The following is a 70,462-nucleotide window of genomic DNA, read 5'->3' on the forward strand; positions in this document are numbered from 1 at the left end:
GCCCTAAAAAATGATAGTCAAGAGTCTCAAGACTAGCCTGCTTCTAGAAGAATCATTGCTGGTGCTAAGGCAATTCTTGGGAACTACATTTTTGTTATCTGAATGTTGTTAAATAATACAATATTAAAGTGATACCATGAGGAAGCAGAAAAGATAGGCAGAACGCTTACTCATGAAATTCAAGATCGGCATGATCACGCCCAGGATGGACTCTAACAGCCAGTTCCAATTTTTCAGCAGCTTCCCGAACTTGATCAGAGTCTTCCCCAGTTCCATATAAATCAACCTCAAGTCCAGCTAATTCCTTTTGATGGTCTTGAAGAAGTTTGAGTAGCTCCTTGTAGCCTTTATTCCACACCATTTTCCCAATGTAGTAGGCACCTTTGCTGAAGGCTTGGCTTCCATTTTGTTGCTGCTCTAGCCTTTTCTTGCCTATTTCCAGAAACTTGGGGTTGACACCATGAACATTGCAAATGATCGATTGAGGATACTCCTGGGTGGCAGCAGATAATCTGATTACCTACAGAAAACCATAGGCGGAATCTATTAGCAAATATATCAAGATAATGACAACAATAGAAACCACTTTCAATCTATCCAAATTTAGAAAAGCCATTGTAATAAATAATTGTAGCACATCAAATGGAATAGCAGTACCCCACAATAGTACTGCTGTTATATAGTAACAACTCGTACAGTAAGTACATCAAATCCTATAGCAAAATAAATAAAAGGGTAGGTGACCTAACAATTGAAGCAAAGCAAAAAGTAAATCACTGTCCGAAATAGTATATATCAGGAAAACATAACATTAAGTCATTAATCAAGTTTTACCTTGTGACAGTATATACCGACAACCCAATTATTAACATATTTTAGAAGAAATGCTTGCATTCTTCCATTCTTCTCCCTCCTCACATATTCCAAATAATTGGTGTGGATAATTCCTATAACCAGCCCGAATTTAATTTTCCATCTCTTCCCATGATGATACCACGTGAGATGCTCAGGCTCCTCAAGGATAGCAATATCTGCCTTTTCATTAGGAATTATCTCAGAAATATCTCCGACAGCAAGAATGCTCCTTTTGTCTAAGGAAAACTGCAACAGAAGTGATGTCAAAGTTAGTCCTACTGCATATAAAAGGAATGTGAGGAAAACAGAAGCCATACTTCATGGTACCAAAGCAAGGAAAAACGTGAATACTGCTTTGGGTACAGGGAAATATGGGACAATCTGGATGTCCATGACTCCAGTGCATTGGTCATCTAGTAGTAAAGTTGATTTGTGCATCTACCATGGTAGTTCTAACATATATTTACCTTTCCAGGATAAAAAAGTATACTGAAATCAGATTCAAATCCAGTCCTCTCATGAAGCCAGTGACGGATATAAGCCTCTTGCTCTGCCGGTGAGCTGAATGTGATGTTGTTAGGATACACCAGTTTTTGATCTTTCAAAGATAACCAAGGAATGACCAAACTAACAATCCTCTCCCCATCTTTTGCAAGATACGCTGCACGGAACAAAGGGTTGACAGCAGTTCCGGTCATCCATGGAAGGCTTGCAGTGGTAAAAATCGCAATATGCCTCTTTTTATCCATCCAATCATCAGTTACAAACGCCACAACCAATCGCCTTTATATCCTACCACAGTCCCTTAAACCCCGATCACACAGCTCAGGACCACAAAGAATTGTAATCTAAACTGCATTACGAGATAAAAATGTAACCATCACTCAACCTATGCATCAATGAACTATCCACGTTTGCAACCTATTAAGAAGCAGTCAAAGTAATCAAGCATGATAATTGTAGTAAATTAACACATCAATAGTATCAAAAAGAGGAAAATTAACTATGGAATAATAGTTCATGGTTCCTAATTGGATTACTAAACCAATTTCTACTATTATTCTTCTCTAAACAAATTTCCCAAAAAAAAAAAAAAAAAAGCATGATCGCAATATATTGAGATCCAATAAGCGACATCAATACTCGGAATCTGGTTGCTTCATTGAAGAAATGTAATCGAAGCGACTTAAATTGATCGATAACACAGAAACAGGTATGATCAAAGGCTATATATAACTAAGCGAAAATCATAGAGTTTGAGAAGAGTGTACCTTGTAAATTTGTGAGGTCCGTCGGAAGTGAAGCTCGGAATCGGAAGGAAATTCAGGCGAAGAGAGAGAGAGAGAGGAAGAAGAAGAAGTTGAAGATGGTTGGGTTTGGCTTGCGTGAATGGAATACAGACTTACAGAAGGAATAATCGATTACGTCGTCTTGAACACGGTAATTTGTTTGGGCGGTTTGGTGTGATACGACGTCGTCGGGCGTTGTTTTTACTTTTTACTGTACCTGAACTCTATTTACTGACCTCGTAGAACGTTTGGTGGCATTATTATATTTAAATCGCTGCGAGCATGTAAGGCCGTGTTTGTTTTGCCCAAATGTGATTTCTTCTTGAATGAGTTGATTTTTTTTTCCCCTGTCATCTTAAAATGAAATTCATTAAACAGAAGAAATTATTATAATAGTTTGAACAATATAGTTCGTAGCTGTTGTCAGCTACTCATAACACAAGTCCGACCAGCATGTTTAAACATATCTTTCTATAGCTAGACAATGTCTAATAAATTATGAGGCTGGAAAGATGGTTATGTGACTATGGAAACCCCAAATCCAATAAAAGGTCAGATTAATTGTAGAAGAGACGTCGGCTTACTAATTGGGTAAACGGCTTGGAAACCCTTAAATGAATTACATGTGCTCGATTTGACCAACTTCGCCTCCTGAGTAGTGAATACACTTATACTCGCAATATTTTCCATTAAAAACCTACATCAACATTCAACAAACTGAATTTAACAAATATTGTTATCATATCTTTTTTAAAGAAAATAAATTTGTTGCGGACGTCTTGGCTCATCAAGGACAACAGATAGATGTTGGCAACTGGAGCTCCACCTTCCCACCTACAGTTTCTAAGGCTATTCAGTTTAATGATCTTTCTTTTAAGTTGTTATAGGGGGTTTTCTTTGTGATGCTTTTTTCCTTGTCTATCAAAAAAAGAAAAGGAAAAAAAAAAGGTTAAAAAAATAATAATGTCTTGTTACCATGCCACCACTCCAAAACACATTTCGAGCACAAAAGGCAGGAAACAAACAGAGCGCAAGGACTGGTTGTTTTGATCCAATTTCACTGAACACACTCGGAACTCCGTCTCAAATTACCAAAACACCCCACACAGAATCCAGCACAACATTCGCTAATAAATCCCCAGATTTTCGTACCAGGCTCTGAAAACCGAAAGCTTTTCCCAGGTATTAACAAACTCCCTTTTCCATTTCAATTCCTATCTCATCTTCCATTTCTCACTCTATGATTTCCAATCTGGGTTCTTCTTTGATTCGCTTAATGCTTATCTGGGTCATGCTTGTATGTTCAAATCCTTGTTTGCAATTGTTATTGAGTAAGCTTGATGGTTAATAAGTTCACAGTTTCAATTAAAGCTGATTACTTTGTAGTTAAAGCTAGAAACTTTGTTGGAAGAAGTGCATGTTTGATCTGGGATTTTTTTTTTTTCGAAAATTTTAGTAGCTAGAGATTGCTTGGTTTTCTAATGTTGAAGAATTGAGAGAATGTTTGTGCAATAGTAGAGTTCTGAATTGCTTTAGGAAAGTTGTTTCTGGAATTTGAAGTCATTAGTGAGCTGCTGAAAATGTAAATGTAATTGATCTTTAAACTGTTCTACTTGTGTCCATCTCTACTTCTTTAATTAGAAGAAAGTTTTGAAATATGTGATCAGAACTTGTTTCGGGGCCATAGTTTAACTGCGATAAGGCGGAAATGGTTGGATAGACATATGTTGTGGAGACTTTTGTTCAATATTGGGTGGAAAAGCAAGTTTTTGCATCGAAAATTTTTACTCTACTGCTTGTGCATTCGTCTCCTAAAACATACAAAGCCCCAGATATGATGAAATGTTGGCACTTTGAAAAGCCTGTAGATTTCACTAGCAAAGTTTGCACGAAATGCTGCTTCTTTTGGATGAAATGAACATGCTATACTATGCAAGTCAACTAGGAAGCATTATTTGAAGGAAAAAATAGCAGTTAAGTTATTGAAATGACTATTTGAGGGTGCTTCAGGGTGGATAATTGTTCTGTCACTCTTTGTGCTTTGAGGGGTTATATATTTTTGAGAGTGTGTATGCTATATGTTAAGTGTGCACTATTGCATTGCACATCATTTGCATCTAAATTCATAATCATGTCTCAACTCAGATTCACGTGAAATTTTTTGGGCCAATGCAATGGGTGTAAAGAAACAATGCATCAAAATAAAAAAGTTAACATCTTGGACTTGAATCTAATGATTATTCTTTATATTTCCTATTACTAGTTTTGAGCTTGGAGAGATGTTGATGGGTCATACAGATGGTCTTTCTGAATCTCGGTCATCGAGGGATCAGCTACTTCCTTACGCTGAATCTGACTTAGGGGATGATGACACTGCAGACTGTTCTGAGCCAATACTGTACTCAGCCTCCTTTGAAGAGCTTGCCAAAAATATCGTTAAGTATGACACCGTTATATGGCTCTCAATATCATTGATGCTGGTTTTAGCTTGGGGAGTTGGCATCATCATGCTGTTATATCTACCCTTTAAGAGATATATTCTCCAGAAGGACATCTCCTCCCGCAAGCTATATGTTACACCTAGTGAAATAGTCTACAAGGTGCATACACTATCTGATACTTCCTTCTTCTTCTTTTTTTCTTTTTTTTCTTCTCTTTTTTTTTTCCTTTTTTTTTTCATCTTACATAAATGTAACTCTTCTTTTTATTCTTCTTTTCCCCTCTCTGCAAAGGTGTCAAGGCCTTCTTATGTACCCTTTTTGGGCATCACTACAATTGAGAGGCATGTGCCCCTTTCCCTGGTGATTGACATCATTATTGAACAAGGTACTCCAGCCTGTTAACCTTTTCTGATTGACTAATATATCTGTAAGTAGTACTCTCTTACAACTACATTATCAGTCCTAGTCTTCCTTCATATATTGAATTCATGCTTTTATTTTTCCCCAAGTCAATATGGCTGAAGCACACGAACTGTATTATCTGTTCAATTCTGCGGCTTCAAGCAGTTAAATGGGGGAGTAAATGGTCAAGAATCAGGTCACTATAAAGCTTTTGCATGCAAAGCCAAATTGCAAATACAACTTTGCTTATAATTTTTTATTGTTTTTATGAGATAAGGAAATAGTGCAAGGAAAAAAAGAAAAAACAAAAAACAAAAAACAAAAAGCATCCTACTGAAGTTATACAGCCATGCAGAAAGGCCATGTCAAGCACCATAAAGTCTTGAACTATAATGGATGGAAATCTGTAATCCATTTGCAATAGTCCATAACAACATGAATGTGTTGGTTATAGATCTGATCTAAAAATTCTATTTCCAATGCAAAATTTCATCATGCAGAACAACTGTTTATTTTGAAGACTAAATGTATTTAGGTTTTCCATAATTTTATCTTTCGAAAAAACAGTGATTCCATTTACGTTGTGTCGAGTATAGGTTGTTTGCAGTCAAAATATGGACTTCATACCTTTCGAATTGAAAGTATAGCACGTGGAAAAGCTGCAGCTGTTGATGAACTACAGGTTCAAGGGGTTTCTAACCCTAGTGATTTGAGGAAGGTGAATAAAACTGTCTCTTATTATTTTTTTTTTTTCGTTTGAATCAGAAAGCATGCTCATTAAAGAAGATTTCTAACGTTAGATGCATATTGGGTGTTCATTTTTGGATTGGCGAGTAGGTCATCATAACAGAAGCTTCAAAAGTTATACAAGATAGCGGTATAAGTTGGAAGCCTACTACTGTCACTACAGAAGGGGAAAGCATGGATCTATCTCGTATAAGTTGGAAACCTACTACTGTCACTGCAGAAGGGGAAAGCATGGCTCGTACACCATCCGTGACTGAAGCGCCAATTCTGAGATCACCAGCTAAAAGTGTGAAGGTACAAAAGATATTCATTATTTAACACACTTGTTTCAATTTTTTTTCTTCCCTACAATGTGTTCTTGTCACTGGTCATCTCTGGCAGCTTTGTGAGGTCCATTTTGGTGAATTGAACATCTGGTTGACTATATCATGCAGATGGCAGCTTCACCACGCTATGCTTCAATAGAACGCAGAAGCATACTACCTAGTGAATTGCTGCTTAATAGACTTGAAGAAGTCAATAAATCTGTAAAGGTATATTTCATCTTCTGCTTCTGCTGTTCAACTTCCCTAATTCTAGATATTCACTCTGCCTCACTTTCTTATCTTTTTCACAGAAAATCGAGTTTTTAATAGAGAAGTCACATACTCAACCTGAGTTAGAGCGGCTGAATTGAAGTTGGATATAAGTTTGCAGTGGATTACTTTGACGAACCACAATCAAATGGTGGAAAGAACCAAAAAAAAGAAAAAAAAGTAGATAATTCTGCATTTGTCTGTAAGTCTGTAACTAGTGATGAAGTAGGATACTAATATACCTTGGTTTCCCTTTAGTAGCTGTCTAGGATGTTGAAATGTTAAAAACTACATAATTCCCTTTTGTTTTCCTAGAGGTCGAAATGTCAAATTTCCAATGAAGTTTGCTATTGAGCGTGATATTGCTGAGGGACAAAACTGTGAGAATTTGAATTGGGAAATGGAAAAAGGAAAACCTCAAGATTTTGAATTGTCATATTGACATGGCCTTGTTACCATGACATCACAATTTGCTTGGGCAATTTGAAACTTCTTGACTTCCGGTGAATGTGTGAAAGATAATTCAAGGAAATAGCCTCAGCGATAAAGATATCTCGTATTTCAAACTGGGTAAATAAAATGTTAATATCAACAACCGAAGTAAAAAGAAAAATTGGGTAAATAAAGTCAATTAAGAACCAATAACAAAGCAAGTCATTGAAGCAAAATCAAACAACTAGATAAGTGGACATCATTATTAAAGAAGTCAATCAACTACCAACTGAAAATGTAATAACAACCTGCATGGAACTGCAAGAGAATTGAAACAAACATCATCTACAGAATCAAAACCAAAGAGCCACCACAAACTCCAAAAGCAAGCTGCATTTACCAAATCCAGCACACCAAATGACTTTGTTTTCTCATTTACATTTACCATAGGCATTGTGGCAGGATCGGAGAGTATTCACAAATTACAAAAATGGGTTTCTTTCCTCATTGACTCAATAATTCACATGTACTAGTACTCTCACTCCTGCTAGCATTACATTTAAATCTGATTTTGAGACATTTTCTTCCACTGTGGCTTGCACTTGCACTGTCCTCACTGACATTGCTCACACTACTACTTCTTGTGGTGCTTCTCACTTCCTCGCCATTTTTGCGCTTCTCGGCTCTCTTCACCACAACAAGTGCCAACTGAAGTTGATCGTTGCTATCCCGAAATGACCAGATTTGGATCAGATCACCTTCACCCAGATCGTTCTTCTTAACAATATGATTCCATTTAGATTTGAACACAAGGGACCTTTCATTTGAGCTCGACAGCTTCCATAAACTCAGTGAAATCTCTTCCTTTCTGAGCTCTGGGTCTATAAATGGAACTTTAATCAAAGCATCCTTCGGCTTAAGGATCTCTATCTCATCAGGTCTCAGCAACTCCTTGCACAAAATTTGTTTTGGAGGCAATGTCAGCCGGTTCAGGTCAGGGTTCACATCACTCGTAAACAACTGCTTTTGTATCACCAATGCCGCATTTGCCCCATTCACCATTTGCTTGTACTTTTCAGGCAAATCGGGGGGTGGTTGATAAACACCCATGTCCACCTTCATCATATATGTTCTCTTCTTCTTCTTCTTCTTCTTCGCCGCGGCCTCCAAGTCTTTATCATTATGACAATCAACACATGGCTTCCTTTTTCTTTTCAAACCCTTGCTATCAATTCTTCTATTTTCTTGATCGGAAGAACCAGAAGCAATATCAGGGATAGGGGTCGTCATTTTTGAACTTTCACCACGGGGTGGCGACCTTTGTTTCTTAGGGCATACCTGTTGACTCACCAAGGATAGCGCACACATACCCTTCTTTTCTTCTTCTCTAACATGGCAGGAAACCTCTACCAACATATGAAGCGCAGACCAGTCCTCGCATAATTTCTTGTCCTGGAGGATTTCCGTACTCAAAGATCCCATCTTTTCTTCTTGTTCTCGGAGATATGAGAGATTTGAAGAACTGACCAGCGTACCCATCAACCTAACAAAGTTGCAGAAGTTGAGAGTTTGGGTTTAACAGAGAAACAAATAAGGGGTTTTCAGAGAGCGAAAGGGCCAAGATGATGATCGAGAATTGAGGAAGTATACCCAAGGATTTGAGGAACTGACCTAAGAAATTGGGGAAAGGAAGGTTATTATAGAATTGATTACAACATAACGAGTATTCCTAATCCAACTCAGGTAAGGAAAGGAAACTTGGGCTTCAAGCTGGTCTCATCTCAGGCGACGGTAACCCACCGGGGGCTAGAGAAGAGGAAATATAAAGGGGAGTCTGGGCTTCGATCGATTAATCCACTAGTAAACGACGTCGCTTATTTTGTCTTACGCTATGGGCTCTTACCTTTGGCCCTTGAAAATTGTGTTAAATATAAGAACTCGGTGTTTAAGAAGTTGAATTATAATACTTAAAAAGAATAAGAAATGCTGAAATGGAAATAAAACATACATTTTTCCCAACCCCATAAAATGAAAAAAGTGAAATTCTAATTTCCAAATGTAGTGGAATCTCATTTATATTTGATTCATCGGTCTATCTAGAGCAAGTTCACATGTTGGGTGTATGGGGGAGGGTTTATGGGTCTCTAAGTCAGCACATTGTTTACTGCTGTTTTGTTTTTGTTTCTACCTATTGGGTCAGGTCTACAGGGTAGGATACTGTTTATTCAATATTCTATTAATTTATTTATTGTAAATGAGAAAAGTATGATGTAAATAATTAGTAATGATGATGATTTTAAAAACCCTACCGACAAAGTAATTGAAGGGATAATGATAAAAAATGTCATTTTGAAGTGCCTTATTATAATTTAAACACTACAAATGTCTCCATGATAATTAAGGTCACATGTTCACAACCTACCACTAGAGTTCAACTTAATTACAAAAACTGCCACCGTCAGTTTCTTTCGCAGTTAACTGGAAATTTCACAACTGTTTATCTTCTCCACATTATAATTTGGAATTTCAAAGTTCCAAAACCGCTCAAACCTACTCCGTCTCATCTTCATCTCCGACGGCCACATTCTGAGACACATACATTCTCCGACGACTGTTTTGCTCAACGGTGAAGCAGCGCCGACTCTGCAAAAGTACTTCACAGAAAAAGCCCCAAATTTTAGGGATTCGAAGAATTGCAGAACTCGAATCGTCTACCTCGACCGGGTAATCTTTCAGCCTCGATTCTCAGAAACTTCTCTTACTTAATTTCGAGTCATTGATATAGTATTTAGTTTTGGAATTATAAGTCAAATATGATATAATTATTTCTGCATTTGATTCTGAAACAAAACAATTCGATTCCAAGTTTTGGTTTGAGTGAAGATTTAAAGCTTTTTTGAGTGGAGATGATCAATGACTGTCTTTAAATTTTAGTTTGATGTTGTAACATAGCCAGTGACATAGGCTACTGACTGGGTATCATTTGATTTTGGAGGGGCTCTGTTTCCATTTTGGTGTTATTTGATACAGAGACATGGACAGTAACATAACCATTTATATGGAGATAATGACTGTGTGTCATGCTGTTTAGGATTTAGGCTTTACTTGAATGGAAATTCTGCTAGTGCAAATACATATTTTATAGGCTCAGATAATGAAACTGGCCAGTGACCTACTAGACAAGTCAAAGGCCAGATAAGTCACTGGAAAAGGCCAACTCATTGGCAACGTGTGTTAAACTCCTGTCACTGATCATGTAACTGGCCATGTAACTGGCCATGTAACTTACAATGTATGTAACTGAACATGTAACTGACCATGTAACTTACAACATATGTAACTGGCCAAGTAACTGATCATGTAACTGACGTTGTCATTGACATGAGCTGTAACTGACCATGTAACTGATCATGTAACTTACAATATATGTATCTAGCCAAGTAACTGACTACGTAACTGATTATGTAACTGCAAACTCAATGCTAACCTTCTTATTTTTTCAACAGAATTTAAACATCAGAAATGGCAAGAACAAAAAGAAAAGAAAGGGAACCAAGCATCTTGAACACATCTGTTGCACCAAAACTAAGCTTAAAGTTAAACCCATGATGATTTCCTCAAAACACCGAGATGAATTATGTCAACAAATTCATGAAAATAATCGAAAGCATAAAAATTTAGAGAAGAGAGAGATGTGATCAAAGCGTACATACTGGGGGAACAGAGCCTCGAGCAGAAAGATGAGATTTGAAAAACGAGGCACGCCTGCTACTGCTGCGGCTATGTAAAACTATGGGGGAAGAGTTGGTGACAGAAAAACCTAGAAGAGGTAGAGGAGGAGGAGCAATGGGTTTTGAGGAGAAGGAAGCAGAAACGCGAGGAGGAGGTATGATGAAGTAATTGACTTGAAATTTTTAATTGACAACAGATTAGATTGCGGACCTTTTGTAATGTATTACATGGACAGAATGGCAAAAGAGGAGAAGATGCCAAACAAAGTCACCAAAGCTCAGATGATGAAGTTCAAAGCTCAAATATTCAAAAAATTTGCAGAACATAAGCAGAGCTGGAACTCAGCAAATTAAGAATTTTAGAAATTTGTTTGTTTAGTTCAGAATTTCAGAAATTTGTTGTTTAGTTCAGACTATGACTTGTATGGATCTTTTTATTCAAGATTAATGCATCTTCTGAATTCATAGGGCAAGTCACTGACTATGTAAATATGAAGGCCGCATATAATTGAAAGTGTCATTGTTAAATTCACTACTGCCCATTATGTAACTGCTTAAGTCACTGGCCAAGTAAAAAGAAAACTGAATGTCATTGGCCAAGTCACTAGGCAAGTTACTGTAAAACTCAAGTAACTGACCAAGTCACTGATAATGTAGCTGACCATGTAACTTACAATGTATGTAACTGACCATGTAACTGAACATGTAACTAAGCATGTAGCTGAATATGTAACTAGACAAAAAACATTAAAACTATAAGTCACTAGAGAAGTCACAGCCAAAATGATATTTCTATTTCAGTTTGCAGCGTGCCGCTGCACCGCAAAGGCAGCGTTCCGCTGCCAATTACCAAATCTATATGCAGTGATCCAACTACAAGTCATTGAACAAGTCACTGCCAAGATAACTAAAAACTAATGTCAATGGACAAGTCAATGTAAACTAATGCCAAAATGGTTATGTCATTGTACATGTAACTATTAAAAACCTGTAGACACAAACAATACTGAAGGATTTATAAAAGAAGAAAGCAGATACACTGTCTCATAGTCAAAAAAAAATTCCAATGAGTAAGCACCTTACAAGCACTTCTTATCATTTATTGAAAAAAATGAAAAATCAAAACAAAATTTCAAACTGTATTGGAGTCACTTGCTATGTCACTTGCCATGTCACTGTTAAAGGCATGTAGGCAGAATTGAACCTATATCGGAGCTGTACAACTCTTTCTGTTGTGACCATCACATTTTCCACACCTACCACACTTGATCACCCTGGTTTTCTCGCTCCTTTTTCTGAACCTCTTCTTTCTAGGCCTTCCCGGTGGTCTTCTAGTCAAAGGCGGTTGCAATATCACCGCATCTCTACCAAAATCATGCACTTGCTTCGAAATAGAGGGAAGAGGATTAATTGGGAAAGAATAAGTTTCTCAATATTTCTCCACCTTGTACAGCTCATTGACATACAAATACGGGGAAGAACCATGTTGTTGGATCACTACAAGGGCATGGGAACATGGGAAGCCATATAGCTGCCATTCTCCACACGAACAAAAGCGAGTTTCCAAATTTACCATGCTATTGTACTTCTGGCAGTGAACTTCATACACATAGGTATCAGACCTGCTCACTCTCCAATGCCTTCCGACTTCCAAATTCTCCTTCAGCTTCTTTTCAATCACCGGGCATAACTCAGAGAACCATTCCTCAGCATCCTGCTTCCTAGCAGCAATTGAAGCCATGGACTTCACTCTAATGCCATCATTAATATCAAGAATAGGAAGACTCTTCAAAGGCAACACCCAATTATTGAAAGACTCAGCCAAGTTATTTGTCATTTCACCAAATCTTTCGCCGTTAAAGTAAGCCATACACCAGTTCTCCTTGGGAAGATCCTCCAGAAATTGAGCAACTATGTTGCCGCCTTCACTCCTCAAGATTTCCATGTTGAACTCATACATCTCCGGTGTTCGAGAATAAGCACAACACATAAACAAGTGGGGAATCCGATCCTTGAGGTAAGAACCAGCTGGAAATTTGTCAGAAAGGTTAGACATCAGGTGTCTAAAACAAAACCCATGTGGATTATTAGGAAACACTCTAAGGAAAGCACTAACAAGCCCAACATGACGATCAGAAATGAATGTCACCCTCCTCATAGGGTGTTTTGCAAACTCTTCAGCCAAAACCTCAAGAAAAAATCTCCAATTACTCTCATTTTCAGAATCCACAATAGCATAAGCAACTGGATACAAGCCTGAACAGAAAAACAAAATAATGTCACTGTCATGTAACTGTTAATGTCACTGACCATGTCGCTGACATAACTGCATATTACTTGACAGTGACATGGCCAGAGACATGTCATTCAAATCACAGAACATTTAGGTCATTGGACATGTAACTGTCAATGAACATGTAAGTGACCATGTCAGTAGCTATGTAACTAACCATGTCACTTACATTACAAAAAAAAACAGAACATGGCAGGAAATAGAAAACAAGAAAAATAAAAAACTACAAATAATGAAGGAGATTCAACCTTGATTGGCATCATTTGCCGATGCAGCAATAATCTGCCCCTTGTACTTGTTGGTAATGAATGTAGCATCAATGAAAAGAATAGGTCTACAAGATTGAAAACCCTTCATCCATGCACCATAGGTCACAAACATACGCTGAAACCTGTGTGTTTCTCGATGAAACTCAACCACTATCCTAGAGTCGGGGTTTGACTTCATAACAGACTCACTGAACCAAAGTAGCTGAGCATAAGACTCAGCTTCATCACCATGTAGGGCTGTTTTTGCCAACTCCGTACCATACCAAACTGTACGATAAGCAACATCCAAACCATAATCACTCTTGATCTCATCAGCTATATCAATTGGCTTTTTGTTTGGATTGACACGAATCTTATCAAGCACAATAGACTTGACAACCTTGGATCCCATCATCTTACTCTTCTGCAAACGAATCACACCATGACAAGTGTGAACATTAACCAACCTTTTAATCATAAAGAAACCATTAGCCCTGCATAAATGAGCCTTCACAAGCCAATTGCAGCCTTGAGAATGTTTCTTAGAACACTGAGCAATAACACGAACCTTGTCATTTCTAACAAACTCATATGAAAAGCCAATTTCTATGGCATACTTACGCAGCTTATCCCTAAACTCAACAACCCCACCCTCAAACTTTTGGCCTTCAGAATGAATATAACTCTCCCAACCTTTCGTCATATAACTCTTCGGTGCCTCTGCCCTATAACACCCCAAATAATCATTCTCCTCAAGCATGGTACTAGAATCCTCACACACTGTATTACTCACCACACTTTCACTAATAGAAGGCAAATCAGTCACAAACACTTCAACAAAATCAGAATTGTAACGAACCAAATTCCTAAAAATCATTCTCATATCAACTTCACTCTCTAGAAAACATGAAGTAGAATCCGGAGGAATAATGTACCTCAACATGAAATTGCCTTGAATCAAATCCGGAAAACGAGAGCGTATGGAATTGCATAGGTCAACAAACGACCAATTATGCAACAATGGAACTGTCGCTGCTTCACCAGAATAAATAAACTTGACAACATAGCTAGTATCCATAACAACTGCACAAGAATAAAACAAATCACTATCCATGTCACTACTAAGGAAATCAACAAAATCAACACAAACAAGTCACTGCCAAAGTAACTGTTAAAGCCTGAACAGAAGAACAATATTATAAATGTAACTGACCATGTCACTACTAAGGAATCAACAGAATTATCACTGCCAAAGTCACTATTAATGCCTGAACAGAAGAACAACATCATACTCGCAAAATAAATGATAATTCCTGAACAAAACAGCAGTATTAAAAATGTAACTGGCCATGTCACTGATAAAAAAATCACAGTATAGAACAAATATAGTACCGCAATAGCACAAAACATCATCAACAATTCAACATAGCACTGAGTCGACGAAGGAGAAGAACACAGTAATCCAAAACGAACAATTCAACAATTTAACACAAACAACAAAAATACACTGCAAAATCCAAAACGAACAAATTCACAGAGAGAAGGCTTACTGATCAAATCAGAGAAAACCAGAGAGAGGAAGAAATAGAGAGACTGTAACTAAGCACTGAGTCGACGAAGAAGAAGAACACAATAACGTGATCAAGACGAACACCGACGAAGCCAGAGATCCAGAAAAAGAGAAGAGCTGAGGAAGCTCCAAAACCACTTTCAGATCGTCGCAGAGGCACAAAGAGAAATCGGAAGCTTCCGACGGAGAGGGTGGCGAAGAAAGAATCTCGGAAAGAGATCTCCGATCAAATCGAATCGGAAGCTTTCTGATCAAAGGAGAGAGAAAATTTGAGCTCCCAGGTTTTGAAATGGAAGGTTATAAAGGTTTATTACCCTAAGGGCAGAATCGGAATGATAAAAATTAAAAACTGACCTTTTTTAACATGACCTCATTATTCATAAGGACTAAACTAATATTAATAACAATTCACAATGGACCTTTTTATCAAGTGGGAAACTAGGTGACCTTATTATCATTTCACTCTCTAAAGTGACCTTTTCCATCATTACCCTTTAAATATTTTAGGTTGTAAAAAAAAATGACACCGAATCTTTTTTTTTCCTGTTTAGAATGTAAAACATATGATAAAAATTTATAAGAATTTACCAATTTTTAAGTTTTTAAATTAATTTCTTACTGTTGGGATCATTAGTTTCCCAATTATATTTTGATCGTCTATTTGAAATATCTGAACAAATCGTGGCCTAGATGTAATGACAGTTCGGATTCTCGTTGTCAGCTGGTGGTTGCACCTTTGCTCATTTTCTTACAATATGGGCCTCTTTTATGCATTTTTCTTCCTCTTGCATGAATTCCTAGTTTGACAAGCAAATAAAATAATGGTAGTAATTTTTGGACCATAGTGAAAACCAATATATCACAATATTGGACATATCGAGTTAATTCTAAATAAAATGTTCATTTTCGAAACTGCTCAAAAATTCTAAAACGGGGACCTTTAGCATACACATGATTTTCTGAAATTTCAAAAGTTCAAATAAAAAGTAAATGCTTAACTGTAGGGTTTTTTTTTTTTTTTTTTTGGGTGAAACGAATTAACCGCATCATAAAAAATTTTCTAGAATAATAATAATAAGACTCAACGTTGTTATCTTTGGTTCTAAAATCAAATCATTCAAATGCGTGGAACACACCTGAAACTAATGGATCTCTCAAACAAGTGACACTGACAACAGAAATTTCCTCATAACCCCTAAACCCACTTGATCTGAACCTCTTCCTACAACACCAAACAAAACCCAGATCAGATTCACTCCCGAATCTCCTACATTTCCAGAAGCAGAGTAAATAGGATGAGTAGGAAGAGAGTTTTGATAGTTGGAGGCACAGGTTACTTGGGACAGCATGTATTGCAAGGCTTTTCAGAGATTCAAGAAACCACTCCTTGTGATCTGGCATTTACCCACCACTCAAGTCCTCCTCCCCAAGCTTTGCTCAATGCATTTCCTAGTGCGATGCCTTTCTCTGTGGATTTGAAGTCTGGCAATGGATTTGAAGCCATTTCTCATCAGTTTGGTCCGGTCAGTTCTCACCCCATTAAGCAATTTCTTGTATATGTTGATTGTGATTAGTGATTTTATAATGTTGGTGCTATGATTGGGAGTAATGGGTTTTGTGGAAAGATCAATTTTGTTTACTGGGTTTGAATTTTTTGAATGCCTTACTGCCCTGTTCTGCTGTTGGGTTTGTACCTTAACTGCTATGTACTAGCTTTAATGGGTTTTGTTTTGTTGTTTTATTAGATAATTGATATTCTTTGGTTCCATTTTTCGGAGTTAAGACCTGTGCATTAGTATGGTTCTGTAATGTGCTTAGGGGGAACTTAAAATCTCTGAACATGCTAAAACAATCAAGCAAGCAACTTTTAAGTGCTCAGAGGTGTATTCAGTTGAATTCCCAACCTGATGTATGTACCTAACTGCAATGATCTAGCTTGCATGGGTTTGTTTTCTTTTTATATGGATGATTGCTATCCTTCTGTTCAATTTTGAGTTGACATGTGTACAAATGCCATTAGTTGTTTAGGGGAAACCTACGCTATCTTAAGTGCTAAAAGAACTTGCCTTCTGGTATACGATTTGATGTTGTTGTTCAAGTAAACAACTTTAAGTGCTGAGTTGTGTGCTTTGAATTCCCAGCCTGATGTGGTAGTAAACTGTGCTGCACTTTCGGTTCCTCGTGCCTGTGAAATGGATCCTGCTGCAGCTATGTCAGTTAATGTGCCATCTACTCTTGTTAATTGGTTATCGAGCTTAGAAGAGAGTAATTATCTTCTGATCCATTTGTCAACTGATCAAGGTAAGTGACTCTTAATTGTTTCGTATAATGTAATTTGTTCATATTCCTAGTTCAGTTACCCGGTAAAGATGGATCAATAAAAGCAAACAAGAGAAACTGGTAAGAACTACAATGGCACATAGTTTTTACTTAGCTTTTGCCATCAAATAAACTTTCTCAAGTACTTGAGAATCTGAGATAGAGATTTAGATTTTTAATTACATTATTTACTTTTTATTGTTAACGACCCCTGTTGGTCTACAGTTGAGGTAAATAAGATAAAGGAAAGGACGATACATATTGTTGGATTAATTAACTTCATCATACAAATTGTTGGATACATAAATAGCTATTTGTAGATGGGACTGATGTGAATTCCCATCAGTTTATGAAGGGGTGAAGTCCTTTTACAAGGAAGATGATGAAGTTGTTCCGGTAAATGTTTATGGGAAATCAAAAGTGGCAGCTGAGCAGTTCATTACTGAGAAATGCTCAAACTTTGCAATTTTGAGAAGCAGTATCATCTTTGGGCCACAGACAATCTCACTGGTTTCAAAATCTCTTCCGATTCAGGTTTGCAAAAGAGAAAACAGACATTAAAATTGTACTATTGCCACTTTGTTGGCAGATTAGTTTGGAGGCCATATGAAAAATTGAAATTGGATCTAGGCTACTTTACTTTGTTCAAATTAGTGATACCTGCAATTGATGTAGTGGGTTGATGGTGTCCTCTCCAAAGGAAATACAACCGAATTCTTTCATGATGAGTTTCGATGCCCTGTGTATGTAAAGGATGTTGTAGCAATCATACTTGCTTTGTCCAAGACATGGATATCAAGTATGAAGTTTGTAAACTCATGCCTGCTATATGTTTCTTTTTGGTTAAATCTGTTTTTCGTGGGCTATTACGAGACTACTGTTATTTTCTACTTCCTATTGAGAAGTACTCTCACTTGTGTCTTCATTGTACTGATATTCATGGACATTTTTGCAGAGGCTAAGCAAAGAAAATTGCTACTGAATGTTGGTGGACCGGACAGGGTATCCCGTGTACAAATGGCTGAGACGGTTGCTGATATAAGGGGATACAACCTCGTATTAATTAAATCTGTATCTGCATCATCGGTATGATACTTTGCTACATTTTCTAGTGTTCTATTATGTTTGAGATACTGGCATTCAACTTCAACACCTTTATATCAGAATTACTAATACATGACCCATCAGTTTCAAGTTGCATTCTGACTTGTTTTCACTTTGCCCTTGTCTGGACACTCCTATATGATCAAAACATGCGACTACAATGTCCAGCCATATGCTTTCTCCTCTTTCTACCAATTAATAGGATAATGATCTGTTGTGTATGCTCGCTAACGAAAGCCTATCATTTTTCATAGGGGGGGGGGGGGGGGTTGGAATAAAGGTTAGGGTTATGATTGGTTTGGCTCAATATCATTGAATGTTCCAGAAATGTAAATAAATAAAGCTTTTGTCGATTAAAAAACGTTGTTCTTTATGTTGTCTTAGTAGTCAATTTATTTATTTATGCAGTATTTCTGTACCTGACAATATTTCACTGTCATGTTCATCTTCAGGTTGATCGTGGAGTTATGTCTCCTGCTGACATATCCATGGATATAACTAAGCTAGTTCAGACGCTTGGTATTTCTCCTATTTCATTTCGAGATGGTGTCAGATTGACGCTTGAACTGTGACCAGTGACCAAGTCTTTGATGCCATGAAGGTATTGTAAATTGCTTCCTTATTGTAATACTGAGGAGTACTCATCAATTTCACCCATACTTGATTGGGGTAAAAGTGTTGTTAAAGTGTTCTAGAGAGACTATCTTTTATCCCAAGAAGCTTCAATTGTATTACTATGAATTTCGTTTCTACTTGTTTGAGAATGAAAATGCTCATGACCCAAATCTTGACAATTACTGATTGTCTCATTAGCCTCACGTCTCTACGACTCCAGGCCAATTATATGGATAAACAATTTTAAACAATAATTTGAAGCAAAACGATATTTGCTTGTTTCTAATCGAGAGGGGCGTATTACTAAAATTCTTTAGTAATTTTTCAAAAGTAATTAACTGGATAATGTGGTGGGAACGAGAAATAGACATTCAATTTTATAGTTCGACATTAAAGCTTGCCTTCTAAATCTGTTTATGCTAGACGCAATTTTTCAGAGACCTTATTATAGCTATGTATATTGTTAAATGGATGATTGAATATCAGTTCATACAATTTTGACATCTGCAACAGCTCTCTTAGCCCCAGATCTCAACGCCAGTTCTTCTTCACCAGCTTTTTTAAAATTAGAATATCTATTAAGTCTGGAGTTCACTGTAATTCAATACAACTTCAGAACACATAGGAAAACAGGTTACAAATATGACCGTTCGAGCACATTCTTTTCACACATCACAGGCAAATATTGAGCAAGTTTGCCACAAATTTATTTATTATGTGTTACAAATTGAAAGAGTGAGTCCAACTTACAGGAAAATACACAGAAGAAACAAAGCACGAGTCTTGGTCCTTATTAGAAAACCGAGGCCAACAACAAGCCAGGTGCATTGCTCTTCACAACCATTTCAACGTCTCCAGAATCTTTGATGTGCATAAACATGTCTCCTGTGATGACCGAATCTTTCTTCCAGCTGAGGGAATATCTTTAGAAGCATGTTATACATAGCTCTGTAATACCATTTCCTCCATCTCTTGCAAAACAAAAGTGACCCGATGACAATGCCAAACCCACATGTAAATCCAATTTCCGGACAAATAATATCCCAATCAATCTCATGTCCAGGATTTGAATGGTTGCCTTCCAGCTTTGGTGGTGAGAACCCTGTGTTATTATCTGCTGTTAAAGGAGGCCCCCATAATCCTTTGTTACCTTGGAAGGAAGCTGCATCAAATGTTGAAAATTGAGCACCGCTTGGTATCCTCCCGACCAATTGATTATATGAGAGATTCAAGAATGCAAGGAAAGTGAGTTTTGTAAGCTCCAGTGGGATTTGACCGCTCAGTTTGTTTTTCGAGAGGTCCAAAGACTCTAGCTCACTCAAGTTGCTTAATGATGATGGAACTGCACCTGTGAAAGCATTGTTGGACAAGTTGAGGGCATATAATAATTTGAGTTCTCCAATTTCCTCCGGTATTGATCCGTTGAACTTGTTGCATGAGAAGTCAATAGAGGTGAAGATTGTTAAAATATTCACCAGCTCCATCTCTCTACCTTTGATGCTAACCATGACTGTATCTTCTTTATAAGAAACTCCGCTGTAACCAATTTCAAGGTTATTGATCTTCCATAGGGCATTATCTTTGCTAGTCCTCATCGCCTGCCAAGTTGTCAAAGCTGTTCCAGGTACTTCACCACTCAAATTGTTGTGAGCCAAGTCTATGATTTGAAGTACTGGCCAAGTGCCATTAGTCTTGCGACATCTAATGCGTCCATAGAATTTATTGGATCGCAAGACAAGGACACGCAAGGTCGATGTGTTCCTCAAAAAGCATGGAAATGGTTCTGTTATCAGATTGTTTCCAAGGTTTAAAACCTCTAACTGGGTGCAGTTGACAAGAGATTTTAAAAACTGGCCTTGAATTTGATTTCCACTGATGTCGAGCGTTTCTAAACTGCAATTATGAGAGAATTCATTAACATTTGTAAGATTGTTTCTCCTTAAATTGAGTACTTCAAGCCTGCTCATTGTAGTCAAGCACCGCGGAACCGTGCCACTCAAAGAATTATTGGACAGATCAAGAATCTGAAGAAATTGTGAATTGCATAATGATTCTGGAATGATCCCATTGAGGTTATTGCTCGAAAGCGACAAGAATCTTGTGTTAACAAGCACATCTCCAATGGTACTCGGTATGGGAGAGCTGAAATAATTCCACGAGAAATCTAGATAATAGACATTGCAAGGTGATGTAAAAATTGGGATTTGTAAATAAGTGAGATTGATTGAAGGAACTTCTAGAGAATCTAGGGAGTTGCAAGAAAGATTTAGGAGATAGAGATAACTAAAACTCCAAATCCAGTTGGGTATCTTGCCATTTATCTGGTTATCTGAAAGGTCCAAACTTCCCAAGTTAGATTGATTTCTCAAGAAATGAGGAAATGTTCTCAATTTCAATGACACCAACCTCAAGTCAGAGAGCTGAGAAAATGAGGAATATGAGAAATTGGTATAATCATGGGTAAGAAACAAGTTATTGTGTGAAAGATTAAGTACAGAAAGATTTCTCAGCTGGTGTAGACCATCAAGAGGAAACGAGCCACTGAAATTATTTGAAGAAAGATCTAGAGTGGTAAGACGTCGCAAGCTAAAGATAGACATAGGTATTGGCCCTTCGAGATTGTTGCTACCCAAATGAATTTCAAGATCAGGACCATTCAGCAAGGAGGAGGACACATTAGAAATTTCAGGGAATGGACCAGAGAATTGATTGCTGGAAAGATCTAGGCTACCCAACAGGGGAAGAGAAAACAGAGATGCTGGGATATTCCCATCGAGCTTATTGTTTCTCAAATTAAGAGAGGATAGCTTAGTAAGGTTTCTCCAGTGGGTGGAATTAATAGTACCTGTTAGACCGTTGTAGGAAAGGTCTATGGTGTGAACATTCTTGGCCCCACTGAATGACGGAATTGAACCTTCCAACTTGTTAAAAGACATCGACAAATAAACCAACTGTGTAAGGTTTGTCATTGACTTGGGGATCGGTCCGGTGAAATTGCAATCTCCAATAATTATGGCGGACAGCATTTTGAGATTGCCAATAGAATTTGGCAATAACCCTGAAAAATTTGTCCCGCTTAGATCCAGGTACTGAAGAGATCCATTCCTTGGGAATTCTGGCAAGGAACCATCAAGTTGGTAATTAAATGAGAGGTCAATACTTTGTAGAGAAGGTAACTGAAAGATCTCTTTGGGAAATGTTCCATGCAACCCGCATTCTCCGAGACTCAAGACAGTCAAGTTTGAAAAGTTGGCAAAGAATCCTGGAACTGGCGCAGAGATATTGTTGTTCCTGTCCAACCTAATCACGGATAGAGACCGAAGCTTAGCAAGGGACTGGAGAAAAGGGCCTGAGAGATCACACAAGGACATGCTCAAGACCCTGAGGTTAGGAAGGGAAGCTGATATGGCTCGGCACCACTCCCTCCCCTGTTCTGATATTTGGACACCATCAAGATATAACTCTCTAAGTTCTGTGAAGTTTTGAACCAACATGTGTAAATTTGGACTTCCAAGTGTCAAATCGTCACCATTGTCAGAAAAATCAACAACTACCAACCTCGTCAATCGTGAAATTTCAATGGGAATTTTCCCTGAATAATCATTAAGAGATAAATTCAGATACCTCAAGTTCAGGAGATTTCCGATTGCGGATGGAATTGATTGAGAGTTACTGCCAAGTCGGTTGTCGGCCAGATTGAGGCTTTGAAGGTAATGAAGATGGAAGAGACTGCTGGAATTGTCAATTCCAGCTGAGATACCTTCGCTGCTTATGTCAAGACCCAGAACACGCCCATTACGGCTGCAAGTGACGCCCACCCAGGAACAACAATCAGTACTTGCATTCCATGAAATAAGCTTGGAAGAATGATGAAACGAAGCATCGAACACGAGGCTTTTCTTGAATTGGAGCAATGATAGTTGCTGGTCTTTAATACACTGGCTGTGAACTGCTGGGATGATGATACTGACCCAGAGTGTGATCAAGAAAAGGAAGAAATGTAGCAGAGTTTTCATTTTGGCTGAGGTTAAGTGAAAAACACTTAATGGTTGTGGTGGCTTTTATAAAGTGGAATTGGCAAAATCCTCCCATGAGATTTGTGGTCGTTTTGAAGTGTTCTGTACTGTGGCCTAAGTCGACGAAGACTTGGGCCTACAATGACCCTGAGAGTCAATCTTGCAGTGAAGCATGCTTCGGGCAAAGTGGACGAAGACCTGGGCTGACGAAGACCCGGCCCTGAGAATCAAATTCACACTGACGAAGACCCTGACACTTGCTTCTCTGGGCGCCAACTTGAACTGCAAAGTCTAATTGAAGTCGAAAAATTTTAAATCACACAATTAAAAGATAAAATTCCACTATCAGAGGAACCTACAGAAGAATCTATAAGAAAAATAGTTTTTAATCATTCGATCTTATGCAAAGAAACGTAAAAAGGTATAGCCAATTGTACTCTACTGCTTTGCCAAAAAAAAAAAAAAAATTGTACTCTACTGTGGGAAAGCTTGAGCATTAAATTGTGTAACATCTTGAAATTGGTTCAGAGGTTGTTTTCGGTAAACTGCTATATATGTTACGTCAATTGCCCGGACTTTGTGTTTGAAGTGAATATTATGTTGAAAGTTTTAGGGGATGCCAAAAGCCTTGCTAATTGTGGAAAAGCTAATGCCTTTATGATTGTAGCGTATGCTCCTAGAAATTGATTCTGCAATTAATATTGCTTGCTTCATTTTATCATGTAAAGTTTTGCATGAAATTTGTGCTTGATTTTTTGATGTGAAGTTTTTCCACATTATCATCTCATTTTTCACTGATGATAGCATATGATCCAGTTGTTTAAATTTTTAGAAACATTGTCAGTTCAATACGACCTCTTTACCTTCTATTACTGGATCCAGTTTATTACCACCATTTGATCTTCTAGCATATGTGTTCTACTGCTTGTTACAGGCTACAATTGTCAGCTACTTTAATAATTCCTACTGAAGATATGGCTTAAATTGTTTGCGATGGTTGTGATGATATCGTGATCTTTGCAGAACACATAGAAATATCCAGGGTAATTTTGAATTCTCTTACCCTTGACTTATATTAAAACTGTCCCATTGTCATGCTGTCCACTCTCCTTCTCATCGTCTTCTTTAATTAGCTAAGCTTCTAATAGTTTCTGTCGATCATTTTCTTTTGATTAATGTAGGAGGACATAATCTAGGGGCTGTATTTCTTTGAATTACACACCTTGCCAATAATTTAAGAGCTCCACAATACATCATTCAAATTCTGATATTTCATTCTGCCATATATTTATAGAAATGCCAAGGAATAAGCTACCACTGCTGTTGCTGAAACTGAAATTGCTGCAAATGTTAATGTTGTTCGACATGTGCGAATGACTGATCCAGTTGTGTACATATGTGAGACATGAAAACGGAAAGGTTTCAAAGGTATTCCAGAATCGGAGATGTCAACATAAGAGAAGTTCAAATTGGTATGAAAAAACTTTTGGCATGAGCATGAACAATGGTTTCACCAATCTTGCATTCGAACAATCACACCCACCAAGCATATTCCTTCTCCATCAGCAGCTCTAGTTCTTCGACATTCTTGATTTTGCAGTGCAACTACTTCATCTACAGTCATGACAAAAAAAACAGCAGGATTAGGTTGTTATGCATCATAGGTGGCTTGAATTGCAACAGATAGCAATAGGAAACAGATGTCTAGCAACCATTTGAGCACAAAGAGCATCAAAAGGACAGACTATTGGACAGTTTCATTATCATGCAAGAAACCTGAACCAGAAAATCATGTAGAGTGTCAAGTGAAAATCTAGTTGTCATGCACGTTCAGTGTGTGCGTGTAAAACATTCAATGAAGACTAATAGTGGAATAGTAGTGAAACATTGATGGGATTCATTGGAATGAAGTTCCACAGCACTGGAAATTGCCCACATGATAAAACTTGACAGCTTTTCACCACTCTGGAACATTTTCAGAGAAAATTTTCACTTTTCTTAGTATGATCAAAAGAACCAGTGAAGACTAATCTTGCAGTCTATGAACAAATATGAGTAAATAGGGGATACTGTTGTCACTAAAAAATTTCCATACAAAGTATGAGGGATGTTGAGGACATATTCAACCTTATGAATATGATACAGCAGCCCAACTATCCAATACACATGACAAGTAGTCATTAGGCATCATGAAGGATAATGTATTTGTTCTATTGAGAATATTATAATATCAGATGTTATAATCTGAAGTTCTGAACTTACAGGAGTATAGGGATAAGTAAAGATTCAAACCAAAGTAGGGTCATGCCAAGTTTAAAGTAACGAAAGGCCTTAGGATTTGCCATCATGCAAGACATCATGCATCTACACGCACCTATAATCAGCATACCAATGCACAACAGGCATATGTGAAAACTGAAAATTCATAGTGATGCAGCATCAGAAGGAATTATGAGAAAAATTGAACAAAGGAAAAAGGAGAAGATTAATGGGAAGAGTTTCTCAAGTTTACTCAGTAGTCTGGCAACATGGAGCAATGTCCGTATTTCTATAGCGTCCAATAGAACTAGATCAAACATTTGTAAATAGTTTGACATAACTATGCCAGAAAACCAAAGATAACAGCTACATATTTAGGGGGGAGAGAGAGAGAGAGATACCACATAAGAGATGAGAGCTGGAGGGGCACTCATAAGAATGGCTTTAAGGCCAAACTCTACAGTAGCAAAAATCTGTTATCAAAGTCACATCAGGCACAAGAAATTTGTAGAGATGAGATGTGAACTCCATGAGCTGCTCGAGGGCATTGTTCTGCAACCATTCAGTAATGTTTCTTGAAGAAACAACATCGTCGACCACCTAAATCCAAGAATACAGGAAATTAAGCATCCAGGAGAAACACAAGATACATTTATTCTTTCAGAAACCCTTTCCAGGATTAAGAGAAGTAATCCAGGAGCCAAGTTCAGATTGTAACAAATAAGTCCATCCATATGCTAACCACCATGCAATTAAGAGGTTGTCCTGCACTATGTAATCAATGTAATTCCCAAATGCATATTCAGTTTGATGTCATTTGAGATCTCTTTGCCATTGATATGTTACTAGTGAAATGTGAAGCCTGGGTTGACTTCAAGCGATTTCAAGACACCTTTGGCGTGATGCCAAAGGCCGATCTGAAGCCAGAATTTTTCTAAGTTCTCTCTACGAATGATTCTCTAGATGTGAAGAAAGGTAGTCTCTATCCCTATTACATTAATACTGTTTTTGTTCTACATCAGGTATCAAGTATACGGAGCTATTAAAAATGCCACATTCTCATTGCTAATTATATGACAGTATAAAGGAGGTATCTCAACATGAGGTATGATTATATGAACGGTGATCTTATTTTGTAGGATCATACTTCACTGAACAAGAGAAAAAAGGATGCTTCTAGTTACAAACTTTGTTGGTACAGCTAACAATTACAGATTTCTAGGTGAAACCCAGATGTAGAACAAAAAGAAATTAACCCCAGATTCAGCTAAAAGAAAAAACAATATGAAACCCAAAATGCAGAAAGAGGGAGAATACGTAGTACCTGAGAGAGCGCAGAAGTGCAATTAGTATACAAAACTTGCAAATTTTAGAAGAAATTGAACATTTCAAAAATCCTTAACAATACTAAAATAGAAAACGTGAGAAACAGAGATGTATTACAAGAGGAAGAGTAGACCAAAACTGATGGAAGTGAAATTGCTTCGAGTTTTCCTAGAAAAATGGTTCCTCTTCTCTGGGTCAGATAAGATGCTATACGAAAACGCAACTCCTTAAGCTTCCCAAAGCGTAATACTATCCTCATATTTACTAACTAGCAGCAAAACCCAACAAGAAATCACACAAAGCAAACAAGATAATTACCTAGAACAATGAAATGGGTGAATTTCGAAGACGAAAATAAGAGCCGAAATTGAACTTACTTGAGAGCGAGTTTCCAGTACGCCGTTTTAATTTCCTAATCAGTTGAATGAGTTGAATCCCTAGAAACACACAAGACTTCGTACGGGTCTTGCCGTATCGGCAGAGCTGACGTGCCTTCCAATTTCGAACCCGAACCCATCCATCTTGAATTTTTGAAGTTATAAGAAAGTCGAAAAAATTGAACTAGTATGGATTTTAATACTATTAACGGGAAAAAAATACAAACAGTACCCAACCTAAGGCCCACTCGTAATTTCTATACCCAAGGTTTCGAAACTATCACTTTGGTACCCCAAATACGGACCCCGACCCAACTTTAGTACTTGGAGCCGTTATCTCAGTAACGGCGTCTGACAGGTGGCATATATTGAAGGACAAATTCGTCCTTTCATATTTAATTCATTATTTTTTATATATATCCCATATATATATATATATATATATATATTACCTCTGTTCTCTCTCTCTCTCTCTCTTCCCTCTGCTCTCTCTCTCTCTCTCTCTCTTCCTTTAACCATCATCAACGACTACCCACCACCACCATCAGAACCGTCATTCCTCTTGCCGGCGTTTCTGCCCCGCGCCTCCTCCTCTTCAGCCCCACCCGCCTTGCAGCAGCCCTTGCCTTGAAGCCCCACAGCCGGCCAGACCAGCACACCAGGCCGAGCGCTGCCCAGCCATGCCCAGTCGCCTGCCTTGCCTGGTCGCTGCCCAACCTCGCCCAGCGCATCGCCTAGCCCCCCCCCCCCCTCTGCACGCACATCGCCCTCCGTGCTGCTGCCCCACGTCCCTAGCCTGCAACCTGCCCACCCTCGATCACGTACATGGGTGATGCAATAACGGCGCATCCAAGAAGTGAAATTAATTTGCCCCAATTCTGGGTTTCATTCTTTTGGCAATGGTCTGGAGAAGATGATGGGAGAGTTGGGAGGAAGAAGAAAACGAAGAGAGCTTGAGGAAGAAGAAGAAATCTAGTGAAAGGACGAGAATACCCCTCAAAGTTTGACAGTTGACTAAGGCTGTAACGGCCAACAGTGTTTTAGGTACTAAAGTTGGGTCGGGCAAGGTATTTGGGGTACCAAAGTGATAGTTTCGAAACCTTGGGTATAGAAATTCGGAGTGGGCCTTAGGTTGGGTACTGTTTGTATTTTTTTCCCTACTATTAACACAATATAAAAAAAATTAGGGAGAATTCCACAAATGGTAACTCAACTATAACTCATTCGACACTCTGGTCACTTAAGTTTCAAATATATCACTTTGGTTACTCAACTATTACAATGTCAATCACTTTAGTCACCCAAGGGGCATTTTATCTCACTTTGATCACTTCTCCCAATCATTCTAATACATATTTATCAAATTTTCACAATTGATTGGATTAATATATCACTAATATTGTGGCAAATTTTTTTTCTTTAATGAAAAAAAATTAAAGAAGTGATTAAAGTGAATAACAGAGTTAAAGTTGAGTGACCAAAGTGATATATTTAAAAGATGAGTGACCAAAGTGTCGAATATGTAAAAGTGATTGAGTGACAATTTGTGATATTCTCCCATAAATTTATATGTTGTCTGAAGACGTCGAAAAAGTTTAGATAACAGAAAACAAGAATTCTATTGTCTGAAACTTATCGTCTGAAATGTTTTTTGACATAGTGAAAATTATGAAATTTTATCTAAATTGTGTGTTCATTCAAGTTTTGATTGTGACGACGTATTAATTTGTCGTATGATTTTTCAAGTATCAACAGACATGTGGTTAGCCGGTGGTTGCATCCTTGCTCTTTTTCTTATAATCGGGGCCTCTTTTTATTCATTCTCCTTCCTCTTGCATGAATTCCTATTTTGACAAGGAAATAAATTAATGGTAGACAATTTTGAATAATGACAAACTAAATTGTAAGTTTTAGGGTATGGTTTCCAAACCAAACCAGTATGTCGGTTTAATTGAATTTTCGTTGCACTTTTTTAAATGAAAAACCAAAATCATTGGTTCAATTTGTGGTTAGTACTTAAAAATTGAATGGATAGAATCAAATTCAACCTTACTATCTTATGTAAAAAAGAGACAAGTAATTTTTAAACCACAGTGAAAATCAATACATCAAAACATTGGGCATACCGGATCAATTAAATTGAATGAGAGTAAAGTATACCAATTCTAAATAAAGTATTTATATTCCAAACACTCAAAAACTTCTAAAACGGAGCACTTTGGCACACATGATTTTTTGTTTTCTTTGGCTCTAAAATCAAATGCGTGAAACACACCGGAAACTAATGGGTCTCTCAAACAAAGTGACACTGACAACAGATATTTCCTCATAACCCCTAAACCCACTCGATCTGAACCTCTTCCTACCACACCAAACAAAACCCAGATCAGATTCACTCCCGAATCTCCTACATTTCCACAAGCAGAGTGAGTAGGATGAGTAGGAAGAGAGTTTTGATAGTTGGAGGCACAGGTTACTTGGGACAGCATGTATTGCAAGGCTTTTCAGAGATTCAAGAAACCACTCCTTGTGATCTGGCGTTTACCCACCACTCAAGTCCTCCTCCCCAAGCTTTGCTCAATGCATTTCCTAGTGTGCTGCCTTTCTCTGTGGATTTGAAGTCTGGCAATGGATTTGAAGCCATTTCTCATCAGTTTGGTCCGGTCAGTTCTCACCCCATTAAGCAATTTCTTGTATATGTTGATTGTGATTAGTGATTTTGTAATGTTGGTGCTATGATTTGGAGTAATGGGTTTTGTGGAAAGATCAATTTTGTTTACTGGGTTTGAATTTTTTTTGAATGCCATACTGCCCTGTTCTGCTGTTGGGTTTGTACCTTAACTGCTATGTACTAGCTTTATGGGTTTTGTTTTGTTGTTGTATTAGATAATTGCTATTATTTGGTCTTTTTCGGAGTTGAGACCTGGGCATTAGTATGGTTCTGTAATGTGCTTAGGGGAACTTAAAATCTCTGAACATGCTAAAACAATCAAGCAAGCAACTTTTAAGTGCTGAGAGGTGTATTCAGTTGAATTCCCTACCTGGTGTATGTACCTAACTGCAATGATCTAGCTTGAATGGGTTTGTTTTCTTTTTATATGGACGATTGCTATCCTTTTGTTCAATTTTGAGTTGAGATGTGTACAAATGCCATTAGTTGTTTAGGGGAAACCTACACTATCTTAAGTGCTAAAAGAACTTACCTTCTGGTATGCGATTTGATATTGTTGTTCAAGTAAACAACTTTAAGCGCTGAGAGGTGTGATTTGAATTCCTAGCCTGATGTGGTAGTAAACTGTGCTGCACTTTCGGTTCCTCGTGCCTGTGAAATGGATCCTGCTGCAGCTATGTCAGTTAATGTGCCATCTTCTCTTGTTAATTGGTTATCGAGCTTAGAAGAGAGTAATTATCTTCTGATCCATTTGTCAACTGATCAAGGTAAGTGACTCTTAATTGTTTCGTATACTGTAATTTGTTCATATTCCTAGTTCAGTAACTCGGTAAAGATGGATCAATAAAAGCAAACAAGAGAAAGTGGTAAGAACTACAATGGCACATAGTTATTACTTAGCTTTTTCCATCAAATAAACTTTCTCAAGTACTTGAGATAGATATTTAGACTTTTAATTACATTATTTAATATTTACTTTTTATTGTTAACGACCCCTGTTGGTCTACAGTTGAGGTAAATAAGATAAAGGAAAGGACAATACAAATTGTTGTATGAATTAACTTGAGCGTACAAATTGTTGGATACAAATTGCTAAATAGCTATTTGTAGATGGGGACTGATGTGAATTCCCATCAGTTTATGAAGGGGTGAAGTCTTTTTACAAGGAAGATGATGAAGTTGTTCCAGTAAATGTTTATGGGAAATCAAAAGTGGGGCAGCTGAGCAGTTCATTACTGAGAAATGCTCAAACTTTGCAATTTTGAGAAGCAGTATCATCTTTGGGCCACAGACAATCTCACCAGTTTCAAAATCTCTTCCGATTCAGGTTTGCAAAAGAGAAAACAGACATTAAAATTGTACTATTGCCATTTTGTTGGCAGATTAGTTTGGAGGCCATATGAAAGATTGAACTTGGATCTAGGCTACTTTACTTTGTTCAAATTAGTGATACCTGCAATTGATGTAGTGGGTTGATGGTGTCCTCTCCAAAGGGAATACAACGGAATTCTTTCATGATGAGTTTCGATGCCCTGTGTATGTAAAGGATGTCGTAGCAATCATACTTGCTTTGTCCAAGACATGGATATCAGGTATGAAGCTTGTAAACTCATGCCTGCAATATGTTTCTTTTTGGTTAAATGTGTTTTTCGTGGGCTATCACTAGACTACTGTTATTTTCTACTTCCTATTGAGAAGTACTTTCACTTGTGTCTTCATTGTACTGATATTCATGGAATTTTTTTGCAGAGGCTAAGCAAAGAAAATTGCTACTGAATGTTGGTGGACCGGACAGGGTATCCCGTGTACAAATGGCTGAGACGGTTGCTGATATAAGGGGATACAACCTCTCATTAATTAAATCTGTATCTGCATCATCGGTATGATACTTTGCTACATTTTCTAGTGTTCAATTATGTTTGAGATACTGGCATTCAACTTCAACACCTTTATATCAGAATTACTAATACATGACCCATCAGTTTCATGTTGCATTCTGACTTGTTTTCACTTTGCCCTTGTCTGGACATCCATCTCCTATATGATCAAAACATGCAACTACAATGTCCAGCCATATGCTTTCTCCTTTTTCTACCAATTAATAGGATAATGATCTGTTGTGTATGCTCACCAACGAAAGCCTATCATTTTATAAGCTCCTTTGTTGTGGTTTTTGTGTTTTTTTTTTTTTTTTGGGGGGGGGGGGGGTGTTCGAATAAGGGTGAGGATTAGGATAGGTTTGGCTCAATATCATTGAATGTTCCAGAAATGTAAATAAATAAAGCTTTTGTTGATTAAAGATCCTTGTTCTTTATGTTGCCTTAGTAGCCAATTTAATACAGTATCTCTGTACCTGACAATATTTCACTGTCATGTTCATCTTCAGGTTGATCGTGGAGTTATGTCTCCATCTGACATATCCATGGATATAACTAAGCTAGTTCAGACGCTCGGTATTTCTCCTATTTCATTTCGAGATGGTGTCAGATTGACGCTTGCTTGAACTGTGACCAGTGACCAAGTCTTGATGCCATGAAGGTCTTGTAAATTGCTTCATTATTGTAATACTGAGAGTACTCATCAATTTCACCCATACTTAATTGGGGTAAAAGTGTTGTTTAAGTGTTCTATAGAGACTTTCTTTTATCCCAAGAAGCTTCAATTGTATTACTATGAATTTCATTTCTACTTGTTTGAGAATGAAAATGCTCATGACCCCTCTCATTAGCCTCATGTCCGTCTCTACGACTCCAGGCCAATTATAAGGATAAACAATTTTAAACAATAATTTGAAGCAAAACGATATCTGCTTGTTTCTAATCGAGAGGGGCCTATTACTAAAAGTCTTTAGTAATTTTTCAAAAGTAATTAACTGGACATTCTTTAGTAATTTCAATACTTATATAGTTCGACATTAAAGCCTGCTTTCTAAATCTGTTTATGCTAGACGCAATTTTTCAGAGACTATAATAAGAGAGCTATGTATATTGTTAAATGGATGATTGAATATCAGTTCATACAATTTTGACATCTGCAACGGCTCTCTTAGCCCCAGATCTCAATGTCATTCCGCCAGTTCTTCTTCACCAGCTTTTTCAGAATTAGAATATCTATTAAGTCTGGAGTTCACTGTAATTCAATACAACTTCAAAACACACATAGGAAAACAAGTTACAAATATGACAGTTCGAGCACATTCTTTTCACACATCACAGGCAAATATTGAGCAAGTTTGCCACAAATTTATTTATTATGAGTTACAAATTGAAAGAGTGAGTCCAACTTACAGGAAAATACACAGAAACAGAGCACAGATCTCAGTGCTTATTAGAAAACCGAGGCCAACAAGAAGTCAGGTGCATTGCTCTTCACAACCATTTCAACGTCTCCAGTATCTCTGATGTACATAAACATGTCTCCTGTGATGACCAAATCTTTGTTCCAGCTGAGGGAATATCTTTAGAAGCATGTTATACATAGCTCTGTAATACCATTTCCTCCATCTCTTGCAAAACAAAAGTGACCCGATGACAATGCCAAACCCACAAGTAAATCCAATTTCAGGACAGATAATATCCCAATCAATCTCATGTCCTGGATTTGAATGGCTGCCTTCCTGCTTTGGTGGTGAGAACCCTGTGTTATTATCTGCTCTTAAAGGAGGCCCCCATAATCCTTTGTTACCTTCAAAGGAAGCTGCATCAAATGTTGAAAATTGAGCACCGCTTGGTATCCTTCCGACCAATTGATTATATGAGAGATTCAAGAATGCAAGGAAAGTGAGTTTTGTAAGCTCCGGTGGGATTTGACCGCTCAGTTTGTTTTTCGAGAGGTCCAAGGACTCTAGCTGACTCAAGTTACTTAGTGATGATGGAACTGCACCTGTGAAAGCATTGTTGGACAAGTTGAGGGCATACAATAATTTGAGTTCTCCAATTTCCTCTGGTATTGATCCGTTGAACTTGTTGCACGAGAAGTCGATCGAGGTGAAGATCGTTAAAATATTGACCAGCTCCATCTCTAAACCTTTGTTGCTAACCATGACTGTATCTTCTCGATAATAAACTCCTTCCACCAACTGATGGCTATTGATATTCCATGGGGCATTATCTTTGCTATTCCTCATCGCCTGCCAAGTTGTTAGAGTTGTTTCAGGTATTTCGCCATAAAAATTGTTGTGAGCTAGGTCTATGATTTGAAGTACTGGCCAAGTGCCCTTAGTGTCGCGGCATCCAATGTCCCCATAAAATTTATTGGATCGCAAGACAAGAACACGCAAGGTGGATGTGTTCCTCAAAAAGCATGGAAATGGTTCTGTTATCAGATTGTTTCCAAGGTTTAAAACCTCCAACTGGGTGCAGTTGACAAGAGATTTTAGAAACTGGCCTTGAATCTGATTTCCACTGATGTCCAGAGTTTTTAAACTGCAATTCTGAGAGAATTCATTAACATATGTAAGATTGTTTCTCCTTACATTGAGTACTGCAAGCGTCTTCATTGTAGCTAAACACTGGGGAATCGTGCCACTCAGAGAATTATTGGACAGATCAAGAACCTCAAGAGATTCTGAATTGCATAATGATTCTGGAATGATTCCACTGAGGTTATTGCTCGAAAGCGACAAGAATCCAGCTTCAAGAAACATATCTCCAATGGTACTCGATATGATAGAGCTGAAATAATTCCTTGAGAAATCTAGATAATAGGCACTGAAAGGTGTTGGAAAAATTGGGATTTGCCCATGAAACTGGTTGGAATGGAGGTCAAGGTACCTTAAGTTACCGAGATTGTTTGAAGGAACTTCTAGAGAATCTAGGGAGTTGCAAGAAAGATTTAGGTAACTAAGATCACTAAGACTCCAAATCCAGTTGGGTATCTTGCCATTTATCTGGTTATCTGAAAGGTCCAAACTGTACAAGTAAGATTGATTTCTCAAGAAATTAGGAAATGTTCTCAATTTCAATGACACCAACCTCAAGTCACCGAGTTGAGAAGATGAGGAATATGAGAAATTGGTATAATCATGGGTAAGAAACAAGTTATTGTGTGAAAGATCAAGTATAGAAAGATTTCTCAGTTGGTGTAGACGATCAAGAGGAAACGAGCCACTTAAATTATTTGAAGAAAGATCTAGAGTGGTAAGACGTAGCAAACAAAAGATAGACATAGGTAGTGGCCCTTGGAGATTGTTGCTACTCAAATAAAGATCAAGATCAGGACCATTCAGCAAGTGGGAAGACACATTTGAAATTTCAGGGAATGGACCAGAGAATTGGTTGCTGGAAAGATCTAGACTAAACAATAGGGGAATAGAAAACAGAGATGCTTGGATATTCCCATTGAGCTTATTGGATCCCAAACTGAGATAAGATAGCTTAGTAAGGTTTCTCCAGTGGGTGGAACTAATAGTACCTGTTAGACCATTGTGGGAAAGGTCTATGCTGACAACATTCTTGGCCCAACTGAATGACGGAATTGAACCTTCCAAATTGTTATAAGACATCAACAAATAAATCAATTGTGTAAGGTTTGTCATTGACTTGGGGATCGGTCCGGTGAAATTGCAGCCTTGAATATGTATGGTGGACAGCATTTTGAGGTTGCCAATAGAATTTGGTAATAACCCTGAAAAATTTGTCCCGCTTAGATCCAGGTACTGAAGAGATGCATTCCTTGGGAATTCTGGCAAGGAACCATCAAGTTGGTCATTCAAGGAAAGGTCAATACTTTGTAGAGAAGGTAACTGAAAGATCTCTTTGGGAAATGTTCCATGCAATGAGCATCTCTGGAGACTCAGGACAGTCAAGTTTGAAAAGTTGGCAAAGAATCCTGGAACTGGCGCAGAGATATTGTTCAATGGCAAACTAATTACAGATAGATACTGAAGCTTGGCAAGGGACTCGAGAAAAGGGCCTGAGAGATGACAATTGAACATGCTCAGGACCCTGAGGTTGGGAATGGAAGATGATATGGCTCGGCCCCACTCACTCCCCTGTTCTGATATTAGGACACCATCAAGATATAACTCTCTAAGCTCTGTGAAGTTGTGAACCAACATGGGTAAATTTGGACTTCCAAGGTTTAACTCACCATAACTGTTAGAAAAATCAAGAACTACTAACCTCCTCAAGCGAGAAATCTGGATGGGAATTTGCCCTGAATATTCATTAAGAGATAAATTCAGATACCTCAAGTTGAGGAGATTTCCGATTGCGGATGGAATTGATTGAGAGTAATTGCCAAGTTGGTTGTCCGCCAGATTGAGGCTTTGAAGATAATGAAGATGGAAGAGACTGCTGGAATTGTCAATTCCAGCAGAGATACCTTGGCTGCTTATGTCAAGACCCAGAACACGCCCATTACGGCTACAAGTGACGCCCACCCAGGAACAACAATCAGTACTTGCATTCCAAGAAACAATCTTGGTGGAAGGACCGAAATCAGCAGCGAACACGAGGCTTTTCTTGAATTGGAGCAATGATAGTTGCTGGTCTTTAATACACTGGCTGTGAACTGCTGGGATGATGATACTGACCCAGAGTGTGATCAAGGAAAGGAAGAAATGTAGCAAAGTTTTCATTTTGGCTGAGGTTAAGTGAACAAATCTTAATGGTTATGGTGGCTTTTACAAGGTGGAATTGGCAGACGACTGCATGAGATTTGTGGTCGTTTTGAAGTGTTCTGTACTGTGGCCAAAGTCGACAAATACCTGGGCCGACAATGACGCTTTGCAGAACTGCAAGCGACCCTGCAAGACTTCAAAGGTATAGCCAATTGTACTCGACTGTGGGAAAGCTTTAGCATTAAAGTGTGTGACATCTTGAAAATGGTTCAGAGGTTGTTTTCGGAAAACTGCTATATATGTTACGTTAATTGCCTGGACTTGTGTTTGAAGTGAATATTATGTGAAAGTTTTAGGGGATTCTCATACATTAATTTCTTAAAATGGTTGATTACTTCCAAAAGTGTTACTATTTGTGGAAAAGCTAATGCCTTTATGATTGTAGTGTATGCTCCTTGAATTTGATTCGTTAGGTGATTCTGCAATTAATATTGCTTGCTTCATGTTATCATGTAAAATTTTGAATGGAATTTGTGCTTGATTTTATGATGTGAAGGTTTTTCGCATTATCATCTCATTTTTCACTGATGATGGCATATGACCCAGTTGTTGAAATTCATAGAATTAGAAACATAGCCAGTTCAATACGACCTCTTTACCTTCTATTACTGGATCCAGTTTGTCACGACTATTTTATCTTATAGTATATGTGTTCCACTGCTTGTAACATACAGGCTACAAATTGTCGGCTACTTTAATAATTCTTACTGATCGAAGATAATGGCTCAAATTGTTTGTGATACCGGTGATGATATTGTGATCTTTGCAGAACACATAGAAATATCTAAGGTTTCAAATTTCTCCGAAACTACCGAAATTTCCATCGAAATTTCCGTAATTTTGAAGTACCGAAACGAAATCTATATGCTATATCATTTTTGTCAGGAGTTTCCCGAAATTTTCTGAAATTTTCCTTACATTTCCGTGAAATTCTTAATTTCTGAAATATCTACAGATAAAAAATATATTTAAAAATTTACACCCAAATTTTGTCCAAAATTTCTCTTAAATTTCTGTGAAATTTGTATATCACCAACAATGATTTTTTTACTTATACTTTCATGAAGAAATATGAAATTTTGTTTTTTTTTTTTTTTTTTGCAATCAAGGTGAATACAAAACGTCCAAAAAAAAATTGAATACAACAAAAAACCTTTTTGCTTTTATCTGCTACAAAGTTGAATGCTCCAACAACAACATAATTCTTTTTTTTTGCTTCATAAAATGAAACACCATATTGAGTAATTTCACAATATTCGATATATGGATTGCATATGGAAAGAGATCAACATACATACAATACCCATGTGATGAAGTACCAAAATCATTTCCAAAATTCATGTATTTGGGAGCAGTATTGTATGATATTAAATGGAAACAGTTCAACCAGCTAGATCGAACCACATTGTAGTAGCTTTTATATTCTTTTTGTTGTACTTGTTCATTTTCATTAATTTATGGGGTATATATTGGTTTTACATCATACTCTTGTTTAATGTGGACGTAACAGCAACCAACCAACACTTACCTATATCATTTATCTCCAACCAAATGTGGAGAAAATTGGAGTACTCACCTTTCAGCACAGTTGAGAATAAAGAAAAAACTTGAAATGCTTGTGATCTTTAATACTTGTAACATACAGGCAACAAATTGTCGGCTACTTTAATAATTCTTACTGATCGAAGATAATGGCTCAAATTGTTTGTGATACCGGTGATGATATTGTGATCTTTGCAGAACACATAGAAATATCTAAGGTTTCAAATTTCTCCGAAACTACCGAAATTTCCATCGAAATTTCCGTAATTTTGAAGTACCGAAACGAAATCTATATGCTATATCATTTTCGTCAGGAGTTTCCCGAAATTTTCTGAAATTTTCCTTACATTTCCGTGAAATTCTTAATTTCCGAAATATCTACAGATAAAAAATATATTTAAAAATTTACACCCAAATTTTGTCCAAAATTTCTCTTAAATTTCTGTGAAATTTGTATATCACCAACAATGATTTTTTTACTTATACTTTCATGAAGAAATATGAAATATGAAATTTTGATTTTTTTTTTTTTTTTTTTTGCAATCAAGTTGAATACAAAACGTCCAAAAAAAAATTGAATACAACAAAAAACCTTTTTGCTTTTATCTGCTACAAAGTTGAATGCTCCAACAACAACATAATTCCTTTTTTTTGCTTCATCTCAAATGTTGTATGCTTCATAAAATGAAACACCATATTGAGTAATTTCACAATATTCGAAATATGGATTGCATGTGGAAAGAGATCAACATACATACAATACCCATGTGATGAAGTACCAAAATCATTTCCAAAATTCATGTATTTGGGAGCGTATTGTATGATATTAAATGGAAACAGTTCAACCAGCTAGATCGAACCACATTGTAGTAGCTAGCTTTTATATTCTTTTTGTTGTACTTGTTCATTTTCATTAATTTATGGGGTATATATTGGTTTTACATCATACTCTTGTTTAATGTGGACGTAACAGCAACCAACCAACACTTACCTATATCATTTATCTCCAACCAAATTCGGAGAAAATTGGAGTACTCACCTTTCAGCACAGTTGAGAATAAAGAAAAAACTTGAAATGCTTGTGATCTTTAATACTTGTAACATACAGGCTACAAATTGTCGGCTACTTTAATAATTCTTACTGATCGAAGATAATGGCTCAAATTGTTTGTGATACCGGTGATGATATTATGATCTTTGCAGAACACATAGAAATATCTAAGGTTTCAAATTTCTCCGAAACTGCCAAAATTTCCATCGAAATTTCCGTAATTTTGAAGTACCGAAACGAAATCTATATGCTATATCATTTTCGTCAGGAGTTTCCCGAAATTTTCTGAAATTTTCCTTACATTTCCGTGAAATTCTTAATTTCCGAAATATCTACAGATAAAAAATATATTTAAAAATTTACACCCAAATTTTGTCCAAAATTTCTCTTAAATTTCTGTGAAATTTGTATATGACCAACAATGATTTTTTTACTTATACTTTCATGAAGAAATATGAAATTTTGATTTTTTTTTTTTTTTTTTTGCAATCAAGTTGAATACAAAACGTCCAAAAAAAATTTGAATACAGCAAAAAACCTTTTTGCTTTTATCTGCTACAAAGTTGAATGCTCCAACAACAACATAATTCCTTTTTTTTGCTTCATCTCAAATGTTGTATGCTTCATAAAATGAAACACCATATTGAGTAATTTCACAATATTCGATATATGGATTGCATGTGGAAAGAGATCAACATACATACAATACCCATGTGATGAAGTATCAAAATCATTTCCAAAATTCATGTATTTGGGAGCAGTATTGTATGATATTAAATGGAAACAGTTCAACCAGCTAGATCGAACCACATTGTAGTAGCTTTTATATTCTTTTTGTTGTACTTGTTCATTTTCATTAATTTATGGGGTATTGGTTTTACATCATACTCTTGTTTAATGTGGACGTAACAGCAACCAACCAACACTTACCTATATCATTTATCTCCAACCAAATTTGGAGAAAATTGGTGTCACGCCCCGAATTTTGAATAATTAAATTCAAATCCGAAACGAGAGAACAAACACAAGAAAACACATAAAGAAAATTTTTCATTTAAACTAAGCAACAAACAAACTAAACTCACAATGTCAATACCGACTCGTTCTTTAGAGTCACATATTACATTACAATAGTTTACAAATTAAACTGAATATCAATTCAACGTGTAAACACACCCACCACAACTCACTACCCAGCGGAAGACTTAAAACAAAGAGCACCCTTCCACGTCCACGCCATCGAACGTACACCTCAGCTTTGATAATGATCACTCGATATTCTAACCTGCACAATAACCCCTACACCATAGAATAGTGCACCAGGAATGTAAACGACAAACCCGATAAGCCTTTCAGCCCGTATGAGTAAACTCAATTAAAATGACTCACGTCACTCATGCTTATAATTTCTCAATTCGTGAGATAATTAAAGCAACAATATTTAATTATCACAACAAAAACATCAAGTTTCAAACTAAACAATATCATGCTCAATAATTTCAACCCAACTAAAACCCACATGCTCTGACTCTCAATTCATTTTATCTCACTTCCCACAATCTCCAACTATACAAATAACTCCCAATATTTTAAACATTTCACATCCCCACAATCTATCAGATCACCATTCCTTTGCCTCAACGGCACAACCAGGAAAACATACTCATTTCCAATCACTACAGATCACAACCCACAACTATACCTACAATAAGAATTAAGCAAAATCAGTAATCCCTGCATAGAAACTTAGTTCAGGAGATCACATGAAAACAAACAAAAGAATTCATAGTAATCCCTGCATATAGATTTAGTTCAGGAGATCACATTAAAACAAACAAAAGAATTCATAGTAATCCCTGCATATAGATTTAGTTCAGGAGATCACATTAAAACAACCAATAAAATCATAGTAATCCCTGCATAGAATTTAGTTCAGGGAATTACATTAAAACAAACAATTCAAAAGGCAGTAATCCCTGCATATAACTTAGTTCAGGAGATTACATAAAAATCAAACAACTTAGTAATCCCTGCATATGGTTTAGTTCAGGAGATTACTTAAAAATCAATAATAGAATGAAATAGGAAAATAATTAAAGAAATCAAACAACTTCCGCCAAAACCAAGAAATCACCCTTCAATTCCAAATAAATGAATCCCACAATGACTCGTTTTCAAAACTCGACAACCTTACCTCATAAGAGTAACATACATCACTAAAGTGACAAAATCATATTATTTTCAACTCCCCATTTTAATATGAAACTCAAGTCCCTCCTTGGACAATTAAAAGAAGAAAACACCCCAAATTCTCTTTTAAAACACGTACTCATGAGTTGCAAGTAACCTACTTGTTACCCATCATGACATACAATGGCGGACAGACTAGAGCTCTAACTGAGTCGTAACCATACCCCGGCCAAGGGCATGATTCCGATAACCACCCTCGGTCACTACTGTGACCCTCGGTACAAAGACCAAAACATTTAAAAAGTCACACAAGACTCAAAATGTTACACCACCTTAACACTTTCCAAAACAATATAATTGGCTGCAACAAATATTGTTTTCAAAGCTCAACTCCCATTTCAAAACAATATAGAAATCAATTTTGAAATATTGTTTTCACACCACAAACCACCAACACAATTAACAAGTAAAACTCTAAATTACGAAACGTCAATAATATAATTGTTTCCACTAAAAAAAAAAAAACCAAAACTCATTCATTTCCTTGGAAAATTAAATCACAATAATAGCCACATCGAAATCACAAAACATGTTAATTCCACCTCATTACACAACTGCACCAATATATATATATATTTCTCGTAAATATATATACGTAGTCATCCGCTCAGGAATGCTACTAATACCAACTATAGTTCACAATACAAAACCCATAAAAATCATTTTTATAATAAAACTTCATTTTACTTACCTATGAACCGTAGACGATCAAGTTCATATAATTTAAAACAAATATTTATTTCTGAAAACGATTTCACAATTTAATGATTAAACCGAACAATAATGTAACTCGGTTCGTAAATGAACCACGTGAGATTTACTCACCTCAAAATCCCGCTGCGTCTTCTCTTTCGATGGTGGACTATTGTGTGCGAATTTTCTTTCGATGGACTTCCTTAAAAATAATAGGCTACAATCATTTTCTTTGAATAGTCTATAGATTAAAATATTTTAATACATTACTAATATGATTTTTTCGATTATATACATGATATAGTTTTTCGATTAGATACATGATATAGTTGATTAAAACCATAGTTAGTAATAAACAGGACGTTTATAGTATGCGAAAAATATGTACTTGTATTATTCGGATATTTTATCAAATAGTTCGTTGAATTACTCAATTTTATAAAAAAAAAAAGAAAGAAGAAGAAGTGAAAACATGTTTTATTCGCATATAATATGAAAAATTATTAACTATGATTAAAACATCATACTCCGTTTTAATGTAGACGTAACAGCAACAAACCAACACTCATCTATATTATTATATTTAAGATAACCCATTTTGACTTGTTGATTAAAATGTCATACTCCTTTTTATTGTAGACGTAACAACAACCAACCTAGTGAACCAACCAATACTTATCTATATCTCTATGTTATATTTAAGAGAACCCACTTTGATTGTGAAAAGACAGTAAAAGTCTTAGATCTTATGTTAATTTTTAATAATTGAGTGGCAGTATGGTAAATAGTAAAATAAAATATTAAATAAAAAAGAAAATAAATAATTTTTTGAACAATTTAGTTAGGGGAGCTTCTATTCATACCTCCAAATTTGGCATTTGGACCTCCATACTTAATAGACCTCCAACTTACTTTTATAAATAACCAATTTGCTTTCTACACCTCTCTAATTTTCCTATAATGCCAATCGTCTAATAAAATCAACAAAAGACCTTTTTTTTTTTTTAGATTCTATTCATACTTTCAAAAATCAGTAGTTGGATCTCCTTCAGTTTTTGAAGATTTGGAATTGCAGCGATTTTTTTTTTTTTTGGAAGTTCATCCTCCATATACGAGTAACAGAGGTGCTAGCACTTTTTCAATGAATTGTCGACTCTTGGTTAGCGTAGGCAACAATACCATGTTTGTTCATCATCTCGTACAAATATGTTTTCCAAGTATTATTTTCATTGCATTTAGGTGTCGTTGTCCCTAAACTGATTCTCTCCTACTTGTTTCCATAGCAGCTTGAAATGAACATGCATGGTCGTTTTGTTTTAGATATGTATGGGATAGTGGAGAAAATTACAATAATCAACCATGAGTCTAGTGCATTCTCCATAGATTTATATCAGAGGGTCGAATTTTTCATCATATCTATAGAATAGTTCCACATAAAATTGCTCTGCATTGTTGATGTGTGGGAAGATCTTGTGGAGTTGTGGACAACTACCCATTGCTACGTTTGTCATATAAACGTGCTGAAGTACTGCTTTTTGTCGCTGCTCGTTCACATGTTTGATTGCATTTAGAATGAGTAAGGCTTCATCAACTAAGGTGTCTTTGTATTTCTGACAGGACCCGCCCCAGATTTCACCTTGAAATCCGAAGTGGCCCTGCGGGGCCCACCTTAGAAGAAATTCTACAAAAAATTTGGCGGAACTCCCTCTAAAAGTGGACTACCCAAAAACCTGTAGAAAGACATTTACACTTCTAAAATAATCCACCCTTAAACTTCTGGAGCCACCATGCTCCCTAAATCACAACACCTCCCAATTTCACAAACAATTCTGAACTTAAGAATATTAATATCATGGGTTATCGGAGCAATCTAATGTACAGGCGTACAAGATGATAAAATATAAGATAAATGACCGATACTTTTATAATGCGGAGCTATGACAGCTATGCCTCAACCCCATGTACGCTCGACCTCAAGCTAAACTGTCCTGCAAACTGGGCATTTGAAACCGAAGGGCCCAGGGGAAAACATTTAAAAACCGTTAGAGTGAGTGGACGAAAAATAAGTAATTTCGAATGAATAAGTAAAACGTAATGCTTTCCCAAGTGATTCTCTAAAATCTCACATGCAGTAAAAATCTTAAAAACACTCTTAAACATCATCTTTATTGAAATCTCAATTATGTAATCTCGATCATCTCGAAATCTCCTTAAAATCTCAAATCCCTCAAATACATAATGATATTTCAAACCTCTCGTTAAATTACTCATATCTTAAATCATATCTCAAAATGGACGATGACTAAAGGGGACTGCCGATTAGTCATCTCATGCCACCTGGAGGGGACTGCCGACCAGTGACGCATCGGAGGGGACTGCCGACCGGACGAGGAGGTAATGGTTAGAGGGGACTGCCGACTAACCATAGGTAGTTAGAGGGGACTGTCGACTAACTACCTCATGCCATCTGGAGGGGACTGCCGACCAGATGACGCATCGGAGGGGACTGCCGACCGAAATATTCTGGAGGGGACTGTCGACTAACTACCTCATGCCATCTGGAGGGGATTGCCGACCAGATGACGCATCGGAGGGGACTGCCGACCGGAATATTCTGGAGGGGACTGCCGACCAGAATATTGTCTGGAGGGGACTGCCGACCAGACTTACCTGGAGGGGACTACTGACCAGGTAATGCATGCATGCTCTGACTTATTTACCTCCTCAATAAACTGGGATAGACCTCTTTCAAATAATTGCTTTCGGAAAGAAACTCGATATTAATTCACTAAATCCTCAATAATTCATCGAAAGCATAACTCAGAAATATCTCGATAACTCAAACCTCAATATCTCAATAAATTCTCGAAAGCATAAATCCCATACTCGATAAATCAATAAATGGTTTTGGAAAGAATTCTCAATATAACTTCAAAGCTGATGAGTGCGGAACTCAAAACTCAAGAAATCTCGATAATTCCATCGTGCTCTAATATTTGATAAATCATTCGTATTCGTATATCATCATATAAATCGATATTCGAAATCAATATAATTCTCATAATATTTTCTTAATCAATCACTTCCCGAAATCATTTCCCAACTCAATAACTCATAACTAACTATCTCGAAAATCTACTAAAAGCCCTCGGGAAGGAATTCCAATACTAACCCTCGTAATTCATAAATAAATCTCAATAAACCAAAGTTTATAAAATCATAAAACTCAATAATTCAAATAATAAATTAAACCTCAATTAGAAAATAATAATATACTGCATGTACAATTAATTTAAAATAAATGTCCACTCACAGTACTATTTAGGCGACCACGCCACCGGTTTCCTACGTCGAGCAGTAGCTCGGCACGTCGCCATGTATACAATTATAATTCGTGAATAACAATCCGGAAATTAAATACGATTTCCACATCAAATCCTCATGAATTAACATTTCTATTTCTTCTCTGATTAAACCAAGACTTTATCATTTGCACCATTCTTTAAGGGGGGTGAAATTTGCACACCCAAATTTGCAAACCACACACCCTTTCATTTTTTTAATAATATTTCAACTCCCATGTTTTTGCACTTCCTAAAATACCCTCAAAGTCAGATTTGGTCTTCTCTCTCTCTCTTTTTTCTCCAAAACCACGACAACTCTTACTCCTCTCTCTCTCTCTCTCTTTCTCTCTCTCTCCTCCAAAAACAAGCCCAAGCTGGGTTCCTCTTTCTTGCTAGCTGCGAGGTTAAAGAACAGAGACCCAGAGAGAGAGAGAGAGAGAGGAGCAAATGAAGGCAATAATTTTGGACTTGCAACAATCACTAGTCATACTTTAACAAGAGCAATATTGGCGGGAATGACAGGGAGCTCTCCACTCGCAAAGCCTATAACAAAAATCTGTGCTCCCCAACCGGATCATACAAAACATCAACGCCTTTAAGCTTTCTGGTTTTCAAAAAGTCCTTCACACTTTGGATAAGACTTTGACTGCTGGAGTCCACCACATGATCAACCCCCAATGACTTCAAATACTGCACCTTCTCAGCTCCCCTGCAAATTCATCACCCAAAACACAAACAATCTCCAAATCACTCCAATTCAAACCCAGACACAATCCCAATTTCCCACAAACAACAAAAGCAATGAAGCAATGAAATATGTACACACCTATCTACTGCAATAACAACGGCTCCAACAACCTTTCCAATCTGCACCGCCGCAAGTCCACCACCTCCAGCTGCACCAAGCACCAGCAATACCTACAAACAAACACGAAAATGAAAACTCCACATACAAAACACCAACACATCGACACATGAAATTACATAAACCCAATCACAAATGTACTTACTTGACCGGAGCTCAAATTGGCCTGGTGAAGAAGAGCCACATGAGAGGTCCCAAATGCAACCGGCAGTGCACCAGCAGCCACCAGACCACACCCTTCCGGCACTCCAAACCTTCCAACACCAAAAATTTCTGCAATCAAATTCAACTCAATTGTAATTATCAATGTTGTGTATATGACAGAGAACTCACAGAAGTGACTGATCGACGACGATGAACTGAGAAAAGGACCCGAGGGCGGCGACGGAGCAAACAGCATCGCCGACTTTAAACTTGGAGACGGCGGGGCCGACGGCGTCGACGACGCCGGAGTAATCGGAGCCGGAGATGAAAGGCAGAGGCGGCTTTTCTTGGTACTTGCCAAGTATCTGAAGGTAATTGGTGCAGTTTAAGCTAGTAGCTTTCACTCTTACTCTCACCGATGTGGGAGTCTCCAGTTCAGGAATCGGATAACTCTTCTCGATCACTGTTGCTTTCTCTTCCGAAATCGGAACCGTTGGATCGAGGGCGGCGTAGACGACGTCGATTTGGGCTAAGAGAATGTTGTCGTAGTGGAGATTGGTCGCCAGATCCAGCGAACCGGCGCTGGGTTCGATTTGTAGGCGAAGGGTAGGCGTTGATGAGGAATGGAGATCCGATTTTGGAGTGGAAATCGAGGATCAGATATAAGCAATTCTTCAGATCCCGGCGGAATGCTCCGGCCGACGGAGATTGAGGTGGACTCGATTTATAGGGTGTGTGTGAGAGAGAGAGAGAGAGGACCAAATCTGAATTTGAGGGTATTTTAGGAAGTGCAAAAAGATAGAAGTTGAAATATTATTAAAAAAATAAATGGGTGTGTGGTTTGTAACTTTGGGTGTGCAAATTTCACCCCCCTTCTTTAATTGAAGGTTTCTAGGGCAGAATTGAGAGAAATCCGATAGTGGAATTCTCATAAATCAATAACCAAACTATTGAACTTCGGAAATTCCGATTAATATCCAAACCTCTTCCAATTTCCACCAAACACCTATCCATAAATTCGTAACAATATATACTACTCAATAGACCAAAACAACTCACCAGGAACGGCCGGACGCGCCCTCACGCGCCGCCACAGGCAGCTGCGCCTGGGCCCCAAGCGCCGCCGGTTAACCACCATATCTGGCTACCAAATTTTACCAACATCAACAACTCAACATTCTAAGCGTCTTTCATAACTGTGGCCAAGTCAGAAAATACCTCTAAGTGGCCGAACAATTAAGCAAACCGAAGTGGAGTAAAACTTTCTAATTATGCTTTCTTCCTCCACGCTGCAAATCGCTTCAAGATATTTGGGGAGCTTCAAGTACGCCTCAAGGCGCTTCTAAAAAGCCTGGCTTTGTCGCCGGAGGTGGCCGGAATTGTGGTCAACGGTCACTTGCTACAGTAAACTTCTCGGCCTTGGTTCGCGGTTTTCCGGCCAAGACTCGACGAGCTACCACCGCAGGCGTGTCCAGGAGGAGGAAAGGAAGCCAACGGTGGTCACGGTTCCCTCCCAGGTGGCCGGAATCGAAAAGTGGCCGGAGGTGCAGAGGAGAGAGAGAGAGAGCTCGGGGAGAGAGAGAGAGAGCTCGGGGAGAGAGAAACGGAGAGGAGGGAGAGAGAGTGGTAGAACTGATCTACCACAGTAAATTTTCGAATATATATACTAATTTACCATAAATAGTAACTTTACCTTTTCGCTTATAACTTTCACATACGAACTCCGATTTTTACGTACCACATATGCACGCTCTTGGTTTAACATCCTCTACAACTTTCATGAAGAACATTTTCGCAAATTTTGACCCTAACAAAAAGCCAACTTTTAGGGCCCCCTAAAATATCGAAACAGAGCCAAAAAGTAAATGTAAATGTCGTTTACCCATCAAAAGACTCGTAAACTGGTAAATTTAGGTTCGGGACGTTACAATTTCCTATTTTCTCTTCTTTTATTTTTTATTTTTTTTATAGCGCAGTGATAGATCTTGTAAATTGTCAGCTATGTGAGCAAGGAAGTCTATCACTTTACAAAGGCAAAATCAAATTCAGAAAATTTTGACTTCAACGTTAAATAACATATCTCCAATTTAGGGTTTACATTGGAAGAGAAAATTTTTCCCAAGTGGAAGACTATTACAGTTCGTAGAGATAAGAAGAGATTTTTTTTTCCCCTATTTGTGTCTTTATTGGTAATTTGACATGAGTTGACAAAGTCAACTATTACTTGGAAAAAGTGAGAGGTCCAAATACCAATTTTGGAGGTATGAATAGAAACTCCCTTTAGTTAGATCCTGAGACTTAGAGAAAAATCAAGTCGAAATTTGGGAGTAGTATTGAATGATACTAAATGGAAGCAGTTCAACCAGCTAGATCGAACCACATTGTAGTAGTTTTGATATTTTTTTTGTTGTACTTGTTCATTTTCATTTATGAAGTTTTTTTAGATTCTATTCATACTTTCAAAAATCAGTAGTTGGATCTCCTTCAGTTTTTGAAGATTTGGAATTGCAGCGATTTTTTTTTTTTTTGGAAGTTCATCCTCCATATACGAGTAACAGAGGTGCTAGCACTTTTTCAATGAATTGTCAACTCTTGGTTAGCGTAGGCAACAATACCATATTTGTTCATCATCTCGTACAAATATGTTTTCCAAGTATTATTTTCATTGCATTTAGGTGTCGTTGTCCCTAAACTGATTCTCTCCTACTTGTTTCCATAGCAGCTTGAAATGAACATGCATGGTCTTTTTGTTTTAGATATGTATGGGATAGTGGAGGAAATTACAATAATCAACCATGAGTCTAGTGCATTCTCCATAGATTTATATCAGAGGGTCGAATTTTTCATCATATCTATAGAATAGTTCCACATAAAATTGCTCTGCAGTACTGATGATGTGCGGGAAGATCCTGTGGACAACTACCCATTGTTGCGTTTGTCATATAAACGTGCTGAAGTATTGCTTTTTGTCGCTGCTCATTCACATGTTTGATTGCATTTAGAATGAGTAAGGCTTCATCAACTGAGGTGTCTTTGTATTTCCCATTTTCTCTCCTTTTATTTTTTATTTTTTTTTATAGCGCAATGATAGATCTTGTAAATTGTCAGCTATGTGAGCAAGGAAGTCTATCACTTTACGAAGGCAAAATCAAATTCAGAAAATTTTGACTTCAACGTTAAATAACATATCGCCAATTTAGGGTTTACATTGGAAGAGAAAATTTTTCCCAAGTTGAAGACTATTACAGTTCGTAGAGATAAGAAGAGATTTTTTTCCCCTTATTTGTGTCTTTATTGGTAATTTGACATGAGTTGACAAAGTCAACTATTACTTGGAAAAAGTGAGAGGTCCAAATACCAATTTTGGAGGTATGAATAGAAACTCCCTTTAGTTAGATCCTGAGACTTAAAGAAAAATCAAGTCGAAATTTGGGAGCAGTATTGAATGATACTAAATGGAAGCAGTTCAACCAGCTAGATCGAACCACATTGTAGTAGTTTTGATATTTTTTTTGTTGTACTTGTTCATTTTCATTTATGAAGTTTTGGTATTACGCCCCCCTCTCCCTTAGGAGCTTCATCCCATTTTCTAATTGTTAGTGAAAAAGGGGGTGATGACCAAGCCTCCCACTGGATTCCAACCATAAAAAAAGAAAAGAAAAAAAGAAGTAAATCACATTCACATTATCAATATACAGCACATTTATAATTACACATAGATAAAAACACTAGTTTAGCAACATACTACAATACTAGTTAATTATGCATCCATAGTAAATATCACAATTCTATTATAAAGTATAATTTTAGAGAGCTTACATTGTAAATAGGTTTATTATAGATTAGTTTAGTCTATGTAAAAGTTTCATTCAAAAATATCTTTATTTTAACCGAAATTTCCTTAAATTTGAAGTACCGAAATCAAAACCGAAACTGAAATTTGAATCCTTGGAAATATCCAGGGTAATTTCGAATTCTCTTACCCTTGACTTATATTAAAACTGTCCCATTGTCATGCATTCATACACCAGCTGTCCACTTTCCTACTCATCCTCTTCTTTAGTAGTTTCTATCGATCATTTTCTTTTGACTAATGTAGAAGGATATATATCATCTAGGGGATGTATTTCTTTGAATTTCACACCTTGTCAATAATTGAAGAGCTCCATATATAATACATAATTCAAATTAAGATATTTCATTCTGCCATATATTTATAGAAATGTTGAGGAATTAGTGTGTGTTGTCTGCAGCCGTGATAAGGGTATGTCATTAAATCTTGTTATCAAGAGGAATATGACAGAATATTCTTAATTAGTGATCACCTATATGAGAGTAGAAGGGGGGTCGCTTATATGAAAATGATATGACTTAATTCTCAAAGCTCTCATGAATGTAGAATTGTTCAGGACCAAAATGAACATAACTGTATGAACCATAGTGTATTAGAATAATAGATATGTGAGGCCTATTGTCTTGGTTTACACCAACGGTGAACAGTTCAAAGATTGTATATCTACTGCGTCACCAAGTAAATCCGATAGGTCTTCATTATGAAAGATTCGATCAAGTCTAAAAGACACCTCTTCAAATGCATCTTTTGTTCGATTGTACTCTCTAATCCCTTGTCATCTTCATTCATGTGGGGGACTATTGGAAATTATATCAAATACCCAATTAAATATGAATGAAAATATAATTAATCATGACCTTTCAAATTGAAATGGTACATGTCTTTATTTCCAATAGGTGTTTTTAGGAATTAGTTTGTCTCTCAATGAGATAAGTGAACAGACATATTGGTTCACTTGGGTTTCTATCTAATCTCATAATTATATCTCCTTAAAAACACATCAAGATCATAGATCCAAGAGAACAAGAAAGATCAAGAGTATCAAATTTATGATTTCTTTCTCATTTCTTCTACAAGTCTTCTTCGTGTTAAGAGAGTGCAAAATATAATTTATGGTTCGCCAGAGTCCAAAATTATAGAGCTTTAATTTTGGATCATGGATTGTTGTATTCTAGAAGATGGACGCCCACTGAACTGCAAGCACAAGGGCAGGATGAAATCTGTCTTTAGTCCATTGCATTTGCAAGTCTCAATTGGAAAATCAAGCCAGTAATCTCCTTCTCTTATATTGCTTTTATTTTTTCAAGATTACACTCTTACTTGCAATTCTTGTCGTGACGTTCATTTGTCTACAAACTGCACTCATATATTAGCATTGAACTTATTGAAATTTTTGTTATGATTAAACATTATATATGTGATTGTTTCCCAACAATTCGAGGCCAACTGCCTTATAGTTTCTAATCCATTACCTTGGTTTGATCCTGTGCATGATGACTGCATATATACCTCAAAAAAACAAGAAGCAAATTAATTCAAAACAAAACGAATAAATAATAACAGAAAGAAAGGTCTAACAAATGAAGATATGGACTGGTTACCATCTCCAATGGATGTGTCAAATCCACGTGGAGGCTTTTACTGGTAACAAAAGACATATGCAAGCACTCCAACCCATAGGTCTTATCCTACATGTAAATGACATATGGAGTTGGGCTGTCAAATTTGGCAGAACAAACTCAATCTGTCTTTTATTTTTTATTATTTCTCTCTCTTCCCTCTCTCTCTCGTCTCTCGTCTCTCTCTCTCTCCTCTCTCTCTCTCTCTCTCTCTCTCTCTCTCTCTCTCTCTCTCTCTCTCTCTCTCTCTCTCTCTCTCTCTCTCTCTCTCTCTCTCGCTTCTTTCCCCATAGAGTTTCTTTCTCTTCCAGTTCTGTATCTTCTCAGGCAATTGACCCTCAATAACATTGGCCGGTGTCAACTTGGACGTAGTCCTTCAACGGGGTTTTGATTCAAAGCTTTGCGAACTAGAGACCGGCCTCGGAAGGGTGGCTGTTGCCGCCCAATTCCAGGTCCACAATAGATGAAGAAACATATAGGAGGCTCCGGCTATGGCATCGAGCGTCGTCGACTTTTAACCCTGAAGTTTGGGATTGGACCCAGAAGCAAGAAGGAGACTAAACCCCGAAGAAGAAGAGTGAATGGTTTTCCAATTGTGAATGGTTTTCCAATTATGAATGGGCAGATGGGTGAGACTCGATCTTATTTGGGTGCTTTGGGTAGATGGAATAAGAATTGTTTAGGTGTTTTGGGATTGAAAAGTTATCTCCTGCAATTAGGGGTGGGCATAAATGACCGAAAGACCGAAAAACCGGAAGAAACCGATCCGGACCGGCCGGTCCGGGCCGGGTTTTACTCTGAAAATGACTGTATTCGGTCCGGTTCGGTCCCAGACTCAAATTTGGCGGTCCGGTCCCGGTCCTTGACTTCTGCCGACCACTTGGACCGAAAAAACCCGAACTTCACAGCACTAAAGTGGCTTTGGATATCATTTTACCCCAACATTTTGATTGATGGTGACAACAATCAATTTTTATATAATAACTAATCCTCCCAAACGTGTTTCTTTTTGAAAATCCTGCCATGGGGTCAATATATTGTTAAAATATTCTTCTCATCTTACTTTTTTTCTTGAATCATTAAGTCATCCTTTTCCTCCTTCTCTCTCCACGGTCTTCTCCAGATTTTCTTCTCTTCCATGTATTCTTCTCTTCAATACTCATCCTCAGATTCTTATTTGTCATCAAAGAAAAATCTTCAGATTCTTATCTATTAGTTTTTCTCTTTACACGATCTTCTTCTTCAGCGAGTTCGACTGCGTTTTTTTTTTTTTTTCCCTCTTCTTCATCAGTTCCTCTTCTCTCTTGCTGGGAGCAGCCTCCAAGGCTCCAAACCCAACCCAGATCGAAAACTGGTTGAGCCGTTGAGGATCCAGACGTAAAGGGTTAAGTCACCGTCTTCGAATCTCCCAAACTCTCAAAGCGACACCTCAAAACTCTTCGTCTCTCACATATGCTTCACTACTCTCATTCTTACTCCCACCCCTCCTCTCTCACATCTGTGTTTCAAAGCCGAAGATCTCAATGCGTAGAGGATGAGAGCGTGATGGAGAATTGGGAATTTGGGATCTGCACATCTGTTTTTTTTTTTTTTCCCTAAGGACGGGTTGGGCCCGAAAGCCCGAAAATCCGGCCCGTTTGACGGCGGTCCGGGCTCAGTCCGGTTCCTAATGCCTAAAAGTGAAGGCCCGGCCCGAATTAGTAATGCCGGTTCCGGTCCCGGTCCCTGAAAAAAGGGTGCCGGTCTGGGACCGTGCCCAGCCCTACCTGCAATTGTTGACTTGTTGCCCATCAAAGAAGAAAAAAGAAACACAGAGAAGAAGAAGAAGAGCGAAGATCAGAAGAGATAAAGAAGAAAGAGAAAAAATAGTTTTCTTTTTGTGATAAAAAATTTCAAAAAATAATATTTAAATATAACTAATTCATTGGACTAAAAATTTGTCAAAAATGACCATGACACGTCATCCTTCAAATTCGAATTTGACACAAGCTTTTTGACCAACCCGTTGGAGATGCTCTTAACTGTTTTTACTCCATGAAGAAAGGTATAACAAAAGAATGGAGTATGGACGACTGCATTTTTGAATGGGAAAAAACATACAAACAATTTTTTGAATGGGAAAAAACATACAAACAATTTTTTTTTTTTTTTTTTTTTTTTTAAAAAAACCCCACCCCATATTCCCACCCTTGATGGGGCTCGAACTCCTGACCTCTTATATATGAGACCAAAGCCTTACCACCCCACCAAACACACACACCCAAAAAAATAATACAAACAATACTCAAACTATGGCCGACTCCGAATTTCTGTACCTAAGTTTTCAAAACTATCACTTTGGTACCTGAAGTTCGGATCCCGACCCAACATTAGTACCTAAAACACTGTTGGCCGTTACGGCGTTAGCCAAGTAGCAAAATTTGAGGGGTATTCTCGTCCCTTCACTCAATCTCTTCTTCCTCTCGCTTTCTTCGTCTTCTTCTTCCTCCCAACTCTCCTTGTTTCTCTCATCTCTTCTTCTTCCTCAAGCTCAGATTAAAAATTAAAAATTAAAAAACATTGATGTCTCACGTCTGGGATCAATCCCAAATCTTCATCTTCTTGAATTGGGTATGAATCCACCCTAAATATCACATAGCGGTGAACCTTCTTCCTCTGCAGTTCCATAAAAGTGTTGTTGCTGTGCTCAGCCGCAGCCATGGCACACGAAGCATTCGGCTGCAAACAAAACCCAACTCTGTCATATAAACACAGCACCATCTAAACTCTTTTCACCAAACACCAATCAAACAACAATCTGGGTCATGCAAATATACCCAGAAAACAATAGATCATAAAGTTTTAAGCTTTAATGTTAGCTCAAAGAACAAAAACGAAAAAGCTTTAAGCTTTATTCTACAGTAACCAGATAAATACTGAAAAACTCAGCTGGGTACTTAGAGAAACATGGGTTTCGACACAAAATCTTGAACTCTTCACCAAACCAACAAAGATCAAATAACCAAAGAGAGAGAAAAGCAAATCAGATCACATCTGGGATCAATCCCAGATCTTCATCCTCTCAAATTACCAGCACAACATCTCCATTCCTTCCTCCTTTCTCTTCCACCTTCTCTTCTCCTCTCATACTCTTCTTCCAACCTCCAAATTCCACCTCTCCTTGAAAACCAAAAACAGATAGAGAGAGGAGCCATGTCTTTCTCTGCTGCCACCACCCACCCCCTCCACTTCCACACCACCATCGTCGCCGCCGCCAGATCCAATGAATTAAAACACAAATGAACGTGGAGTCCAGCACCCGGCCGCTCTACCAGATGATGCTCGAGACCCCAAAGCTCTGTTGGTCCGTCATCCGCAAATTTTGAAAGGCACTTCCATCTGGGGCACGAGGGATTGCCCCATTGGAGCCCGTTTCTAAAGCTCTGCAACTTGTCTGTTGCTTCGCTCTTTTGGGTTGTGATCTCAGAGCTAGAGGAGGAGGAGGAGACAGTTTGTTTTGAAGCTTTGACTTCAAATTATGGTGAAGTTTGAGCGGGGTTTATGGCGAGATTTGATTGGTATGGTGTGGGTGGCTGGATTGATCTGGTGATGAGCTTTTGGTTTAAGTAGGAGATAGAGAGGGTATGGATTAACAGGAGACCAATTGCAGATTGAGAAATTGGTGAAGAAGAAGACGAAGAACGCGAGAGGAAGAAGAGATTGAGTGAAGGGACGAGAATGCCCCTCAAATTTTGCTACTTGGCTAACGCCGTAACGGCCAACAGTGTTTTAGGTACTAATGTTGGGTCGGGGTCCGAACTTCAGGTACCAAAGTGATAGTTTTGGAAACTTGGGTACAGAAATTCGGAGTCGGCCATAGTTTGGATACTGTTTGTATTTTTTTCCCTTTTTGAATCCCATGAGTTCAAACCTTGAAAATCATACCCTAAATTTGAGAAAAGCTTGAGCTTCAAATCTTCATGAGTAAGATAGTTGATTGATACGAAGTATGAATTATAAATCGCTATCCCGATCAATTTCTAAAGCTTAACTAGCCTAGAAGCTTTGAACATGAATTCACAAACTTCAAATTTCAAAGGTTCTCTAGTACAAGCTACGATTTGAAATTGTAACATGAGTTTTCAAAATAGTAGTAATACATAAAATAGAATCGCGGATGAGAAATTTTAATATAATGTAGTCTTTTCTATGACACGAGAAGAGTCTTTGCTGATCATAAAAAACTATGCGGAAAAAATTGAAATTTTTTTGGACACACACACTAGGGCCGTTAAAACTCCACCGGCCAACCCGAGACTCCATACCCGACCCGAATATACAAACAGTACCCAGAGTGCACCGAAAGAGGAACTAAATCCCCAAAGCAAAGCTGATTGTCATCTTCATTCAGCTCTACAATCCCCTCAGTCAGGGTGAGCTCACCTCCATCCCAAACCTCCTCTCCTTCAATTCACACTCCCAATTTTCGATTCCACTGCTTCTATTCACGACCCAACTAGGGTTTCACTGTTTTTGATTTTTGATTTTCTGACGTGACAGAGAAAGAGAGTTGGTGATCGGAGCAAATGGGAGGAGGCGAGCATGCACACGGCGAGGGGGCCCACGGCGGAGACTTCAGGGCGAAGGTGTGGAGCATGAGCGGTGGGCCCTACTGCAGGCCCAAGCACTGGAAGCGCAACACGGCGTTCGCCATGTTCGGAGTCTTCCTCATCTGCATTCCCATCGCCATGAAATCCGCCGAGCTCGAGGTTTGTTCACCTCACCGAAACTCAACTCCTTTCTCTTTTGGTTTCCACTTTGGATTTCTGTTTTAGAAATGTAGGAACCTAAGAGATGGTAAAGTTTGGATCTTGGGTTGTAGGTGAAGATTGGGTTTTGGATTGTGAAATTAGGACCCAGATGAGCTCTAAGCTTGACTGAAACTGAGGCTGTTAGATATTGTTTTGCTTTAGTTGAGGTTTAGGTTTTTGATTCGTGGAAATGAGTACATAACTAATTAAGTATATGTATCGAGAATTGTTTCGTGGTTTCTAAATAGTACTTAGTGTGATAGTCAGGTTCCGTTGTGATTTGTGGGTAATGGGGTGCTGATCTGGGGTTGTCAGTGCTTTATCATTGTCATCTTGTTCTGGGGCTTTAGGCTTGTCAACTTGTTACTGACAGGGTCTTGCTCTACAATATACTGTAGCATCGAGCAAACAGATGAGTTTATGTTAATGTAGTGGCTGAAATCTTGAAGTAGATGAACAACTAAAATTTGGTGGTAGCAGCCAATCAAAAATTGGAATTTGAATAATGTTTTGAAAGAGAATTTAGAAGATGCTGGTATATAGAATTCTCAGAAGGTGATGATGCTCTAACCTGGAGGACGTACCCATTATACCCTGCGGTTAAGATCAATCCTCCAGATGTCACTCCCTAGTTGTCGTCTTCACTTTAGTAGGCTTCAGTTGACATGCTTTTTGAACTTACTTTGCATTTGAAGATGAAATCTTTTGCTGTCATGAATGCTTTGAATACCTACGACAAGCTACTAGTGTCGGATACTTAAGACTAGAAATGGTTTTACTTTTGGGTAGTGCTTTTCGCATTCTCTATTACTCCTCACACTCCCTTTCATTTTTACTAATTTTCAATGTTGTGTATGTTTTTCTTTCTTTTCATTTCAAAACTACACGGACCCCTTACTATCATCACTACTTCTTTCCCAAGGTTTGAAGTCCAGAACCATCTAACCTCTCCACCTAAGCTGGTGTACTCCACAACGCCCTGTTACCCAGACCCTCAAAGCAGCAGAGTCTTCTCCTATCCACCCTGCTCACAGACCCCAGCACTGATAACGACTATTGTTGACAGTTACGGTGCTCTTGCAGCTCCTTAGCGGCCATCTGTCCGACCTGAATTGGGTGGCTCACACATAACCATTCAGCGGCCGCAGGTGCATAAAAGGAACCATGCCAGGCATTGTGATGGAATGTCATGGATGATTGGGCAACTTTGAAAGTTATTATTAACAATTGAAATATCGATTAGGCAACTAGTCTTTGTCCATGATTACCAGAAAGACTTGGAATTGGGTTTTTTTTGGGACCGTACCTGTTTGAAAAGTTACTTTTGGTTTTGCAAGTTTGGTGTAGGATGATTGATTTTTAAGGATTGGAGTGGGACTGTTTTGGGCTGGTAATGCTGTATGACTTATCAGACTGAGAATTTTGGATGTCAAAAGATGAAACACTTTGGAGCTAAAACTGAGTATGTGCAAAATCAAAAATATAGGTTAGGCTGCAAGTGAATTTCTTTGAAGGGATAGTTGAATTTCAGATCAAAACTCCTTGAGGGGTGAGGTGTGAAGAGATATTTTAAGGAGGAGCTTTAGAAACCCATATGATCGAATTAGAAACCATTTATCAATTCATGATGAGTTTTGATGCCCTGTTTATGTAAAGGACGTCATACCAATCATACTTGCTTTGTCCAAGACATGGATATGAGGTATGAAGTTTCTATACTCATAACTGCAATATTTTTGTTTTTGATTGAATGTTTTTGTTCGTAGGCTATCAGGAGACTACAGTTATTTTCTACTTCCTATTGAGAAGTACTTTCACTTGTATTTTCATTGTACTGATATTCATGGAAATTTTTGCAGAGGCTAAGCATAGAAAATTACTACTGAATGTTGGTGGACCAGACATGGTATCCTGTGTTCAAATGGCTGGGACGGTTGCTGATATAAGGGGATTCAACCTCTCATTAATTAAATCTGTATCTGCATCATCGGTATGTATACTTTGCTACATTTTCTAGTGTTCTATTATGTTTGAGATAGTGGCGTTCAACTTAAACACTTTTATATCAGAAATACTAATACATGACTCATCAGTTTCAAGTTGCATTGTGACTTGGTTTTCATTTCCCTTGTCTGGACATCTCCTATATGATCGAAACATGCAACTAGAATGGCCAGCCATATGCTTTCTCCTCTTTCTACCAATTAATAGGATAATTATCTGTTTTGTATGCTTGCCAACGAAAGCCTATCATTTTTTAAGCTCCTTGGGGGAGAGTTGGAATAAGAGCAGCAAGTCGGTTAGGATCAGTTTGCAGGTCACCGGGTCAGTTTGCAGGTCACGAAAGTGACCCAGAAAGTGATTTTTGTGACACCGGTCAGTTTGCAAGTCACATGACCCAGAGGGTGAAAATAAACACTAAAAATCAGTGAATAGTAGGTGACCTGGTGACCCGGTGACCCAATGGGTGAACTTGCTCTAAGGATTAGGATTAGTATAGTCATGACTCAATATCATTGAATGTTTCAACATGTAAAAAAATAAAATACGGTTTTGGGTTTTGTCGATTAAAAAACTTCGTTCTTTATGTTGCCGTAGTAGCCAATTTATATATTTATACAGTATTTCTCTACCTTACAATATTTCACTGTCATGTTCTTTTTCAGGTTGATCATGTAGTTGTGTCTCCTGCTGACATATCCATGGATATATCTAAGCTAGTTCAGACGCTTGGTATTTCTCCAATTTCATTTGGAGATTGTGTCGGATTGACGGTTGAATTGTGACGGGTGACCAAGTCTTGATGCCATGAACTCATGAAGGTCTTGTAAATTGCTTCATTATCGTAATACTGAGGAATACTCATCAATTTCACCCATACTTATTGATTGGCGTAAAAATGTTGTTAAAAAGTGGTCTAGAAGAGACTCATCTTTTATCCCAAGAAGCTTCAAATTTCTACTTGTTTGAGAATGAAATGCTCATGACCCAAATCTTAGACATTTACTGATCGTCTCATTAGCCTCATGTCTGTCAAAACGATGAATATAAAGATAAACAATTTTAAACAATAATCTGAAGCAGAACGATGATGTGCTGTTTCTAATCTAGAGGGTCGGATTCTTTAGTAATTTTTCATTATGTTGTAGGAAAATATAATTCGAGAGAATTGTGAGAGAAATTGTGTGTTCTATTATTGATAATAGGAGCTCTTTATATAGGGATTTACAGAGTACATATAAGGTAATAGAATCTAAATACAATTAGGAAATCTAGAACCTTCTCCTATTATAACTCTAGAACTAAACCCTAGTTTGAAGAGGTACACTAAAATACAACATCCTTCAAAACTCTCCCTTGTGTCGTTCAAACTTGGTGATAACGCTTTGATCGTTGCCTCACTAAAAACCTTGCCAGGTAATAAAAATCTAGTGGGACAAAAATAACCCTAGTTGAAGGACAAAAAGAGCACAACACGTCCTTCGCTTTTCGAGATCGAACATCTACATCATCCTTCCCATGATGTTGACATCTCCCCCTGATTGCTACAATCATGGGAGTTCGGATAACTTTTTCAATCCGATGCTCTTCAAATGTTTCTTGAAGGTGGATTTAGGTAACGATTTAGTCAATAAGTCCGCTACATTATCCTCTGATTGGATTTGATTTACTTTAATCTTTAGAAGTGATTGTTGTTGCTGATTGTAAAAGAACTTAGGTGATATATGCTTGGTGTTGTCGCCCTTGATGAAACCTAATTTCATTTGCTCAATACGGTGCATTATCTTCATAAATGCATGTAGGTTCATCTGTGGTAGACTTCAAACCACAAGTTCCTCGGATGTGTCTAATTATATACCTTAACCATATGCATTCACGCACGGCTTCATGTAGAGCAATAATCTCTGCATGATTCGAGGAAGTAGTAGCAAGGGTCTGTTTTGTAGACCTCCAAGATACCGCAGTGTTTCCCATGGTAAAGACATAACCTGTTTGGGAGCGACCTTTGTGAGGGTCAGAGAGATACCCTGCATCAGCAAATCCCATCAAAACATCACCATTGTTTTGATGTAAGGGAGGAGGATGACGCCGGCCACCCTTGGCGGTGGCAGCTTTGCCGGTCACGGTGTCTTGGACGGCACCTCTTGGGCTAATGAGGTCCGTTCTCATTCTTCTGTCATTCTTTTCTCTCTGCAGGGATAGAACATGCCCATTTCTATCGTACATTTTAAGTAACGAAAGATTGTCTTTATACCAGTCCAATGACGTTACGTTGGCGCGGGACTATATCTAACCAACAAGTTCGTAACAATTGAGGTGTCCGGTCTTGTATTGTGATAAGTACAATAATGCGCCTATTGTACTCAGGTAAGCACTTTTGCTATTAACACATTTTCATCATCATCCCCGGGACGAAACGGATCCCTCTTAGGGCCAAGACTACAGACGACCATCCCTGGGACGAAACGGATCCCTCTTAGGGCCAAGACTACGGACGACCATCCCTGGGACGAAACGGATCCCTCTTAGGGCCAAGACTATGGACGACCATGGGAGTGCATCTTTGACTTTATAAAAATGCCTAAGCACCTATTGACATGGTATACAAGTTCTGAATCTAGACAAAACCGTGTTCTCCCAAAGTCCTTCCTCTCAAACTCGGATTTCAGGTGTTCAGCGGTTTCCCTTAACTCTTATGGGTTCCAATTATGTTTATCAACATAAACTGCGACAATTGCAAATCCGGAACTTGTCATGGAAATGCGTGGGCATAGTTCATCATATCCATTCCCAATCAAGTAGTCACTTTAGTGAGCATTTCAATCTCGTTGCAAACGCGCTCTGTGATCTAGAGCCACTTGACTTGGGTAAATAAAGTTCACAAGAACCTTCATCATATTCCGTATCTAGATCCCTGTTAACGTTAGTGGTCCGTGGGATCTCTAGTTAGCTTTAGAGAGAGAGAGAGAGAGAGAGAGAGAGAGAAAGAGAGAGAGAGAGAGAGAACGACACAAGAAGTATAGTAGTTCGCCTCCCGCCTTAGCGGGAGACTACGTCTACTTGAATGTTACACTAGTGTGTTGAGCCTTGCGGCCCAAGGGGATTACAAAAGATGTAATGGGATGGTGTTTAAGTGGGAGGAGGCATTCCTTTTATAGGTGAAGGAGTGCTCTTCCTTTACATGGTTTTCGATGTGGGACAAGCAAAGATAACTATTCTAGTGTAGAAAGCCTAGTTTTTGAGGGTATGTTGGCAAGGCCGGGACTTCCCGGCGACGGATTTGCCACTTCCGGATACCGTGGCGTAGCTTGAACATAGGGCTACAAGATGCAAGTAGCGGTTGGGCCTCACCATGGCTTGTGGGTGTCCCAAAGAGAGTGTTACTTATGCTTGGTGATGTAGCAAATAACCTTGCTAGTAGAGGTATCTACAAGTCCCCGAAGTCCCCAAGTAAGAGGAGCTTATTGGTTGGGGAGTTATAACCACGAAGTCATCAAGCATAAGTAACCGGGCAGCACGGAGCCCCTACAAGTCCCCGAACTCCGTAAGCAAGAAGGGACTCGTTAACCTGCACAACAAAGATAAAAAAAACAGGCATACGTAGAATGCTCTTTGCATTGGGCAACAAATGTGAGTTGCATTGATATGCGTTGGCATATATAAACGTATGGGGTGTGTGATACATGTTGATGCATACACGCGAATGGTGCCGAGTACAATCGATTATGACGTACAAACTCGAGAACGCGTATGGTCGTGTGAGCATATGGATTGCATATGATAAGTGTAAGTTGCACGAGCGGTGCGAAGGTAAGCGTTTGTAATTCGTGAATGATGAATACGTGAACGCTTGTATTTGTTTGGTTGTCGCTCGTATTAATGGAACGCGAAAAGAATTCGATTTGTCGCAATCGGTAAACGAAAAATGGTAGAAAAATTCCATGTTCCATTAACGTGTGGTGTGTCGAGTAGACATGAGTGTGAAGCTTGGGAATGCCGGGAGGCGTGAGCGGAAAACTCGAGGTTGCCGGGAAGGCATGAGCGGAAGCTCGTGGGTTGCCGGGAAGGCAAGAGAGGAAGCTCAAGGGTTGCTGGGAAGGCATGAGCGGAAGCTCGTGGTTGCCGGGAAGGCATAAGCGGAAGCTCGTGGGTTGCCGAGAAGGCAAGAGCGGAAGCTCAAGGGTTGCCGGGGAGGCAAGAGCGGAAGATCGTGGGTTGCCGGGAAGGCATGAGCGGGAAGCTCGTGAGCGGAAGCTCCAGGGTGCCGCGAAGGCATGAGCGGTAAGCTCGTGAGCGGAAGCTCAAGGGTGCCGCGAAGGCATGAGCGGTAAGCTCATGAGCGGAAGCTCAAGGGTGCCGCGAAGGCATGAGCGGTAAGCTCGTGAGCGGAAGCTCGGGGGTGCCGCGAAGGCATGAGCGGTATGCTCGTGAGCGGAAGCTCGTGGGTGCCGCGAAGGCGTGAGTGTGAAAGCTCTGCGGTGCCGCTGAGGCACGAGCGCGAAAAGCTCGGCGGTGCCGCTGAGGCACGAGCGCGAAAAGCTCGGCGGTTGCCGCTGAGGCACGAGCGCGAAAAGCTCGGCGGTTGCCGCTGAGGCACGAGCGCGAAAAGCTCGGCGGTTGCCGCTGAGGCGAGAGCGTGAAAGCTCGGCGGTGCCGCTGAGGCATTAACGGGTAGCTCGAGGTGATGCCCTGAGGCATGAGCGTGACCGTTGCTAATTATGCTGGGCTGTTTGTACTAGTCCCCGAAGTCCCCAGTCAAGGAGGGTGTTCTTGCGGGTTGATACCAAAGCGTAGCTTTGTGCCGTATATCAAGCATAATTAGTGCGAGTGCGTCGTCCATCTAGAATTGGTTGGAGCGAACGCTTTTGCCCTTTCGGGTGGGCCCCTGCTAGGCCCGCCAGGGAGTCCCCCACTCCCCAGCCACGACGGACCTCAGGATGGTCGGTAAATTGTTTGTTGAGGGGGAGCTGCACGGAGCAGAGGGTGTTGGGTGGCGAGCCCAATCTTTAGTACCCAAGCGTCGGGGTAATTAATTGCCGGATCAATGGCTGCCGTGGGCTGTGTTAACTAGTCCCTTTACTATTTTCTCGAAAGAGAAAAGCTTGACTGCAATGCCGCGTAGCGGTCATTGTCATTATGAGGCGTTGCCTTACCGCATGGCGGTTGGTTGCCGATGAAAAATGATAAACACATAGAGCAAGTAATAATATTTTGTTCGAGTGTCCCATGTTTATTTAATTTTGCAATTAAATAGAAGCATGGCATGTGCAACATGTACTTGTAATGTGGATGCTAACAACATTATGTATTATTGTAAACGTGCTTAGAGATCGTTTGAGATCGGTATATGAAGCATGATATATCTAGCATGTGAGGTTGCCAAATCTATGAAATGTTGTAGGCATGTTTAAAAGTAGTAGAAGCATGGCATGTGCAGCGATCCTTAAGCTTGCTTTAAATAACCATTTGACATACATATTACGCAGCGGTGATATGTATGCTTGTTTTAACGTATGTGTGATTAGCTAACGTAGCTAGGTGATCCAATTGAGGTGAGGTGTAGGCATGCATATTTCTAGAATGCTAGAATTTAAAAGGCACTGCCGCATGACCAAGTACTAGTCAAAAAGTGTGCTAATGCCTAGTATATATTAATGGATGACAGAAGCATATTTGAGACAAGAAACTTGGGCGTAGCATGTGATCTTGCAGGTTTTTGATTATTATAAGCATGTAGGCATATACCCATAGCTGCATAATGTGAATGCAATTGGATATGCATTTGTCATGGTCTCATGGACTTATCAGGGCACTAGCATGCTTAACAGATGTCATGTGCTTATAATATGTAGAGTTGTGGACATATGTATGCCATCATGAGCTGTCGACTTTTAAATGCATGGCATGTGTATGCTTTTGCAGCAATGAGAATATAATATATATATATGCTTGGTCATGGACGTGTAGCAAAGTGATGAGAATATATTATACTATATATGCCTTGGATGATTATAATAGACATATACATGCTTTCGCACTTTAGCTTTGCAGCACCGAAAGAAAAACTTATCTGTTTTCCAGCTTTTCAGAAAGAAAGCGCTAAGCTCCATCTTCGATCGACGCCTGGGTGAGGAGATGCATCAAGAAATCGAAAGCATGGGGCCGTCAGTTCTGAAACCAGCAGCAAGGAGGGGCTCCAGGATTAGATAGGTGGCCAAAGTAGTTTTCTGGGTGACCGGGAAATTGAACCTCCGCCAAGAAGATTGAAGCTCTGTCCAGGGGATTGAAGTTCCGAGGTTGCCCAGCGGTGAAGCTGCTCAGCGGAGGCCGTTGCCGGTTAGCGGAGCGGAGCATTTTACCGGCGGAGTTAGTCCGGTGAAGGGAGGTTAGCGGAGGAGGGCTAGCTGAGGTAGTCCGGCGGAGTGGAGCTGGTTAATTCCCATATGAAAAGTCATTGCTGGTGGCGGTCACCGCTGGTTGCTGTCGGAATTGGGAAGGCTAGCGGGTTGGTTAACCGCCGGTGCCAGCGGAGCGGAGCATGGTGAAGCTCGGGCTAGCGGTGAAGCTCGGCGGAGATATGCTCAGCGGTGCTCTTGGTCAGCGGAGGAGTGCCGGCAGAATGTGGTTTTTGCTAGCGGTGGTGGCCAACGGAGGAAGTTGTGGCCGTCGGAGGAGATTGACGGTGCTTGGCCAGCGGAGCGGAGTGGAGCTCTCGTTCAGCGGATAGTTTGAGTTCGGCGGAGCTTCGCAGCAGGCCTGGAGCTCGGCGGGGGTTTAGCGGAGCTGGGTTTTGTCAGCTGCGGTCTTGGTTGGCGGAAGTTGCGGCCAGCGGTAGTGGAGTTCGGATGGAGGTCGCCGCGCCAGGCGAAGTTTGAGCTGGCGGTGGGTTGGCTCTAGGTTGTGCAGGCGGAGGCTATGCGCTGGTGGGCGGGCCTGGCGGTGTGCACCGACAGATGCCAGCGACGTATGCCAGAGGAGGCTGCTGCGAGTTGGCGGAGCGGAGCTTGGTGCTCGGCGGAGATGGCTAGCGGTGCTTTTAGCCAGTGGCGGAGCTCCAAAGTTTAGCAGTGTTGCAACCTGGCGGTGCAGTATGGCGTGTGCGTTTGGCCGAAGACCGCTAATCTTACTAGCGGGGGAGCTGGATGGTGGTCTGCTGATGAAGTTTAGCGGAGCTGCTGATGGAGTTAGCCAAGGAGGAAGCTGGGTGTCGCTGAAAAAGGAAGGGAGAGTGGCCAAAGTAAATCTCTGGGTGTCCAGAGAGAATTTGGCACCCACCATTTTTTTTTTGTGTAGGTCAGCGTTGACCTTTTGAGTTGGGCGATGACCAACCTTGAATGGTGTTGACTGGAGTTGGGCGTTGACCAGAGTTGACCAGCCCTAATTTGATGTTTACCGAAGTTCATGGTACGTGACGAAGCCTTTGTGTTGGCTTCCCATAGACGGCGCCAATGTTAACGTTAGTGATCCGTGGGATCTCTAGTTAGCTTTAGAGAGAGAGAGAGAGAGAGAGAGAGAACGACACAAGAAGTATAGTGGTTCGCCTCCCGCCTTAGCGGGAGACTACGTCCACTTGAATGTTACACTAGTGTGTTGAGCCTTGCGGCCCAAGGGGATTATAAAAGATGTAATGGGATGGTGTTTAAGTGGGAGGAGGCATTCCTTTTATAGGTGAAGAAGTGCTCTTCCTTTACATGGTTTTCGATGTGGGACAAGCAAAGATAACTATTCTAGTGTAGAAAGCCTAGTTTGTGAGGGCATGTTGGCAAGGCCGGGAAGGTGGCTTCCCGGCGATGGATTTGCCACTTCCGGATACCGTGGCGTAGCTTGAACATAGGGCTACAAGATGCAAGTAGCGGTTGGGCCTCACCATGGCTTGTGGGTGTCCCAAAGAGAGTGTTACTTATGCTTGGTGATGTAGCAAATAGCCTTGCTAGTAGAGGTATCTACAATCCCCATAAAGATACGTAGTGATCACATTCGTAAGCTGCATGTTCAGTTATTCGGAAACTACCAAACTGACAAGGTAGTGGAGTGCAATGACATCCATTACGAGAGAATATGTCTTCTTGTAGTTGATTCCAGGGTGTTTTGTGAGAAGCCTTGTGCCATAAGGCGAGATTATCATCTCTTTTTCTCATCACGCTATCTAACGAAGACCTATTAATGTCAACAAGTTTTATGCTAGGAGGTGTTGAGCAGGCCCGAAATCCTTCCTCTTCGTTAGTGAATCCAATTCAACCTGGATCACATATTTCCATTTAGGCTAATTTTCTCTACGTTGACATTCTTCAGTGGAGCAAGGTTCGATGCCATTAGTCTCAATAATCCAATGTCCTCATGTACACTAGTGTAATTTGTAGAGATCTCTATATTCTCAGGAGTTGGTTCTAACGTTGAGGCGTCCTCCAACGATGTCTCTTGGACATAACCACAATCCAGAATATTCTCATGAGACGGATTTTGAGTATCAATGATCAATGGATCAAGTTGTGCCAAAACTCGCTCTTTCCTAGGGCGAGAATCCATGGAACCTATGAGTCTCCTACGCTCTCTAGCAGAACCCATGGCCTATGATGCCATTATGCCACATTGTGGTGTCAGTATACCACCATCCATATTGGTGGTGCCGAGCCCATCTCTTCTTGGTGGCGCCATGTCCTTTTGAGGGAACATCTATCCTTGCAGGCATGTTTACAGCAGGTATGTGTGATCTTGTCACTTTGAGGGGATCTAGATGAGACATAGTGGAGATAGACCACGACAATTTCTGTCGTTCCTGTTGAACGTTGACGTTCTAATCTCCCTCTAACGACGGGAAGACCGTCTCATCAAAGTGCCAATCCGCAAATCTAGCGGTAAAGAGATCGCCTGTCAAGGGTTCTACATAGCGGACGGATAGTTGGATATTTATATCCAACAAAAATATATATATGCATTCGTTGCAATGACCCATTTTGATGCGCTGTGGTGGTGCAATTGGCACATAAACCGTACACTCAAATATGCATAAGTACGAGATATTTAGACTCGCACCCAGTCACTAGCTGTAACGCAAATAAAAGTTGAGTGGCTATGAGTCGTAGAAGAATTAGCATAGCTGCATGCGATATTGCATAACTGATAAGCTCATAAATGTACATGATTTTGTATTGATTTCTTCATGTTTTCTTAGCTAGTTTTCCATCTATTTGAGTCATTTACTTTATTTTTATGTTTTGTAGGTGTTATGGAGCAAAGTAGAAGAAAGGAAGCTAAATCAGTAAATCTTCCTGTGCAGATCAGTCAACTTCGACATGAAACAGAGAGCAGCTCAGAATGAACCAGACAGTGAGCTTTATATGGTTGGAAAGCCTTCGATGTATAGTTTCCAGAACTTTTGACGGTTCATTCATATCATTTTCCTACAAGAAGTTATGGCTGATTTAGTACAGCAAGGTCGGGCAGTCCGAGAATCTGACACTTTGACGGAAATCCATGATTTGAGGCCCGAATTCCTTTTAGAAGCCCACCGACGAGTATTAACCGAATATCTCTGTTTATTAGAGATATATGACATATTTTTATGGGTGAAAATTATTAGGAATCTTAGAGGAGAAGCTACTTGAATCCTAAAAGGAAAAGAAGTGAAAATCTCCTAACCTATGCAATAAAAGAGGGAGACGTTCAGTTGAGACGGGGGTTCTGCCGCACAAGAGAAAGGAGAGAACGACATCTTCTGCCATCATCCAGCCGCCATCCCTTCCTTTTCTTTTGTTTTAGTTTTTGTTTTCTTCATGACTATGTCTAGCTAAATACTTTGGTAGCTAGGGGCGATTTCAAAGCCCCAAACATGTTCAATTCATATTGAAGACAATTCAGTTTTTGGTTTTCTATATTATCAATTGAGTGTTTGTTTCACTGTGTCTACAAGATGAATCTTTGCTTGTTTGTTTAGGTGCGCAACTAATGAAGAGGTTAGGGTTCTAATGCTAGGAGTAACACTAGATTCATATATGTCGTGTATTGATTCCAATTGAGTAGCAAAATGTTTTCTTGAATTACATGTGACTCAAACCCTAGGTTTAGCAAGACTACCAACATACTTGTGACCCTAGATTTATCCAAACCCTTTCCTTGCTTAATGATTTTGATATGTTAAATTTAGCGAGCTTGTGTCTAGGTTGCATAATCGGAAATAGATTAAGTGGTGAGCTTGTATTCACTTAACGAGGAACTAAGAAAGGGTAATGGGTTAATTCGAGCTTTTGAGTTAACTTCGGGTAAATTCAATTGAGAATTAAGATTCCATAACTGAGCTTTAATATGATTGAGTGTGTTTGGTGGTGGAGAATGAGTCCTTAGCTTTGTTTCTATCAATAGTTTTAAAGTTATAAAATCTGTTTCTGCTTCGTTATCTTTCTGTGTTCAGTTTTACATGAATTATTTTATATATCAAATCAACTCCGGTTATTCTGAAATTTTGTATGCGTGTTATTCAATGTGTATTTAGTGTCCTGTAAAATTTATAGAAAATTCCATCGAGTCTAGGTTAGTTAATTAATTTATTTTCGTTAACTGTTCAGTAGCATGGTTTAGAGTAGTTTGTGACATTTGTTTAGCAGTTTAGGAACAATCTTCAGCGGGTAATGACCCTTGCTTGATTACTATATTACCAGCGATGATATTTGAGTGCAAGGTTTAAGTTGTGCATCTTTAGACGTATCAATTTTTGGCGCCGTGTCGCCGGGGATTGTTTTCCTTGATTGCTAATCTGTTTTGTTTTTGTGTGTTTTTTTTCAATTTTGTAATATACTAACTTAGTTTTTGTTTTGTTTGGTTTGTGGACTGCAATACCAAGGTTATTTCGAGCAAGCTACTATAATGTGGGAGGATCCCAACTCAAGCATTTACAACAATGGTTGGACTAATGCTAACTCTTCATGGAATATTCCGGAAGCGTTCAACTCATGGCAGCCTTATCAAGTCCCTATGTATGATCCTTATCATCACAATATTGATTCATTCATGTGGCCGTCATACCAAGATCAAGTACCTGTCCTCTTGGTTGATCCAATGAAGCCCTCTCTTGAGGCAATTGTACAAGCAGTTGCGAAAAGTGCGGAAGAATCATCAAGGAATATGGACAAAGTCGTGAAGAATATTGAGCAACATATCCAGCAAATTATTAATTCTTTGAACCAAGAAACAGTCCTTGATGGGCATATCATGAGTCATATCATGAGGTGTTGACGAGTGAGGAAGAAGATTGGGCAGAAGCTAATGAGCCTTTGGAGGCCAAGGTAATTATGGAGTGCCCTCCTACACCTACTACAACTTTAGGGCAGTCCCTTGAAGTCACGGCCTTACCTCAACCTCATAATGTATTCCACGAGTCAATTTTGGATGAGGATGAGGGTACAGATTTGGATGAGCCCTATGAAAAGAAACTTGAGGTTGGGATGTGTGAGGATTATGTGTTACACTATACAACCGAGCTTGAAGCATATGAAGATAGTGATATTGAAGAGTCCTTGATAGATGAGGAATTTTACATTAAAGAAAGTAAGGTTGAGCTTCATGTAAACGAGTACCAAGTGCCAGAAGCAATCATCATAGCTCATAAAGATCAAGAATACAATGATGACATGGAGGATTGCTTAGAAGAGGAGTCCAGCAAATCTCCTATAGACGGGCCTCTAATTCTATCACATGCCCGACCACCTGACCATTACTTGCCACATTCGAGCTTTACATTTGTTCCCTCCATACAAGAAACTCTTGAGTTTGTTGATCATGTAGAGATGGTGATAGGTGATTATCCCAATACTGATAAGAAGATTCTTTTGGCCGTGCTTGTGGGACATAAAAAGAGAAAGAGACAATGGAAGAGAAAGAAAACGAGAAAGTTGAAATCCTATCTTTCCATTGTTACCAAGGAGCACAAGTTGCTTAAAAGGGATCACCTAGCATCTTTGAAAAAGGTCAAGCATCTCATGGAACCAAGACCAAAACCTCCTGATTACTCTTGAAGAATTGGCCCGGCCGTCAGGCTGAGGACATTAAACCAAGCGCTTCTTGGGAGGCAACCCAATGAATGAAGGAGGAAGATTGCAGTATTTTTCTAAGGGATGTTTTCTTTACTCTTCTCTTCTCTTTCTTTGCTTCTTGTTTTGTTCGGTTTTATGTTTTTGTGTGTGTGCAGGTCTCATAGTTGAGAAAGATTTAGAGGAGTCACTTTTTATCAAACCAGTTTTTCTGACGCCCAGATTTCAGTCCACTTTGAACAGCTTTCGTTCACAGCTCCTTTGGAACCAACAGACGTACAATATATGGATCAAAAGCCCCAGGTGTCTATTTTCTAATGGCTTTGGCAGATCCAAATTTCAATTTTCACAGCATCTGCAGTTTTCAGTTGAGTACAGGAGGGTCGGAACAGTAA

At 38.8% G+C, this 70,462-nt stretch overlaps 9 protein-coding genes, 1 long non-coding RNA gene and 1 pseudogene across 12 annotated transcripts in view; 4 read left to right on the forward strand and 7 right to left on the reverse strand.

Moving 5' to 3' along the window:
• Positions 1–2,281, reverse strand: part of LOC133715815 (digalactosyldiacylglycerol synthase 2, chloroplastic) — a 3,721-nt gene extending 1,440 nt beyond the window's left edge. Inside the window, exons 1-4 of one of the 3 annotated variants that reach the window (XM_062142477.1) lie at positions 2,127–2,281; positions 1,323–1,708; positions 835–1,101; positions 171–520 (exon numbers count right to left, since the gene is read on the reverse strand). In XM_062142477.1, coding sequence (XP_061998461.1) covers positions 171–520; positions 835–1,101; positions 1,323–1,604 — 899 coding nt within the window. In that variant the 5' untranslated portion in view covers positions 1,605–1,708; positions 2,127–2,281. Of the gene's footprint in view, positions 1–170; positions 521–834; positions 1,102–1,322; positions 1,777–2,126 lie in introns of all 3 variants that reach the window. The other 2 variants (XM_062142478.1, XM_062142479.1) reach the window with 2 other exon arrangements.
• A 1,051-nt stretch (positions 2,282–3,332) lies between these two features.
• Positions 3,333–6,745, forward strand: LOC133714999 (uncharacterized). Its single transcript, XM_062141299.1, has 7 exons — positions 3,333–3,475; positions 4,408–4,744; positions 4,877–4,970; positions 5,584–5,705; positions 5,825–6,028; positions 6,169–6,267; positions 6,351–6,745. The coding sequence occupies exons 1-7, from the start codon at positions 3,444–3,446 to the stop codon at positions 6,408–6,410; spliced, it is 948 nt and encodes a 315-aa protein (XP_061997283.1). The 5' UTR covers positions 3,333–3,443; the 3' UTR covers positions 6,411–6,745.
• Positions 6,746–7,127: 382 nt separating this feature from the next.
• Positions 7,128–8,520, reverse strand: LOC133713905 (putative B3 domain-containing protein At3g24850). Its single transcript, XM_062139934.1, has one exon. The coding sequence runs from the start codon at positions 8,278–8,280 to the stop codon at positions 7,246–7,248; it is 1,035 nt and encodes a 344-aa protein (XP_061995918.1). The 5' UTR covers positions 8,281–8,520; the 3' UTR covers positions 7,128–7,245.
• A 3,381-nt stretch (positions 8,521–11,901) lies between these two features.
• On the reverse strand, positions 11,902–14,142 carry LOC133716650 (uncharacterized). The gene is made up of 2 exons (XM_062143332.1): positions 13,034–14,142; positions 11,902–12,535 (listed from the first exon to the last, which is right to left on the reverse strand). Exons 1-2 carry the CDS (start codon positions 14,125–14,127, stop codon positions 11,902–11,904), a joined length of 1,728 nt encoding a protein of 575 aa, XP_061999316.1. The 5' UTR covers positions 14,128–14,142.
• A 1,570-nt stretch (positions 14,143–15,712) lies between these two features.
• On the forward strand, positions 15,713–18,800 carry LOC133715580 (uncharacterized). The gene is made up of 6 exons (XM_062142116.1): positions 15,713–16,106; positions 16,725–16,884; positions 17,249–17,436; positions 17,578–17,701; positions 17,858–17,988; positions 18,459–18,800. Exons 1-6 carry the CDS (start codon positions 15,879–15,881, stop codon positions 18,576–18,578), a joined length of 951 nt encoding a protein of 316 aa, XP_061998100.1. The 5' UTR covers positions 15,713–15,878; the 3' UTR covers positions 18,579–18,800.
• A 666-nt stretch (positions 18,801–19,466) lies between these two features.
• LOC133716651 (receptor-like protein 7) lies at positions 19,467–22,637 on the reverse strand. The gene has a single exon (XM_062143333.1). It carries the CDS (start codon positions 22,635–22,637, stop codon positions 19,467–19,469), a length of 3,171 nt encoding a protein of 1,056 aa, XP_061999317.1.
• A 1,307-nt stretch (positions 22,638–23,944) lies between these two features.
• LOC133718888 (uncharacterized) lies at positions 23,945–26,763 on the reverse strand. Its single transcript, XR_009850641.1, has 3 exons — positions 26,600–26,763; positions 25,298–25,496; positions 23,945–24,251 (listed from the first exon to the last, which is right to left on the reverse strand). It is a non-coding gene; the product is annotated as an uncharacterized LOC133718888 (long non-coding RNA).
• Positions 26,764–28,833: 2,070 nt separating this feature from the next.
• LOC133718455 (uncharacterized) lies at positions 28,834–31,980 on the forward strand. Its single transcript, XM_062145305.1, is given in 7 exon segments — positions 28,834–29,262; positions 29,878–30,037; positions 30,408–30,484; positions 30,487–30,597; positions 30,739–30,862; positions 31,020–31,150; positions 31,657–31,980. Coding segments are annotated over 7 exon segments (948 nt in total). The 5' UTR covers positions 28,834–29,034; the 3' UTR covers positions 31,774–31,980.
• Positions 31,981–32,649: 669 nt separating this feature from the next.
• On the reverse strand, positions 32,650–35,850 carry LOC133716652 (receptor-like protein 7). Its single transcript, XM_062143334.1, has one exon. It carries the CDS (start codon positions 35,848–35,850, stop codon positions 32,650–32,652), a length of 3,201 nt encoding a protein of 1,066 aa, XP_061999318.1.
• Positions 35,851–44,937: 9,087 nt separating this feature from the next.
• Positions 44,938–54,380, reverse strand: LOC133716654 (uncharacterized; annotated as a pseudogene).
• A 1,061-nt stretch (positions 54,381–55,441) lies between these two features.
• Positions 55,442–58,955, forward strand: LOC133716655 (uncharacterized). Its single transcript, XM_062143335.1, has 4 exons — positions 55,442–55,665; positions 55,793–56,001; positions 57,903–58,033; positions 58,710–58,955. The coding sequence occupies exons 1-4, from the start codon at positions 55,442–55,444 to the stop codon at positions 58,827–58,829; spliced, it is 684 nt and encodes a 227-aa protein (XP_061999319.1). The 3' UTR covers positions 58,830–58,955.
• Positions 58,956–70,462: the final 11,507 nt, after the last annotated feature.

This window comes from Rosa rugosa, chromosome 6 (genome assembly GCF_958449725.1).
Source record: "Rosa rugosa chromosome 6, drRosRugo1.1, whole genome shotgun sequence".
NCBI classification, from domain to species: Eukaryota; Viridiplantae; Streptophyta; class Magnoliopsida; order Rosales; family Rosaceae; genus Rosa; species Rosa rugosa.

What these genes read in the sequence shown, in the direction of transcription:
- LOC133716655 (XM_062143335.1), top strand. Translation starts at nt 55,442, where the DNA reads ATGACACGAGAAGAGTCTTTGCTGATCATAAAAAACTATGCGGAAAAA. An exon ending in TGAAATCCGCCGAGCTCGAG is followed by an intron (nt 56,002 to 57,902) that starts GTTTGTTCACCT and finishes AAATTTTTGCAG; the next exon opens with AGGCTAAGCATAGAAAATTA. An exon ending in AATCTGTATCTGCATCATCG is followed by an intron (nt 58,034 to 58,709) that starts GTATGTATACTT and finishes GTTCTTTTTCAG; the next exon opens with GTTGATCATGTAGTTGTGTC.
- LOC133715580 (XM_062142116.1), top strand. Translation starts at nt 15,879, where the DNA reads ATGAGTAGGAAGAGAGTTTTGATAGTTGGAGGCACAGGTTACTTGGGA. An exon ending in CAAAATCTCTTCCGATTCAG is followed by an intron (nt 17,437 to 17,577) that starts GTTTGCAAAAGA and finishes CAATTGATGTAG; the next exon opens with TGGGTTGATGGTGTCCTCTC. An exon ending in AATCTGTATCTGCATCATCG is followed by an intron (nt 17,989 to 18,458) that starts GTATGATACTTT and finishes GTTCATCTTCAG; the next exon opens with GTTGATCGTGGAGTTATGTC.
- LOC133716652 (XM_062143334.1), bottom strand. Translation starts at nt 35,850, where the DNA reads ATGAAAACTTTGCTACATTTCTTCCTTTCCTTGATCACACTCTGGGTC.
- LOC133714999 (XM_062141299.1), top strand. Translation starts at nt 3,444, where the DNA reads ATGTTCAAATCCTTGTTTGCAATTGTTATTGA. An exon ending in CTAGTGAAATAGTCTACAAG is followed by an intron (nt 4,745 to 4,876) that starts GTGCATACACTA and finishes CTCTCTGCAAAG; the next exon opens with GTGTCAAGGCCTTCTTATGT. An exon ending in CACCAGCTAAAAGTGTGAAG is followed by an intron (nt 6,029 to 6,168) that starts GTACAAAAGATA and finishes TATATCATGCAG; the next exon opens with ATGGCAGCTTCACCACGCTA.
- LOC133716651 (XM_062143333.1), bottom strand. Translation starts at nt 22,637, where the DNA reads ATGAAAACTCTGCTACATTTCTTCCTTTTCTTGATCACACTCTGGGTC.
- LOC133716650 (XM_062143332.1), bottom strand. Translation starts at nt 14,127, where the DNA reads ATGGATAGTGATTTGTTTTATTCTTGTGCAGTTGTTATGGATACTAGC. An exon ending in GGGCAGATTATTGCTGCATC is followed by an intron (nt 12,536 to 13,033) that starts GGCAAATGATGC and finishes GTTTTGTTTTAG; the next exon opens with ACACCTGATGTCTAACCTTT.
- LOC133713905 (XM_062139934.1), bottom strand. Translation starts at nt 8,280, where the DNA reads ATGGGTACGCTGGTCAGTTCTTCAAATCTCTCATATCTCCGAGAACAA.